At 35.6% G+C, this 72,089-nt stretch overlaps 1 long non-coding RNA gene across 1 annotated transcript; it reads left to right on the top strand.

Annotated features, from left to right (window-relative positions):
• The first annotated feature begins 50,307 nt into the window (after window positions 1-50,307).
• Window positions 50,308-61,822, top strand: LOC141543026 (uncharacterized). Its single transcript, XR_012482299.1, has 6 exons — window positions 50,308-50,638; window positions 50,899-51,102; window positions 56,013-56,092; window positions 56,621-56,654; window positions 59,557-59,610; window positions 59,720-61,822. It is a non-coding gene; the product is annotated as an uncharacterized LOC141543026 (long non-coding RNA).
• Window positions 61,823-72,089: the final 10,267 nt, after the last annotated feature.

The raw sequence follows: 72,089 nt of genomic DNA, 5'->3' as shown, positions 1-72,089 counted from the left end.
AATAAATTAGAAGAACATAGGATAGTTTACCTCTCAGACTGTGGAAGAGGAAGGAATTTGTGACCAAAGAAGAACTAGCAATCATTATTAATCACAAAATAGATAATTTTTTCACTATGTTAAATTAAAAAGTCTTTGTACAAACAAAACTAATGCAGACAAGATTAGAAAGGAAGCAATAAACTGGGAAAACATTTTTACATTCAAAGATTCTGATAAAGGCCTCACTTCCAAAATATATAGAGAATTGACTCTAATTTATAAGAAATCAAGCCATTCTCCATCTGATAAATGGTGAAAGGATATGAACAGACAATTTTCAGATGAAGAAATTGAAAATATTTCTAGTTATATGAAAAGATGTTCCAAGTCATTATTAATCAGAGAAATTCAAATTAAGACAACTCTGAGATTCCACTACACACCTGTCAGATTGACTAGAATGACAGGGAAAGATAATGCAGAATGTTAGAGGGGATGTGGGAAAACAGGGACATTGATACATTGTTGGTGGAATTGTGAATACATCCAGCTATTCTGAAGAATGATTTGGAAGTATGCTCAAAAAGTTATCAAATTGTGCATACCCATTGATCCATCAGTGTTACTACTGGGATTATATCCCAAAGAGCTCTTAAAAGAGGGAAAGGGACCCACATGTGCAAAAATGTTTATGGCAGCCCTTTTTGTAATGGCTAGAAACTGAAAATTGAATGGATGCCCATCAATTGGAGAATGCCTGAATAAAGAAAGCATGGTATACGAATGTTATGGAATATTATTGTTCAGTAAGAAATAACCAACAGGATGATTTCAGAAAGGCATGGAGAAATTTACATGAATTGATGCTAAGTGAAATGAGCAGACCCAGGAGATCATTATACACAGCAACAATGATCAATTCTGATAGATGTGGCTCTTTTCAACAATAAGTTGATTCAAACTAGTTCCAATTGTCCAGTCATATTTTTCTTCTCAGGTTTTTTTTTCTTTCTAGATCTGATTTTTCTTGTGCAGCAAGATAACTGCATAAATATAAATAAATACATTGGGTTTAACATATAATTTAACATATTTAACATGTATTGGACTACCTGCCATGGTGGGGGGAGGAGAGAAGAAGGGGAACATTTGGAACAGAAGGTTTTGCAAGGGTCAATGTTGAAAAAATTACCCATGCACATATTTTGTAAATAAAAAGATATAATAATAATAATAATAATAATAATAAAAGAATTCTAATTTCATTTAAAAAAAAAAGAATAAATAAATGAAATAGCAAATCATAGACATAATCAATAATTCCATCTAAGAGAATGATAATAATGAGACAACATGCCAAAAGCCAAAGCATTTATAAGGGGAAATTTTATATCTCTAGATGCTTACTTATATTCAATAGAGAAAGAAAAGATCAATGAATTTGGCTTACAATTTTAAAAAGAAGCTAGAAAAAGAACAAATTAAAAACCCTCAATTAAATACCAAATTTGAAATTCTTAAAATAAAAGGGGAGATTTAAAAAACTGAAAATAAGAAAACTATTGAATTAATTAAAAAAAAAAAAAAACTAAGAGTTGGTTTTATGAAAAAAAACCAACAAAATAGATAAAAACTTTAGTTAATTTGATTAGAAAAAGGAAAGAAGAAAATCAAATTGTTAGTCTCAAAAATGAAAAGGGAGAACTTTCCACCAATGAAGAGGAAATTAGAATAATAATTAGAAGTTATTATGCCCACTATGCCAATAAATTTGATAATCTAAATGAAATGGAAGAACATCTACAAAAATATAGATTGTCAAGGTTAACAGAAGAGGAAATAAATTATTTAAATATCCCATTTTAGAAAAAGAAATAGAACAAGCTATTAATCGACTCCCTAAGAAAAAATCTCCAGGGATAGATGGATTTATATGTAAATTCTACCATACATTCATTAATTCCAATACTATATAAACTATTTGAAAAAAAATAAAGAAAGAAGGAGTCCAACCAAATTCCTTCTAAGATACAGATATATAGTGCTAATAGCTAAACCAGACAGGATGAAAACAGAGAAAGAAAATTATAGAACAATGAATGAATATTGGTGCAAAACTCTTAGATAAAATAAGGCATTCCCAACATAATACACTATGACAAAGAATTTATACAAGGAATCCAGGGCTGGTTCAATAATAGGAAAACTATCAGCATAATCAACTATATCAGTAACCAAACTAACAAAAATAATATGATTATCTAAATAGATACGGAAAAAGCATTTGATAAAGTTCAATACTCATTCCTTTTAAAAACACTAGAGAGCATAGGAATAAATGGAGTCTTCCTTAAAATGGTTAGGAGTTATCTATTTAAAATTATCAGCAAGCACCATATGTAATGGGGACAAACCAGAACCATTCCTAATAAGATCAGGAGTGAAACAAAGCTGCCACTATCACAGCTGCTATTCAATATTATATTAGAAATGTTAGCTTTGGCAATAAGAGAAGAAAAAGAGAGTAAGGTATTAGAGTAGGTAATGAAGAAACCAAATTATTATTCTTTGCAGATGATATGATAGTATACCTAGAGAACTTTAGAGAATCAACTAAAAAACTATTAGAAACAATTCACAACTTTAGCAAAGTTGCAGGATATAAAATAAATAAATCACATAAATCATCAGCATTTTTATATATAACCAACAAAGTCCAGCAGCGAGAGATGCTAAAAGAAATTCCATTCAAAATAATTGTCAGTAGTATGAAATATTTGGGAATCTATCTGCCAAGGGAAAGTTAGGAACTATACCAACACAACTACTAAACACTTTCCACAAAAATAAAGTCAGACCTAATCAGCTCTTTTTTAATGGGAGATTTAGAGATTTGGAATCCCAAGTTGGCTCAGATCCGATGGGGGCTGGGACAGGCCCTGATCTCCTACTGGAGTTCAAAGGGGGTAGTTTTGACCAGGATGTGTGAATCAAAGGTCCTAGCTTCTTGAACTGATAATGCATCAGCTAGGAGGGGTTGGGAATCAGAAAGGAATAAATCAATCTGAGAGGACTAGTTTTTTTTATTTGTTTGTTTTTGTTTTTTCCCATAGGCTGGGGTTAAGTGACTTGCCCAGGGTCACACAGCTAGGAAGTGTTAAGTGTCTGAGACCAGATTTGAACTTGGGTACTCCTGAATTCAGGGCTGGTGCTCTACCCACTGCGCCACCTAGCTGCCCCCACATATCCTTTTAAGTAACAGTATTTCCTTAGTTAATGTTTATTCAGAGTAAAAAGTGTTTGAGGTCTAACAGATAACAGTAGTTTTTGAGCTAAAAACTAATATCAGTTATTCATTTTAATTTCCCTAGCAATATATATATATATGTGTGTGTGTGTGTGTGTGTGTATATAAGTATATACATATATATATGTATAAGTATATATATTTTTCTTCTATCTTTGTAGTTTTTGTGTTTGCTTACTTCATCCAATTCTTAAGTGGTTTCCAAAAGGTTCGGTTTCATATCCACATTCCAGATAGAATTGAAGTCATGATGTAAGAATTTACTGTTTTTAAAGGAGTATTGTATTTCAGTTTCATAAGGCTACTATTTTAATTTTCATAATGAAATTGCTTCTAGCTTTTAATTTTTGCTTGTTTTATAAATACCTTTCTTTTTTATCATTCCAGTTGGTTCTTCTTAATGAAGAAGCAGAAAATGCAAATAGCAAATTAAGGAGAAAGGTTGGTAAAATAAGTAAATAAATAGGACATTATTATATATGTAGTTGGTGATCCTGTAAAGCTAATAGCAGTACCACAATGAACTGAGATTGTTTTCAAAACATGTATTCCAAGTACCCATTCTTTTCAAACTTAATATTTTTTTTTAAATTTGAATATTTCTCAAAGACTTAGAAATAAGATGAGAAATGGAGATATTAATAGTTTTGTCAACTCTCAGTAATAAATGATTGATTATTATATGGTAATTTCAATGATGACAGGCTAAACATATGACCAAACTTAAATTGTTATTAACTTATTTTATCCACACAGTTAAAAGTTAAAATTGCTTAAAATCCACGAAATTTTTTAAATATTTTAATCGTTTTTATTATTTCTTTCATCTGTCTTTAAGGTGGATAGTCACCTTTTACTTGTTTTCTTTAATAAATAATAATATTGTATTCTTTGGTTAGAGTAACACATTTAATATTATATTTTTTTCTTTCTCTTCTTTAAATATTGATTCCTTTGTTTCCATTAATTTTTTACGATCCTTTTTTGGAGAATAAACATCTCAAAAAAAGGTGAGAATCTAAGAATTTAGAAAATATGGGCATTTAAAGAAAAGCAATGGGGCCATTATTTAGATATTTTTTATTGTGAGTAATTTTAATAAGTGGGGGGGGGGGCTTTGGTTTTTATACAGAATGAACAGCTTTGTCAAGACATCACTGACTATCAGAAACAAATAGATTTACAAAAGGAAACACTTATGCCCAGAAGAGAAGATAGTGATTATCAATTACAATTATCTAAAAAAAAATTTGAACTTGTGCAGTACCTGGATGAAATTCAGGTTTAAAAAAAGTGCTCTTTGGTTTTATTTAAGTATTAATTTCAAGGTATTTTCCTGATTTTAGAAAATGAATTTGATCTGGACTTTATAGTCTTGAACTTTCAGTTATTTGAGACCTTCAGATAAGATTTGTTTATATTTCTTTTTCTTGTACATAGTGGTATGGAAGAACCTATCAGATTAGCATTAATACATGAATTAATATTTTTAAATGTTTACTTTAAAAACAGGAAATGTAAGTATATATATATATATATATATATATATATATATATACATATATATATATATATATATATATATATATATATGTATATATATATATATATATATATACACACATATATTTAACCTCCTTTGCCTATCTTGTTTAGGTTTATTTTAAGACCTGTACTGGGAAGCATCTAGTAGGGCTATCCTACTCAATTTAAATTTTTTTCTTTCATTTAAATGTTCATCAACATTCAAACTATACACCTGGGTATAGGATTGTCTTTTCTCAAGTGATTATTCAGAAGGTCCAAAGTTTATTAATACAAATCAATTATAACATTTAAATTTAATTAATTGTTCACAAAACAGTATCATCACTCTTTCTGTGATTTTTATTTTTAAAAGAATTTAACAGAAACAAATAAAAAAACTGAAATTCAAAACCAAGAAATAAAAACGAACTTGGAAGAATCAGTGAAGGAAATGGAGATGACTAATAAATACAATAAAATGAAAATTAATGTTCAACAGTCTGATACTCTAAAGGATCAATTAAAAAAAGAAAGACTTTAGGTAAGAATTATGTTTAGGGCGGAGCCAACATGGCGGAGAAGAAACACACTACTCAGTGAACGTCCTCACTCCCTCGCAACCAATTAGATAAATTAAGTCTCAAAATAAGCCCAGGACTGACAGATACCACAAGGACTGGAAGCACGACTTACCAGCTGAAGAGAATCTGGAGTTTCAACAGAGAAGGTCAGTTCCCAGGGGAGGAAGAAGAGAGACCAGCACAGACGGTGGGGTAGTGGCACACTGCGCCCATTGCGCTGGGAAGGGCTCTGGGATCAGAGAAGCCACTGAGGTAAAGGAATCTGGCACAGGCCATTAGCTCTTCTCTGCTAATTATTTAGCAGTTCAGAAGAGAAAGCCAAAATATTTTAAAACTCAGATTAGATTTTCCCCTGACCCTGGAGGTGACTCAGCAGATCTCGGCACCAGGGGGCGTGGCCTCAGCTACCACCTGAGAATAGTTAAGAGATTGACAAGTGGGTGGATACGGCCCAAGGCAACACACACTGCCTAGCTTAGCTGGAGGGAGTGGAACTCAGCTCCAGGAAGTCCCAGAGAAGCGCAACCTTTGAACTAGGGACTGCGGTTTCTGGCAGACACTTCCAGTTTGAGCACAGGGGCTTTTCACGTCACCTGCTGCAGACATCCACTCCCCACCCGGACACATAGACTAGGCTTTGTGCTGCCTTTACTGTTCAGTCTCAAATCTCAGGGAAGCCTCTAAAACACAGCGCCCTTGGGGCACAGCAGTGCTAGTCACCTCTGAGGCGCTTCCAGGGAAGGGGTGGGGAACTCTCTCCCAGAGCTCTATCTTAGCTCAGGCGCAGGGGCCGCTGCATCCATCCAGTCTGGGAGGAAGCTGGTAAAGAAGTAAATAAATAATTTCCTACCCCAGGGACAGACCCCAAAAGATTTTTTTAAGTATGAGCAAAAAAGCCAGAAAAACTATAGATTCCTTCTACACAGAGAAAGAACGGGTATCCAACCCCGAGGAAGTTAACAGCAGAGAGACAGCAGATAACAACCTAAAGGGGAACGATTCCTGCCCCCCATCACATAACTCTCTCCTAGAAGAAACTCTTAAAAAATTAAGGGAGATTGAAGAAAAATGGGGAAAGGAAAGGGAAGCTATGATAGAGAATAACAACGTCCTGAAATTGGAGTTGGAAAAAATAAAGAATTCACAGGAGATGCAGGGAAACAAAATTTATGAATTAGAAAAGGTTAAAAAAACACAGGAAAGTAGGATTTCTAAATTGGAAAAGATAAAAAAGTCTCAAGAAAATAGAATTTCTGAATTGGAAAAAGAAAATAATTCTCAAAAAAAAAATTAGGGAAATGGAAAAAAATTCAATAGAGCAAAATAATTCATTTAAAAATGAAATTGGGCATTTACAAAGAGAACTAAAAACTGTGAAAGAAGAAAATAACTCCTTAAAAGTCAGGATGGAACAAATAGAAATGAATGATTCACAGAGAACCCAAGAATCAGTCATACAAAACAAAAAAAAAATGAGAAGCTGGAGAACAGCGTCAAATACTTACTGGGAAAATCTATAGACCTGGAAAATAGATCTAGGAGAGATAATCTGCGGATTATTGGACTTCCAGAAAACTATGACCAAAAAAAGAGCCTAGATTCTATTTTACAGGAAATTATCAAAGAGAACTGTCCAGAGATAATAGAAACAGAAGGGAAAGTAGATGTGGAAAGAATTCATCGAACTCCTTCTGAAATAGACCCTAAAAAAAGAACACCACGGAATATTGTGGCTAAGCTGCAGAATTACCACACAAAGGAGAAAATCCTGCAAGCAGCTAGAAAAAAACAATTTAAATACCAAGGTGCCACAATAAGGGTCACCCAAAATCTGGCTGCCTCCACATTAAAAGATAGAAGGGCCTGGAACCTGATATTCCGTAAGGCAAAAGATCAAGGACTGCAACCACGAATGAACTACCCAGCTAAGTTTAGCATCTTTTTCCATGGAAGAAGATGGTCATTCAATGAAACAGAGGAATTCTATATGTTTCTAAGAAAAAAACCAGATTTAAACAAAAAATTTGATCTACATCCACAAGACTGAAGAGAAACAGAAAAAGGTACACAGAACCCTTGAGAACTGTAACTCTGTTGTGGGTATATAAAAAGTACTCAAGGATAATTTGATTTTACTGATATAAAAGAAAAAAAGGGGCATGTAGTAAAGGGAAGGGGGAAGTATCAGAAAAAGGGGAAGGAATGATAAAAAGAGGGAAACTACATACCAGGAAGAGGCATAGAAAATACACCATATCTGAGGGAACTTAGTGAGGGGGAGAATCATTGTGTGAATCTTACTCTCATCAGGAGAGGCTCAAAGAGTAAATAATTAACATATTTGTTTTTTAGAGAATTTTCTCTCACCTCATTAAAAGGAGGGAGAGGAAAAGGGAAAAGGAAAAGGAGAATAAGTGAAGGGACTTGGAGGGAGGGGGGAGGGATCCTAAAAAAAAAAAAAAGAGGGCGGGTTGCGCGTCACAAGTGGGGTCTGTAAATTAAATATCGGGGAGGGGGATCAGGGGGGTCAAGGGAAAAAAGCATAATCTGGGGAATAATACGATGGCAGGAAATACAGAATTAGTAATTTTAACTGTAAATGTAAATGGGATGAACGATCCCATCAAACGGAGACGGATAGCAGATTGGATCAAAAAGCAGAACCCTACAATATGTTGTCTACAGGAAACACACTTAAAGCAGGGAGATACATACAGAGTAAAGGTAAAAGGTTGGAACAGAACCTATTATGCTTCAGGTAAAGCCAAAAAAGCAGGGGTAGCTATCCTTATCTCAGATCAAGCAAAAGCAGAAGTAGATCTCGTTAAAAAAGATAAGGAAGGCAACTATATCCTGCTGAAAGGTAGCATAAATAATGAAGCCATATCAATACTAAACATATATGCACCAAGTGGTATAGCATCTAACTTTCTAAAGGAAAAGTTAAGAGAACTGCAAGAAGAAATAGACAGTAAAACTATAATAATGGGAGATCTCAACCTTGCACTCTCAGATTTAGACAAATCAAACCACAAAACAAACAAGAAAGAAATTAAAAAAGTAAATAGAACATTAGAAAAACTAGGTATGATAGACCTTTGGAGAAAACTGAATGGCAATAGAAAGGAATATACTTTCTTCTCAGCAGTTCATGGATCCTATACAAAAATAGACCATATATTAGGACATAAAGATCTCAAAATTAAATGTAGGAAGGCAGAAATAATAAATGCCTTCTTCTCAGATCACAATGCAATAAAAGCTACATTCAGTAAAAAGTTAGGGGTAAATAGACCAAAAAGTAATTGGAAACTGAATAATCTCATCTTAAAGAATGACTGGGTGAAAGAGCAAATTATAGAAACAATTAACAATTTCACCCAAGATAATGACAATGATGAGACATCATATCAAAATCTTTGGGATGCAGCTAAAGCAGTAATAAGGGGAAATTTTATATCTTTAGAGGCTTATCTGAAGAAAATAGAGAAAGAGAAGATTAACGAATTGGGCTTACAACTGAAAAGGCTAGAAAAAGACCAAATTATAAACCCCCAACCAAAAATTAAACTTGAAATACAAAAATTAAAAGGAGAAATCAATAATATTGAAAGTAAAAAAACTATTGAATTAATAAATAAAACCAAGAGTTGGTTTTATGAAAAAGCCAATAAAATAGATAAACCTTTGGTAAATTTGATCAAAAAAAAGAAAGAGGAAAATCAAATTGATAGTCTTACAAATGAAAAGGGGGATCTTTCCACCAATGAAGAGGAAATTAGAGAAATAATAAGGAGTTACTTTGCCCAACTTTATGCCAATAAATTTGATAATTTAAGTGAAATGGATGACTTCCTCTAAAAATATAGGCTCCCTAGATTAACAGAGGAGGAGATAAATTGCTTAAATAGTCCCATTTCAGAAAAAGAAATAGAACAAGCTATTAATCAACTCCCCAGGAAAAAATCCCCAGGGCCAGATGGATTCACATGTGAATTCTACCAAACATTTAAAGAACAATTAGCCCCAATGTTATATAAATTATTCGAAAAAATAGGGGATGAAGGAGTCCTACCAAACTCCTTTTATGACACAGACATGGTACTGATACCTAAACCAGGTAAATCGAAAACTGAGAAAGAAAATTATAGACCAATCTCCTTAATGAATATTGATGCTAAAATCTTAAATAAGATATTAGCAAAAAGACTTCAGAAAATCATCTCCAGGATAATACACTATGATCAAGTAGGATTTATTCCAGGAATGCAGGGCTGGTTTAATATTAGGAAAACTATTAATATAATTGACCATATTAATAATCAAATTAATAAGAACCATATGGTCATCTCAATAGATGCAGAAAAAGCATTTGACAAAATCCAACATCCATTCCTACTAAAAACTCTTGAGAGTATAGGAATAAATGGACTATTCCTTAGAATAATCAGGAGCATATATTTAAGACCTTCAGTAAGCATAATATGCAATAGAAATAAACTGCAACCTTTCCCAGTAAGATCAGGAGTGAAACAAGGTTGCCCACTATCACCATTACTATTCAATATAGTACTAGAAACGCTAGCCTCGGCAATAAGAGCCGAGAAAGAGATTCAAGGAATTAGAGTAGGAAATGAGGAAATTAAACTGTCACTTTTTGCAGATGACATGATGGTATACTTAGAGAACCCCAAAGACTCTGCTAAAAAGCTACTAGAAATAATTCAAAATTTCAGCAAAGTGGCAGGATACAAAATAAATCCACATAAATCCTCGGCATTTTTATATATCACTAACAAAATGCAACAGCAAGAGATACAAAGAGAAATTCCATTCCAAACAAATGTTGAGAGTATAAAGTATTTGGGAATCCATCTACCAAAGAAAAGTCAGGAATTATATGAGAAAAGTTACAAAACACTTGCCACAAAAATAAAATCAGATTTAAATAATTGGAAAGACATTCAGTGCTCTTGGATAGGCCGAGCGAATATAATAAAGATGACAATACTCCCCAAACTAATCTATTTATTTAGTGCTATACCAATCAGACTCCCAAGAAACTATTTCAATGACCTAGAAAAAATAACAACAAAATTCATATGGAAGAATAAAAGGTCGAGAATTGCAAGGGAACTAATGAAAAAAAACTCAGAGGAAGGTGGTCTAAGTGTACCTGATCTAAAGCTATATTATATAGCAGCAGTCACCAAAACCATTTGGTATTGGCTAAGAAATAGACCGGTAGATCAGTGGAACAGATTAGATACAAAGGACAAAAAAGGATACATCTATAGCAACCTAATCTTTGACAAACCCAAAGATACCAACATTAGGGATAAAAATTCATTATTCGGAAAAAACTGTTGGGAAAACTGGAAATTAGTATGGCAGAAATTAGATATGGATCCACACTTAACACCATATACCAAGATAAGATCAAAATGGGTCCATGATCTAGGCATAAAGAGGGAGATAATAAATAGATTAGAGGAACAGAGGATTATCTACCTCTCAGACTTGTGGAGGAGGAAGGAATTTATGACCAGAGGAGAACTAGAGATCATTATTGATCACAAAATAGAAGATTTTGATTACATCAAACTAAAAAGTTTCTGTACAAATAATACTAATGCAAACAAGATTAGAAGGGAAGTAACAAATTGGGAAAATATTTTTAAAAACAAAGGTTCTGACAAAGGTCTCATTTCCAAAATATATAGAGAACTGACCCTAATTTATAAGAAACGAACCATTCTCCAATTGATAAATGGTCAAAGGATATGAACAGACAATTCTCAGAGGAAGAAATTGAAACTATATCCACTCACATGAAAGAGTGTTCCAAATCACTACTGATCAGAGAAATGCAAATTAAGACCACTCTGAGATACCACTACACACCTGTCAGATTGGCTAAGATGACAGGAACAAATAATGATGAATGTTGGAGGGGATGTGGGGAAACTGGGACACTAATACATTGCTGGTGGAGTTGCGAAAGAATCCAGCCATTCTGGAGAGCAATCTGGAATTATGCCCAAAAAGTTATCAAACTGTGCATACCCTTTGACCCAGCAGCACTACTACTGAGATTATATCCCAAAGAAATACTAAAGAGCGGAAAGAGACATATATGTGCCAAAATGTTTGTGGCAGCTCTTTTTGTTGTAGCTAGAAACTGGAAGATGAATGGATGTCCATCAGTTGGAGAATGGTTGGGTAAATTGTGGTATGTGAAGGTTATGGAATATTATTGCTCTGTAAGAAATGACCAGCAGGAGGAATACAGAGAGGCCTGGAGAGACTTAAATCAACTGATGCTGAGTGAAATGAGCAGAACCAGAAGATCACTGTACACTTCAACAACAATACTGTATGAGGATGTATTCTGATGGAAGTGGAAATCTTCAACATAAAGAAGATCCAACTCACTTCCAGTTGATCAATGATGGACAGAGGTAGCTACACCCAGAGAAGAAACACTGGGAAGTGAATGTAAATTGATAGCACTAATATCTGTCTGCCCAGGTTGCATGTACCTTCGGATTCTAATGTTTATTGTGCAACAAGAAAATGATATTCACACACATGTATTGTACCTAGACTATATTGTAACACATGTAAAATGTATGGGATTACCTGTCATCGGGGGGAGGGAATAGAGGGAGGGGGGGATAATTTGGAAAAATGAATACAAGGGATAATATTATAAAAATATATATATAATAAAAAATTAAAAAAAAATAGTTTTGTCAAAAAAGAGACAGAATAATAAAAGACGCTTAAGCTTCAAAAAAAAAAAGAATTATGTTTAATATATGTTGGGTTTTTTTACATAATAGTATGGAGGAACTATGTGATTTTGACACTTAATAACAGTTGACTTTTGAAGCTTGCTACATGAAACCAAAATATCATTAATTTCCCTTTATGGACAGAAATAGATCACCAAAGCACCATCAGAAAAAAAATCTTTGGTCAAACTTTTTAAAGTAAATTGAATTAATTTTTAAAATATGTATTTCATGTTCTTATAATCAATGATGAATATATATAAATATGTAGTTGTTTTAGAGGTATTATAAATAGGGTTGGAGTTCAGACCTTTGATAGGAAAAGTCCTAGATGAGAATTCTCTCTCATAAATGCAGATTTAATTATACATAAAACATTTCAAAATTTGTCAGATTGGTAATTTTCAGGTTCAGGAACTTACAGAACTTCTAAAAGCAAAAAATGAAGAAGATGATCTCATTGTGGTTGCTGTAAATGCAAAGGTTGAAGAATGGAAGGTAGTTCTTCAAAATATTTGTGCAGTTTTCTTATGTCTAAGTTTAGGCAGTGTTCCTCAAATTTTCCAATTTTTTTTTTTCTTTTTGCTGAGGTAATTGTAGTTAAGTGACTTGCCCAAAGTCACATAGCTAGGAAGTATTAAGTGTTTGAGACTGAAATTTTCTAATTTTTATAAAAATTCTTATACCACTTACTTGATTGTATTAAAAAAATGTGAATGTATCTACATGCATTTGTGCATGTATATAATGTGTGTGTGTGTATGTGTGTGTGTGTGTGTGTGTGTGTTTGTGTATTTGTGGGTTTTATCCTTGATGGAAACTCTCTTATAATGCCTCTTCATGATCTTGATTCTGGTGCCTACATAGCAATGGATCTCTGGTAGGTTCTGACCTCCTAGAAATTGTTCAGATTTAGGAGACAATCTTCTGTTGGAGGTTCTAAAATCAAGGCATGCAGCATCTTCATGTGGGCATTGGGACAGACCTCTCAGGTCATCTCACCCTCGTTTTACAGATAAACAAGCTGAGAATTAGGTTATACAAGTGATACATTAAGTAGCAAAATTGAGATGTAACCAAGTACTTCTGAAAATTGAGATGTAACCCAAGTACTTCTGGCTCAAAGGTAGCCATTTGTAACGTGCACTCCTTGCAGTTACAATTACTAGTCTGCCCTAGGCCCAACAGAGTACCTTTGACCACTGACCTTTGCAGGGTCAACTCTACCTGGCTCGCCTCCTCTGAGGCCTTCAAAGGTCTCTGGCCACGATCTCTTGAATCTATAGTTTAATAACCAGTAGTGCATTCAAGAACAGCCACATGTAATCTTAAAAGCCTTTATTATACCTACTCACATAATGCCCTGACTTGATGCCCTGACTTGTTGGTTCCCGAGTGAACACCTGGTCAGAAAACCCACGTGTTCACTACCAAAATCCTTACCTCTTTTGGCTACCCATCTTGGCTTGGCCACCCAGGCTAGTCTTTTCACTAACCTAGGAAGGAATCATGAGGAATTTTTTCTTTGAGAAGAGTTAGGAGATGATAGGCTCTGAACATAACAAAAATAATGACCACCAAAAAAACCCTGAAATTAAATTTTGCATCTTAACAGAAAGAAAACAGCTGAACAAAAATATCTGTCATGTCAGAATCAGCTCTCTATGTGTAGTTCATCATTGACTGGTTAAACCAGGAGTTAAAATCAATACTAGATTATAAAAAAGGGTAAAATGAAGAGGTTACTTTGTGTAATTATATCTTGTTTAACTGGCAGCTGTGTGGCACAGTGGATAGAGTGCTAGCCTAGGTTTATAATTTCTCCTGCTTCAGAGTTCAAATCAAACTTCAGACATTTTGGGCAAGTCACTTTAACCCTGTTTACATCAATTTCCTTGTCTGTAAAATGAGAAAAAAAAATGGCCACTCACTCCAGTATTTTTGCCAAGACTATCCCAATGGAGTCACAATGGGACATATACACTAAAAACAACTGAAGACTAAATATGGAAATAACTTTAGGAGCAGGTAGGTGGCACAGATAGAGCACTGGGCCTGAAGTTAGGAAGACTCATATTCCAGAATTCTAATCTGTCCTCAGATGCTTATTAACTGATAAGTCATTTATCCCCTTTCCCTTGGTTCCTCATTCTTAAAAAGGTCTGGAAAATGAAATGGCAAACTATTCCAGAGTCTTTGCCAAAAAACCCTCCAAATAGGGATATAAAGATTTAGGTACCATTTAAATAAGTGAAGAATAATAAACTAATTGAACTACAAACCAGTGTGAATTAGATTTTTAAAGTGGGATTAGCAATTATTATATTTTAGAAGTATAAAATTACTATACAATAGAGAGTAAAAAAACCAAGGATGTGTTATTCCAGACTTGAACAAATTCTACATTTTTTGGCAGAGTATTTTGGCTTCTAAAGATGATAAAATAATCGAATATCAACAAATATTGTGCAAATTGAGAGAAAAATTTAGGAATACCCAACTTGGTGGTGACAACAATAATGTTATTGCTCTACAACAGGTAATCTCCAAAGTTCCCTTTCCCTCTGATATTTTCAGAAATTTGATGATTTTGCCATATTTTGATTTATTTTAATGGTTTCTCTTTTAACAATAATAAAAGTTGGGGGCAGCTAGGTGGTACAGCCCTGAATTCAGGAGGACCCAAGTTCAAATCTGGTCTCAGACACTTAACACTTTCCTAGTTGTGTGACCCTGGGCAAGTCACTTAACCCCAGCCTCAAGGGGAAAAAAAAACAGTAATAAAAATGTAATATTTATGCATGGTCTGGTGAAATTGCCAACTTGCAAATTAGTAAAAAAAAAAAAAAACAACCTTTTATAATAAGATATTTTAATCTCATGTAACCATGACTTTATGTTGTTAACATTTTAACTGTGGCTGATGATATCTTTTCATGAGAGACTAAGTTTGCACTCTAATCAATTGACAAAAAGAATTTCCAAATAGAATTTAATTGTTAGTTAAATTTTCACCATTTCTGTCCTCTAGATATTGTATAAATGAAAGCAAAAGACCATTAGAGTATAAAAGGATAATAAAGTATTACTACTTAAAAGAAATACTCCTTTTTAAGAAAAGCATAACAAAGAATTACAGAAAGTTAAAGAAGTATTTTATGAGTAAATCAGTTATCACGGAGTGACAAATTCACTTCATTTTTATTGACATAAAATAAATGAAAAATCAGTGAGAAAGAAATTAACTTTGATTTTGTTTTGAGTAGATGAAAAAAGAGTGGAGGAATTTAAAAGAAGCCAGGAAAAAAGTTTAAGACACTGTGTTAAAGGTATTTTCAAATCAGTTAGGTCATTAATTACTCAATGATGTCTCTTACATTAATCCAGGCAGTGTTGGGTATACAAAGTAAAATAAGACTTCATTGCTGACTTCCAAGGTGCTTGCAATTTATGCAGGAAGCTGATTTATTCATGTGCTGGTAATGAGAGAGCAAAGCCATATACAGATATTATAGAATTAATGATTTTAAAATATTTCTTTCAGGGCACACAAGAAAGAGATGGTCAAATTAAGATACTTATTGAACAAGTAAAACAGTACACAAGAGAAATGGAAACAAATACACTGATTATTGAAGACCTGAGAAAACACAAAAGAGCTAGTCAGTCATCACTGTAATTCTTGATGAACTGTGTTACATTCATATGGGAGTACATACCAAACCTCAACAAATTTATGATCTGGGCCTTCTTTATTTGAAAAACATTTGAATTCTCTCTTCCTCTCATAAATAACTTATTGCATAAATGTCATTAGTTAAACAAATGTATAGTTAGCATTTTAACATACTGTTTTGTCAAACTATTCCTTGTCTTTTGGATATTGTCTGTCATCCTTTGGACCAGATCAACAGCAATAAACAAAACTGTTGACATAACCTACTCTTTGAATTTAAATATAATTTTTTTTTACTGTTGAATAGAAAAAAATTCTTAATTTTGGAAAACTTCCTTGTTTTCAAGGGTAATTTGACTTGCCATTTTGAATACGTCTTTACTGAACTATACATATGTAGGTTCTTAGAACATCTTATTTAGTCATTACCATCTATCAGTGAGGGGCAGCAAATTGGTGCAGCATGTAGAGCACTGAGGTGGAATCAGGAAAATTCTTCATGTGTTCAAATCTGGTGTCAGAGATTTACTAGGTGGGAGACCTTGGGCAAGTCACTTAACCCTTTTTGCCTCAGTCTCTCATCTGCAAAATGAGTTGAAAAAGGAAATGGCAAACTACTCCAGTATCTTTGTCAAGAAAATTGTTAAATGAAGTCACAAAAAGTTGGATAGGACTGAAACATTTCAACAACAAATGTGCCAGTGATTGTGTTAAGGATGTAAAGAAGAGGCAAAACTATTCCCTGTCCTCAAGAAGCTTACATTCTAATAAGAGAAAAATCCGCAGAAGGCATAACTTATAACACTCATATAGCATGCTTCCAACATATACTTCCAAGTAAGACTAAATCTTTGATGACTGTGTTTTATGTATTTTTTTAAAAAATTACTAGCCTTTTGCACATAGTAAACACACAGTTAAATATTTGTGTATTATGCTGTAAAACTTGCAAGAGAAAAGTTATTTGTCAGTTTGGGGAAATGCAAGCATGTGGTATTTTTGTTGAGTTATTGTATTCAGCATTTAACAGGAGCTTGATTAATACATTATTTAAAGGGAAGAATAGTCATCCTTTAATTTGTTTATTTTTTTGTTTGTTGTTTGTTGTAATTTGTTAATTTGTATTTTTACTCACTAGGTTCTTCAACTGCATCTCAGTTGAATCATTTTGTAGAATAGGCATACAAATCAAACATTTACTAATAATGAATCATAATTTCACAATCTCTACAAATATGAGACCCTATTTGGGGTTACAACTCAGAGTTTAAGAAACTGGGATGTATAAACACAGCCTTTGTTTTTGCTTTTTCTATTTTGGAGTTTAAGTATCATCTTGGTATCTCAACAATGTCTATAACAATGCCTTCCCCTGAAATATTTTCTGGCCCATTTCTTTCTTTTTGTTTCTGATAAGTTTTTCATCAATATTACCTCTGCATTGTTTTGCTTCTAGAATCCTCTTCTTATCAAAGCCAAGACTTTTAAACCTCTTTCTTCTTTACCATCATTAGGAAATACATGAAAAGCACAATATAAAATCAGGGAATTAATGCTATAAACTGCTACTGTGGTTTTGTATACATTTTAAATTAAAAAAAACAATGAATTACGTATTTTAAAATTAGATCAGAAACTCCCATTTTAAAACTAATTGCTTTCTTTTCATTCTAATACAGTGATGTGTTCTAGAAGAGGCTGTGGCTGAAATAAAGACTTGTAAGTCTCAAATTAAAATAAAGGACTGAGAAATTGAATCTTTAACTACAGAAATGAACAAACTTGAGCTAAAGATGAATGATTTCCTTGATGAAAATGAAGGTCTTTGGGAATGTCTAGGTAAAAATGTCTAAAACTTTCTGTGAAGTGTAACTTTTTATTAAACATTTTGTAAAGTAAATTATTTTCATTATAAAGCATTCAGTACAGTATTACATAAATATTGTTATTAACAGTATTAAAACATTTCTACATGATTAACTAGAAATTAGAAATTCATTTATTCTCTAACTTACTATTAGAGGCCTTGTAACATCTCCATGGTTAAAATTATTGGCAAAATGCTATTGACTCACACAGGTTTTTAACTTTAACAAATTTTCTTTAAAGCTTTTTCAAAAACTATTCTATTTACATGTTTGGTTAATTGCAAGCAATACAAAATTTTTTGTTTATGTAGTCTTAAATGATACAATTTTATCATATTAATCTAGCATCAATGAGGAATTAGGTATTATATTTAAGTATTTTTCTAGGGAATTAGGAAGAAAATACTGTATTGTAAAAGTTCTTTACAAGATGTTGGAAGGAACTTAATAGATAAGCTTATATAACCCCTATCTGAATTGGAGATTCTTAGTATGCATGTCAACTTGATGGCACAGTACAAAGCTTATTGGATTTGGTGTGAAGAACTTATTTCAGATCTTATGTTACATATTTACTAGTTGTAGACTCTGGACAAGTCACTAAGGTGTCTAAGCCTGAGTTTTTTCTTCTGTAAAATGGGGATAATAATAGTCCCTTTCTTTAAGAGTTGATGTAAGGATAAAATGTGGGGGGAGAAATAAAGCGCTTTGTAAACCTTAAAGCACTATTGTAAATGCTAATTTTAGTCATACATCCTGGACAAATGGCCATCCATTCTCTGTCCACAGATAATCCTAGCCCAATCCACTTTTGTGGACCATTCCACTTGCTAAGATTTTTTTATCTCTAAAATCTGTGTCTCTGCATCTTGTGACCATTGTTTTCAGTTCTATCTTCTAAGACCTCAAAGCAATTCTAATCTTTTATCTATTAACACATAATTTATTTAAATAAGCATCACTAATGGTGTGTGAATATACTAAATTTTATATAATTTATGATATTTCTGACAAGAAATACAGGGTCAGCAGGAGTGGTATGCAATGATCTAGATTGAACATAGTGCAGATGCTAATCTTGGGGACAGCAACAACAATGCACTTCATTACATTGCCTTTTTCAGAGCATAGACATGGCAACAAAACTGCTTACATACAAAAGTGATATTGAAACAAAAAACAATGTAGAAGCATTAATTTCTTGCATAATAAATTCTCTTGTATAATAAAGTAGATTATCAGCTAAAAATCAAATAATGTACAATGAATTTATTTTATTATTCATTTATTTATGGAAGTATTTCATTAATGAAAATTAATAATCAAAGTTCATTAGCCTTCAGAATTTTCTAATGCAGGATTAAAGGGTGAGGAAGGTAGAGTGTAGACATAACACTGGAAAAGATTTCATTCACAGAGGAAATTTTCTATACTGATTTAGACCAGGGCTTGCTCTATTTCTTAAAAGAGTGTGGATTCTTCAACTGGGATTCATTAATTTTCAAAAGACAATACTAAGATTGCTATTTCAATGTAATTTGTTTTGTTTGTTTAGGCATTTACAAACATTAAATGTAGTGTCCCTGATACAAAAAAAAATAATAAACCCTGTTTTAGGAAGAGTCCTGGAGTAGTGCAGAGGTACTCAGTCAATACATGTGTCTTAGCAGCAGGCCCTGAATCTAGGTCTTTTTGATGCTAACTAAATAGGTATTCCATTACAGCCATTTATCCAGTATCTTCTTTGCATGATATATTAGGTCTGTTCTTCAGAATACAAAGATTCTACCAGATATTGGCTATAATGCTTTTCTACAATGCAAAAAAATTTTGAAATTTGTTCCTACTAGGTATAACTACACAGAGACATAATTTTCACATGAAAAAATTATTAAGTGCATATTTTCTTTATCGTAATGACTACATATTGTCCCTTTTAGGACTCCAGAATCTCTCCAGATTTTTTAGGTTAAATTCTTAGTCACTGCCACTTGAAAGAGAAAAACCAGAATGTATTAGAAGTTGGTAAAAGGGAAAATATTAGGTGAATGACTTTCTTCCACGTTTAACCCTCTCAAAGACAAGACTTTTTTAAAAAAATCTGTTTTGTTGTTTTGAGTTAATTTGTTTACTTGAGAATGGGTAAAGAGAATTAGTCGACTTTAAACCCAGCCAGGATATAAGGTTACCTTAGTAGAGTTCTGAGGAACTAAGTCTGGCTACATTGAACAATAATATGACAAAATACTCATGAAATAATGTGAAATTGTTCTGAATTTCTATATTCTCATTGCATATATCCCAAAGATATCTAGTTTCATTCTATCATTTTACATATAAGGAAACTTATGGCCCAGAGAGCTGAAATAATTTGGTTTATGATCACATAGGAATTTACAGAAGCAAGATTTATGCTCTAGTCTTCTCACTCCATTGTTCCATTGTGCCATACTTTCTTAACATTTCTAGAAAATTCACAAGATACTCACAAAATGTCACTAGTTGAAATGAAGTAAATGTCAATTAAAGCAAAAAACTGATGTCAGATTTTCTCAGATTTTTGTAAAGAATGGAGTAAATGTGAATGCCTTGGATGGCTATAAAAGGTACAGTAATTAAAGCTTAAAATTTAAAAAGGAGCATTTCTATAGGAATAAAAATAATTACACATCAGTAATTGAAATTGAATATCATTGAAAATAGGTGAAAATGTCAACAAACAGTTTTGAAAAGAAAAATTCTTATTTATTAATTCAAGAGAAAAAATAGTTCGCATAGGCATACTAACCATTACCTATTGGTGATTTCTATTTGCAGTTTTCTTTATTGATTTTAAATTAGTTAAGATTGTCCCAAAGAAGTTTTAAACTCTCATTATTTCATAAAGAGAATCAACTGAATCATCTTAATGTCATCCATGAGGATTGTAGCATTTTGTTTACTTTTGCATTTCCTATTTTTTTTTTCTTTTAAAGTTGAGATCGGCTCTTGGGTAAAGGGAGAATAGTCCCAAGCTTTCTGTGTATTTGAGTATAGGAGCCCCTTGTATTTTCAGGAGGTAGTTTTGCCCCATCTTTGCAGGAAAAGTCAGATTTTCCAGAATTTCTCTTCTGAGCTAAGACTGAAAGTTGCCCCACTGATCAGCTTCTCTATTGATCCTGAATCAAGGGTCTAAGACTAAGACTCACACTATATCTGTGTTCTGGAGTGAAAACAGTGAGACTGACTTTTCTTGTTTTTCCCATCTAACTTGATTTGGAGAGTGGTTTCATCAGCAGCTGGCTTTCATGTAATTTTTAAAGAAACCTGGAAGAGCTCAAAGAGATTCCTGGCTTCACTCCACCATCTTGCTCCTTGCCTGGAAGTCTCAAAAAACAAACAAACAAACAAACAAAAAAAAAAAACAGCAGAGAAAAACTACAGACAGAAATTAACTCATACCTTTCTCATATAACTTCTGCTATTCTTGATTCTGAATGAAGTCACACACAAAAAAAAACTAGACTTTGAGCATACCAGTCAGCAAGAACATCATTTTAATGTTCTCTTCTCTAAATTATAATCGTTCTCTGGGAGCAGGTTTCTTGGGGAGCTTCTGGAGGCAGCCTTAGTTTAGTTCACTTCAATAATCCCAAATGCAGCCAGGAGCTAAAAGTTTAAATCCTTTATTTTCTCATTCAAAGTTTTGAATCTTTTCCTGGAGCCTGGTTATCTTTCTTAGAGGCCTGTGTCTCCTTGGTTCCGAGAGTTCTCTCTGAATGTCTCCAGCCAGCACAAATATGGAAGTTGAAATGAATCTAACTCCACCTCCAAGAGTGGGATTGTGGGTTTCTGTGTGCTTGGCCTTGAGAGTTTCTTGCTTATATTTCTGCCTGACTTGTGAATCTCCTCAACTTGTGAATGTCCTTGACTTGTGAATCTCCTCCTTATATATGCTCTCTAAAGGTGTGAACTCCTTTAAAGGTATGAACTCCTTTAAAGGTGTGAACTAAGTACATTAGCAATTTGTTTCAAGTTCTGGCCCATAACACATGATGAATAACTTATTTTAATAACAGACATACTTTCTGAAAAGCTTTCTAAAATTGAAAATGACTTAAACCAGTTATGTGATTTCCTAAGAGAAAAGACACTAATTTTAGAAAACACAGAGAATTATACCACACCTGTGATGACCATATTAGCACCCTGGATACCTGAGAATCAGCCAGAGTCAGGATAAGCAAAAGTCCTTGGTCTTTATTCTTGGTCTTTAGCAATAGAAATGAAGGGAATGGGCATGCAGGATCTCTGCAACCTCTCCTCTTTGTCTCCTGCCCAGAAGTGATCCTGGCTAGTCTTACTTCACCTCCTAGGCCCTCCTACAATTCTCAGTATACAACAAATGATTGGGCCAGCACAGAATAGTGGGAAGAGCTATTTTCCAAGCATATTCTAATAGAGTATTGTCCAATCAGCAATTAGTCTTAAGTGCATCAATTGTCGGCCCTCAGTGCATTACCTCAAGAGTTTCAGCCCTTTACATCTCCCACTTTCTTTTGTTTTAGAACACAAGTGGTCATGCCCTCCCTGACTTCTCAGGAAAGAAGGTAAAAACACTGAAAAGGAGGTGATCATGCCTCCCCCTTCCCCCGACTTCTCAGGAAGGGAGATGAAAAGCACCAAAGGGAATTGGAGATTGCTAGCGGGTTTGTGGGCTGAAGGGTCTTACTAGAAAGATGTATGCACAAACCTATCAGCATGGGAGATATTGCACAAGCACATAGAAATAATATACAGGCTATTAGTGGTGACTTTCCCCACAGCCAGTGCAGGCTCAATGTAGTGTAACAAATATGAATTGTACATGCAAATAGTGATATAACAAACAATATAAATCAACAATAAATCTCTTGTAAAAGATGTCCAAAAGTCCTAGAAGGAAGTTATGTAAATAACAGTCATACATACACCTTCTTCAGCAGCCAAAAGACAGTTCCAAACCAATCTATTGTCCATTGCTTCCAATGATCCCTGAAAGTTTTTGAAGTTCTGCAACAGTCTTTTTATGTGTTAGTGAATCCAATGATTCCTGAGGGTTTTTAAGTCCTACAACAGTCTTATCATATCTCAAAGAATCCAATGATTCCTGAGAGTTTTGAAGTTCTACAACAATCTTTTCATGTCTCAGGGATTCCAATGATTCCTGAAGATTTTGAAGTCCAACAATTTGTGATGTCCATGAGTCAAATGCCATAACTGCCAGGCTCTTTCAGTGGTGGGCACAGTCAAAAGTGGAACCACCTGATGTTTCTTGGGTCTTTTCCTTCATTTCAAGGGTCTGCTCTGTCTCTCTCCAATTGACAAGGCGAATACAGCTTGTTGGCACACATCTAATTCTTTCTCCATCTGTAGAGATACAAGCAGTTAACTTATCTGGTCCCTTCCATTCACCACTTTCTGGGTCTCTCCACATCACCTGGCAATTATCAAAAGATAGTGGAGGGGGCGTCTAGGTGGCGCAGTGGATAGAGCACCAGCCTTGAATTCAGGAGGATCCGAGTTCAAATTTGGAATCAGATACTTAACACTTCCTAGTTGTGAGACCCTGGGCAAGTCACTTAACCCCAGCCTCAAGGGGGAAAAAAAAGATAGTGGAGCTGCTTACACTGGACACTGCCCTTCCAGTGGGTTATAAAACCTGCCTGCTGGAGCCAGTGCATCTTTGTCAAAAATCAAGAAATTAATAGCATAAAGAGCTAGATTTAGAAGTTCTCTAGGGTTACCTGTGGTTCTCCCTTTCTTTTGTTTTTGGAGGAGTGTAAAGGGGTAGAACTGAGCAAATGCACTTGGATAATGGAGCATGTGAGATTAATTGCCAATTGGACAATTCTCTATTAATGTGTTTGAAGGTTGACCCTCCCCAACTATTCTGTCCTAACTTGATTGGCTGGACAAAGAAGGGAAACTGACTTGTGTGGGTGGAGTAGGAGGAGGAAATTGAGGCATTCTCCTGGTGGTGGAGAGAGAGGAAGGTAATGTGGGGATTACTAGATCTAATCCCCTGATTGCGACCTCAAGAGACCAAAAATAAAGACTTTTGATTAGCCTGACTCTGGCTGATTTCTGAGAAGACAGAGTTCCAGCATTTGGCACCCAACATGGGAGCAAAAATTTTTGCTTAAAAGATTTTATAGAAAAGAAACCTCCTCCCAGAGAAGGATTACAATTGAGAGATGACAGGACTTTACATTTGGCATCCAACGTGGACCAGGCACCCTACCTCCACTGAAGTCCTCCAGTGACCAGGAGATTAGGTGAGTATTCTAATAGACAAATAAGGAACTTACTTTGTTAAGGGCTAAACCAGCAATCTCTTATAGCTGAAATGGGGCAGATGTTGGCTAAAGACATTCCCTTGACCTCAGCCGACCCAGCCCCAGCCCCTGCTCCAACCTCAGCTCCAGCCCCATACAGGAGTGGTGCTATAGAGAATATAATTAAGATAATTGAGGAGCAGAGTTTACTTGTAACCTGGGTACAGATTGATAAACTCTTGGGCACATTAAAATGCATGTCCCCTTGGTTCTTAGAGGAAGAAAAACTAAATATAGATAACTGGAAGCTAGTGGGACTTCAACTGAAAGAATTTCACAGAAAAAATGGGGCCTTATTCAATTTCTTCAGAGGTATTTTTTATATACATTGTAGTTGAATTAGACTTAAACTATTGAGCAAGTTATAGGAGAAAGAAAAGTTTTAAAAATGAACAGAGGAGGAAGTGTGAGGAAAAAAAAGATAGAAGATAAACAATCTCAAGACCTTTCGGGAGGGCAAGGGGATTAAATGAGGAATTAGGGTATGATGAATCTGATTCTCTTGAAGAAGCTTCAACTCCTCCTAGAGAGCAGATTATTGACAGGCCCACATCAACTCCACCTTCAGGGATGGAGGGAGGAGGAGTAGTGGGAGGGGCGGTGATATCATCAGCACTTCCCCTCCAGCAATCACCAACTCCTATAACTAGATTACAAAAAGGGATTGTTGAAGCTTTTAAAAATGGAAAAGAAATAGATAATGATTTCAACCTTCAAATTTTTCCCATGATTCAACAGTATAATTCTGCAGGCCAAGAAAGTAGAAGATACACTCCTTTTAATATGGACATCCTTAAAGACCTGAAAAAAGCTTGAACTCTCTATGGGGCTACATCAGCTTATGTTAAGATATTACTACAGAATTTGGCTTATGAAGTCTTAACCCCTTGTGACTGGAAAGACATTGTAAGAGTGTGCTTAGAACCTGGACAAAACTTGTTGTGGCTTTCTGAATATAGTGAGCTCTGTAGGATTCAAGCCCAACAAAACAGTCAAAGTGGAGTTAATACTTCAGTCACCTGTGACCTACTAACAGGTGTAGGTTCTTATGCAGAAGCTTCAGTACAGATTAATTACTCCATAACAACATTTGAGCAAATTGCTGCTGCTGCTATCAAAGCATGGTCTTCTCTCCCCAGTCAAAATGACCTTCACAAAAATTGTACAAGGACCAAATGAACCTTTTGTTGATTTTGTGGCACATTTGCAGACAGCTGTCATACGGACTAATGGTGAAAATATAGTTAACAGATACTTTGGTAAGGCAACTTGCTAGGTTTGTAGAAGGATTATACTAGGACTATATAGGGGTGCTCCTTTAGAGGAGATCATAAGACTCTGTGCCACAGTGGGCACAAATACCTTTTATAGCCAGGCTATGGTGCAGACTTCCCAAGCTCCCAACATGGGAAGACAGGGTCCCTTTTGGCAAGGGACTTCCAGAGAGACTCATCAATGCTTTCAGTGCAGTAAAGTAGGCCATCTGAAAGCTCAATGTTGGCCTACAGACAGAGTGAGAAAACAGGATGGGAGAACAAGACCCAAAACCCCATGCCCAAAATGCAACAGAGGACTCCATTGGGCATCAGAGTGTAGACTGATTCAGGGAAACTGGATGGGGGCTCAACTCCAGGGTCCCAGGCAAAAAACACTTGGGGCATGATGGCAGCCGATGTCATACCCAGATAGTGCCTACAAGTCCAATACCCAAACATGACCAATCAGCCAGGAAGCCATCTGATGAGAGAAATGGATTATACAATCAATCAGCCAGGAAGCAACACGATGGGAGAAAGGGAGGATAGAGTTGTATGCAGCTGGGACAACTGAGATACCCCCTGGAGAGGTGAAATCTGTTCCTCTCCAGCCTATGGACCCCTTGCCTCCAGGCACAGTAGGCTTGACCATTTCACATCCTGAGAGTACTTACAAAACAGTGTTCATTCATACATTGATGTGGGAAACTGAGGAATCTGTAGATAATATCCCAGTCACTAACACAGGTAGACAATGTGTGACTTATCAACCAGGGGAAATAGTAGCATCGGGTTTATTGATACAGACCCCTAATAAGCAATCTGAAGACAGTCACCCACATTCTGACTCCAAGCAGCAAAACCCAGGAATATACTGGACAGCAGCTGTGACAGCTGACCGACCTATGCTCACAATCTACATAAATGGCATACCATTAGAATGACTGGTGGAAACAGGTGCAGATTGCAGTCATTAGAGGTGCCAATTGGCCCAGTCACTGGCCAAAAACTAAGGCAGACACCTACATGTCTGGGATAGGAGGATCAATAGCAGCTGAAGTTAGTGCTACCCCTTTAAGATGGATATTTGAAGGTGAAACAGGAGTTTTTACTCCTTTTATAGTTGAAAAAATCCTCATCAATCTATGGGGAAGAGACATTTTACAAAAATTAGGGTTAAAAATGAGTACTTCAGTTTTTTAGGCAGGGCTGCTGATGAAGGCCTGCCAACACTTTCACCTGTTCCTATCCAATGGAAAACTGATACACCAGTGTGGATAGAACAGTGGCCCTTAGGTAGCGATAAAATTCAGGCCTTATTAAACATAGTACAGGAACAACTTGACCAAGGACACTTACAACCTTCTCTAAGTCCTTAGAATTCCCCAGTAATTGTTGTAAAAAAGATATCTGGAAAATGGAGGATGTTGACTGATTTAAGAAAGATAAATGAACAGATGGAAACCATGGGAACTCTTCAACCTGGACTTCCATCTCCTACTCAATTGCCTAGAGAATGGCCTCTGTGAGTTATAGACATTAAGGATTGTTTCTATCCTATCCCTCTAGATAAGGTGGATATGAAAAGATTTGCCTTTTCAGTGCCCAGAGTTAACTTAGCTGAGCCTTATAAAAGATATGAATGGACAGTTTTGCCACAGGGAATGAAAAACAGCCCTACTATGTGTCAAATGTATGTTGCTGCTGCTCTTATTCCAGTAAGAAAAGCATTTCCAAAAGTAATGTTATTACATTACATGGATGATATATTGGGATGTGCACCTGAGGAACAAATGTTAGAAGCAAGTCTACAAAAAAAACATAGAAACACTAAGGAATCATAAATTGCACATAGTTTCAGAAAAGATTCAAAGACATGCTCCTTTTCAATATTTAGGATATGAAGTATATCCTAAGGTGCTTACAGCACAGAAACTCTCCTTAAGAACAGAAAAGCTAAACACCTTAAATGACTTCCAGAAATTGATAGGAGATATCCAATAGATATGTCCCATGCTAGGATTGACTACCTGTCAATTGCAACTAATATATGACATTTTAAGGAAAGACAGTGCTTTAAATTCACCATGCCAGCTTACAAAAGAAGCTCAAGAGGCTCTGAGACAAGTTGAACTGGTTTTATCCAATGTGGTTGAAAGAGTCACTCAAAAACCTTGGAAATATCAGTTTTTGCTATACAAGAGGCACTCACAGCAGTCCTTCATCAAGGACACAGTGTGATAAGAGTGGGTGAACCTCCCAGCACAACCAGAACAAAGCCTTATTCCTTACCCAGTGCTTGTGGCTAGAATGTTATTAAAGGCCATTAAGCGAGCAGTACAATTATCTGGGATAAGACCTGACAAGATATACACCTTTTATACTAATGCACAAGTTAATGTGTGCTGTGAAGCCATCCCAGAGTGGCAAATTTTATTAGCCATGGCTCCAAATTTTGCACATGGGTCTCCATTAAAGATAACCAGACTGTTACATAATTGGCTATGGATTCTTGAAGAAAAGGTTTCTAAAGTTCCTCTTAAAGGACCAACTATCTTTACATAATATTTGTGCTGTATACTCTCATGACTTAAGTATATAGAGAGTAATCAGAACTCCTTTTCTGTCTACTCAGCAGAATGAAATTGTATGCAATCATTCTAGCTCTTGCTTATTATCTGGGAGAGATAAATATAATATCTGATCCAGCCTATTCAGTAGGTGTGGTACAAAGAATTGCCAGAGCCCAAATAAAATTTGTAGCCTCCAATATATATCAGTTCTTTAAGGAACTTCAAGAGCGAGTGAGAAAGCATCCAGGTAAGATTTATATTTTGCATGTCCACTCACATAGTGGACTTCCAGGTCCTATTTTTGATGGTAATTCAAAGGCAGATAGTCTTCTAACCATGTTGGCCAATACTCCTTTATTTCAAGAAGCCCAAGAATGTCATTCTAAATATCATCAGGCTGCCCGAGCTTTATGATTACAATTTGGAATAACAAGAGAAGAAGCTAGGAGCATAGTAAGAGCCTGTACAGCTTTCCCTCCTTTCCATGCTTCTACACTTCCTCCAGGGAAGAATCCTCGAGGTTTGAGACTTAATGAAATTTGGCAAATGGATGTGACCCATTATAAATCTTTTGGTCGTCTATCTTTTATCCACCTTTTCAGGATTCACTTTTGCAATGCCAGCAGCAAGAGACAGCTGAGTGGTCACTGAATTCCTTATACAAGCATTTGCAATAATGGGTGTGCCACAAGAAATAAAAACAGACAATGGACCTGCATATACTTCTAAACATTTTGCACACTTTTGTGCACAGTATGAGATTTTACATACCACTGGCATACCCTTTAATTTGCAAGGGCAGGCAATAGTAGAGAGAAGAAACAGAGATATTAAGGCATTCCTCCAAAAACAAAAGAAAGGGGGAGCCACAGGTAACCCTAGAGAACTTCTAAATTTAGTTTTCTATACCATTAATTTTTTAATTTTGACAAAGATGCACTGTCTCTAGCAGACAGGTTTTAAAACCCACTGGAAGGACAGTGTCCAGTGCGAGCAGCTCGACTGTCTTTAGATAATATCCAGGTCATTTTCAGAGACCCAGAAAGTGATGAATGGAAGGGACCAGCTAGGTTAACTGCTTGGGGGAGAGGGTTTGCTTATATCTCGACAGATGGAGAAGGAATCAGATGGGTGCCAATGAGTCGTATTCGCCTTGTCCATTGGAGAGAGACAGAGCAGACTCTTGAAATAAAGAAGACCCAAGAAACATTGGGTGGTTCCATTGCTGACTGTGCCCACCACTGAAAGAACCTGGCAGCTATGGCTTTTGACTCATGGACATCAAAAATTGTTGGACTTGAAAATCCTTAGGAATCATTGGATTCTCTGAGATGTGATAAGACCATTATAAGACTTGAAAGCCCTCAGGAATCATTAGATTCTCTGAGACATCATAATACTATTGTAGGACTTGAAAGCCCTCAGGAATCATTGGATTCTCTGAGGCATCATAAGACTGTTGCATGACTTCAAAACCTGTAGGAATCATTGGATTCCCTAACATACAAAAAGACTGTTGAGGGACCTCAAAAATTTATGGGGATCATTGGATTCCCTAACACATAAAAAGACTGTTGCAGGACTTCAAAAACTTGCAGGGATCATTGGATTCCCTGACACATGAAGTAAAGGACAATAGATTGGTTTTGGACTATCTCTTGGTTGCTGAAGAAGGTGTATGTGTGACTGATGTTTACATACCCTCCTTCTAGGAATTCTGGAACTGTTTGTTATATCACTACTTGCATGTACAATTCATGTTTGTTACACCTCATAGAGCCTGCACTGACTATGGGGAGAGTCATCACTAATAGCCTCTGCATTATTGCTATGTGCTTGTGTAATAACTCCCATGCTGATGGGTTTGTGCATACTTGTCTCTAATAAGACCCTTCAACCCAGAAACCCGCTAGCAATCCCCACTTCCCTTTGGTGCTTTTCATCACCTTCCTGAGATGTCAGGGAGGGCATGATTATCTCCTTTTTAGTGCTTTCATCTCCTTTCCTGAGAAGTCGGAGGGGCGTGATCACCTCCTTTTTGGGGTTCTCACTTCCCTGAAAAGTCAGGGATGGCGTGACCACCTGTGTTCTAAAACAAAAGAAAGCAGGAGATGTAAAGGGCTAGAACTGAGCAAATGCACTTGGATAATGGAGCACATGAGACTAATTGCCAATTGGAAAATCCTCTATTAACATATTTGAAGGTTGACCCTCCCCAATTATTCTGTGCTGACTTGATTGGTGGAACAAAGAAGGGGAAATGATTTGTGTGGGTGGAGTAGGAGAAGGAAATTGAGACATTCTTCCAGTGGTGGAGATAGAGGAAAGTGGTGTGGGGGATTACTCGATCTAATCCCCTGATGGCGACCTCAAGAGACCAAGAATAAAGACTTTTGATTAGCCTGACTCTGGCTGATTTCTGGAAAGACAGAGTTCCAGCATTTGGCGCCCAACATGGGAGCAAAAACTTTTGCTTAAAAGATTTTATAGAAAAGAAACCTCCTCCTAGAGAAGGATTACAATTGAGAGATGACAGGACTTTACAGTCTTGGTGTCTCTGTTTTTCCTCTATACTATTGCCTGTGTAAAATCATATGCTGTGCACAAAAGTGTGCAAAATGGTTAGAAGTATATGCAGGTCAATTATCTGTTTTTATTGCTTGTGGCACAACTATAATTGCAAATGCTTGTATAAGGAATTCAGTGACCACTCGGGCTGTCTCTTTTGCTGCTGATATTGCAAAAGTGAATCCTGAAAAGGTATCTACCACAACATGGATAAAAGACCAAAAGATTTATAATGGGTCACATCCATTTTCCAATTTCACTAGATTTCAAACCACAAGAGTTCTTCCCTGGAGAGAGTGTAGGAGTGTGGAAAGGAAGGCAAGCTGGACAGGGTTTTACTATGCTCCTAGATTCCTCTCTTTTTATTCCAAATTGTAAACATAAAGCTCAAGCAGCCTGATATTTAAAATGAGATTCTTGGGCTTCTTGAAATAAAGGAGTATTGGCTAACATGGTTAGAAGGCTATCTGCCTTTGCATTACCATAAAAAATAGGACCTGGAAATCCACTATGAGAGTGGACATGCAAGATACAAATCTTACCTGGATGCTTTCTCACTCGCTCTTGAAGTTCCTTAAAGAGCTGATATATATTGGAGGCTACAAATTTTATTTGGGCTGTGGCAATTCTTTCTACCACACTTACTGAATAGGCTGAATCAGATATTATACTTATATCTCCTGGATAATAAGAACTAGAACAATTGCATACAATTCATTCTGTTGAGTGGACTGAAAAGGAGTTCTGACTCCTCTCTTTATAGTTAAGTCACAAGAGTATGCAGTGCAAATATTATGTTTGGATGCATCTGTAAAGGTCCTTTAAGAGGAACTTTAGAAACCTTTTCTTCAAGAATCCATCACCAATTATGTATATTATGTATATTGACCACATATTAGGACATAAAGACCTCAAAATCAATTACAGAAAGGCAGAAATAGCAAATGCATTTTTTTCAGATCATGATGCAATAAAAATTATATTCAATAAAAATCCAGGGGAAATAGACCAAAAGGTAATGGGAAATTAAATAATCTTATCCTAAAGAAGGAATGGGTGAAACAGCAAATCATAGAAACAATAATTTCATCGAAGAAGATGACAATAATGAGACAGCATACCAAAATGTGTGGATTCAGCCAAAGTGGTAATAAGTGGAAATTTTATATCTCTAGATGCTTACTTGCATAAAACAGAGAAAGAGAAGATCAATGAATTGGGCTTGCAATTTAAAAAGCTAGAAAAAGAGCAAATTAAAGCCCACCCAATCAAATGCCAAACTTGAAATTCTACAAAAAAGGAGGAATTAATTAAATTGAAAGTTAATAAATAAGACAAAAAGCTGGTTTTTTTATAATACATAAACATTTAGTAAATTTAATTAGAAAAAGTAAAGAGGAAAATCAAATTGTTAGTCTCAAAAATGAAAAGAGAGAATTATCCACCAATGAAGAGGAAATCAAAGCAATGATTAGGAGTCACTTTGCCCAACTTTATACCAATAAATTTGATAACCTAAGTGAAATGGATTAATACCTACAAAAATATAGATTGCCCAGATTAACTGAAGAGGTAATAAACTACTTAAATAGTTCCATTTTAGAAAAAGAAATAAAAGAAAGTATTAGTCACCTCCCTAAGAAAAAATCCCCAGGACCAAATGAATTTATATGTGAATTCTACCAAACATTTAAAGAAGAATTAACTCCAATACTATATAAACTATTTTTAAAAATAGGGAATGAAGGACTTCTAATAAATTTCTTTTATGACACAGACGTGATACTAATACCTAAACCAGGTGGGACGAAAACAGAGAAAGAAAATTATAAACCAATCTCCCTAATGAATTTTGATGCAAAAATCTTAAATAAACTATCAGCAAAGAGATTACAAAAAAATCATCCCCAGGATAATACACCATGACCAAGTATGATTTATACCAGGAATATGCAAGGCTGGTTCAATATTACTAAAACTATTAGCATGATTGACTATATCAATAACCAAATTAACAAAAAGAAAATGTGATTATCTCAACAGATTCAGGAAAAAGCGTTTTATAAAATCCTACGCCCATTCCTATTGGAAACACTAGAAAGTATAGGAATAAATGGACTTTTCCTTAAAATGATCAGTAAATCTATTTAAAAGCATCAGTAAGCATCATATGTAATGGTGATAACCTGGAACCATTCCCAAAAAAATCAGGAGTAAAACAAGGTTGCCTACTATCAACTTTACTATTTAATATTGTTTTAGAAATGCTAACTTTGGCAATAAGAGAAGAAAAAGAGATCAAAGGAATTAGAGTTGGTAATGAGGAAACCAAATGATCACTCTTTGTGGATGATATGATGGTACACGTAGAGAACCCCAAAGATTCAACTAAAAAGCTGTTAGAAATAATCCACAATCCACATAAATCATCAGCATTCTTATATGTCACTAACAAAATCCAACAGAGTTTCAGAGAGAAATTCCATTTAAAGTAACTATCAATAGTATAAAATATTTAGGAATCTATCTGCCAAGGGAAAATCAGAAACTATATGAGCAAAACTACAAAACACTTTCCATACAAATTAAGTCCGATCTAAACAATTGGAAAAATTTTAAATGCTCTTGGTTAGGGCAAGCAAATATAATAAAGATGACAATACTACCTAAACTAATCTATTTATTTAGCTCTATACCAATCAGACTCCCAAAAAACTATTTTAATGACCTAGAAAAAATAACAATAAAGTTCATATGGAAAAACAAAAGGTCAAGAATTTCAAGGGAATTAATGAAAAAAAAAAAAAAATCAAATGAAGGTGGCCTAGCTGTACCAGATCTAAAATTATATTATAAAGCAGCAGTTACCAAAACCATTTGGTATTGGCTAAGAAATAGACTAGTTGATCAGTGGAATAGGTTAGGTCTAAAGAACAAAATAATCAATAACTCTAATAGCCTAGTGTTTGACAAACCCAAGGACCCCAGCCTTTGGGATAAGAACTTAAGGCTTGACAAAAATTGCTGGGAAAATTGGAAATTAATATGGCAGAAACTAGGCATTGACCCACACGTAACACCATACATCAAGGTCAGGTCAAAATGGGTTCATGACCTAGGAATAAAGAATGAGATTATAAATAAATTAGAGGAACATAGGATAGTTTACCTCTCAGACCCGTGGAAGAGGAATGAATTTATGTGCAAAGAAGAACTAGAGATCATTATTGATCACAAAATAGAAAACTTTGATTATATCAAATTGAAAAGTTTTTGTACAAACAAAATTAATGCAGATAAGATTATAAAGGAAACAATAAACTGGGAAAACATTTTTATAGTCAAAGGTTCAGATAAAGGCCTCATTTCCAGAATATATAAAGAATTGACTCCAATACATAAGAAATCAAGCCAATCTCCAATTGATAAATAGTCTAAGGATATGACCAGACAATTCTAGGATAAAGAAATTGAAACTATTTCTAGTCATATGAAAAGATGTTCCAAATCATTATTAATCAGAGAAATGCAAATTAAGACACCTCTAAGATACCACTACACACCTGCCAGATTGACTAGAGTGACAGGGAAAGGTAATGCAGAAAGAATGTTAGAGGGGATGTGGGAAAATAGGGACACTGATACATTGTTGGTGGAACTGTGAATACATCCAGCCATTCTGGAGAGCAATTTGGAACAAGGCTCAAAAAGTTATCAAACTGTGCATACCCTTTGACCCAGCAGTGTTGCTACTGGGTTTATATCCCAAAGAGATCTTAAAGAAGGGAAAGGGACCTGTATGTCCAAGAATTTTTATGGCAGTCCTCTTTGTGGTGGCCAGAAAATGGAAACTACGTGGATGCCCATCAATTGGAGATTGGCTGAATAAATTGTGGTATATGAATATTATGGAATATTATTGTTCTGTAAGAAATGACCAACAGGACAATTTCAGAAAGGCCTGGAGAGACTTACATTAACTGATGCTGAGTGAGATAAGCAGGACCAGGAGATTGTTGTATACTTCAACAACAGTACTATATGATGATCAATTCTGATGGATGAGGCCATTTTCAACAATGAAATGAACCAAATCAGTTCCAATAGAGCAGTAATGAAATGAACCAGTTACACCCATCAAAAGAACTCTAGGAGGTGATTATGAACCACTAAATAGAATTTCCAGTCCCTCTAATTTTGTCCACCTGCATTTTGGATTTCCTTCACAGGCTAATTGTACACTATTTCAAAGTCCAATTCTTTTTGTACAGCAAAACAACTGTTTGATCATGTGTGTGTATATATATATATATATATATACATATATATATATATATGTGTGTGTGTGTGTGTGTGTGTGTGTATATGTATGTATGTGTATATATATATATATATATATATATATATATATATATATATATATATATGTATTGTATTTAATGTATAGTCTAGCATATTTGATATGTATTGGTCAACCTGCCATCTGGGGGTGGAGGGAGGAGGAAAAATTGGAACAAAGAGTTTGGCAATTGTAAGTGTTGTAAAATTACCCATGTATATATCTGGTAAATAAAAATTATTAATTTAATAAAAAAAATTTAAATAAAAAAAATTTACAAGCCTGCCAACAGGTGGCAATGGAAAGTATTGGCCTGTGATGGAGGTTCTTGCACCAGATAGAAAACTATGTCTTAGTTTCTATATACTCCTTTACATGTATGATATACTTGGTGGCAACTAAGGAAGGGGCAAGGTTACAGCACATTGTAGAACACATCATTCAAATATTACCTCAGCAGAATCTCATAATGGCAGCACACAAGATACAGATTAAGCCTCCATTTTTCTATCTCAGGCACATTATTCATGATCTTACTGTGTCCAAGGTGCCTCCTAAGGTCAATGAGGATAAATACAAAACTCTCCATGATGTTCAACAATTGGTAGGAACCTTACAGTGGCTACCGTATATCATCTGGTCCCTCCTCTTATGATCTTTTGAAGATCATATTCCTGTGCTATGTGTTCATCCTACCTCTGGAATCAATCCTTCACAGCCATTGATGTTGTCAGTGTTTATTGATAAGCCTTTTTCCTCCACACTGCACCAAAGCGAGCACCCTATAGAATGGATGTGCCCAATAGACCTTCACCCATTCTGTCTGATACTATTGAGGGACTTGGTTCCTTTTTATAGCAATGTTGCCAACGGGTCAGCCTCCTCGTTTGGCTCTTGGTATACCATCACAACAACTGCTTGCTATTATTGCCCAGGATAACTTAATATGGGCTATCCTGTTACAGCTTTGTCCCTTAGGGCCTCTATATACTTCTCATCCACTTAGGCAGTGGTACAGAAGGTTAAAGATAAGCATTGCTGCTGGATCTCTTTCATCAGAGCCAGTGCAAAGCCCTAATGTTTTCACTGATGCTGCTAAAGATCATAGGGCTGCAATATACAGGAAGGACACTCAGGAGACACATGTTCTTAACACGCCCTATGATTCCACCAAGAAGAATGAATGGTATGCTATCATACATGCCATGCAACAATTTTAAGAGACTATTAATATCATTACAGACAGTTTTTATGTGTGCCAAGCTGTCCAAAATCTACCACATGCATATATAGATGACAGGCATTCTACTATCACTGATCTCCTTCATCAGGCACAAGGTTCATTGAATGATAGAATTGCACCCCTTTTCATTATGCATGTTAGATCTCATACTGATGGTATCAGTCCTATATTTGAAGGCAATAGGGTAGCTGATGCCCTTCTTTATCTTTGTTTTTCCATCTTTATCATTGTTTTTCCATTGTGAGAGCCCCACGTGTAGTTAAGACAGATAATGGGCCGGTTTATACATCTTCTGCTTTTTAGTCTTCTACACTGGATTTGGCATTTCCCATTCCACTGGGATCCCATATAATCCCACTGGCCACGCCATTGTCGAACAGGTTAATTGTACCTTAAAAACACTCCTCTCTAAACAAGAAAAGGGATTGTTGGGGTTCATGGGACCCTCCACTCAACTCATGCAGGCCCACTTAGATGCAGCAACATATACATATAATTACCTAGAATTTTCTTATTCTTTGAATCTCACCCCAGCAATGTGCTGCTGGCACACACAAAAAGTGCGGCTAACTAATAGACTGGCCAACAAGAATGAGAGCCCTTCTCCACAGTGATATGGAAGGGCTTAGATAGCATCTGGAAGGCCCTGGGTTGGATCAAGATTTGGGGTCCCAGGTATGCTCTTGTCATTCCAGATGCAGACCCAACATCAGAGGAGTGGATCCCAACCAGGAACATCCATGACCTGGGGAATCAAGAAGAGAAGGACCAGATGACAAAGGCATCACTGATGACGACAGCTCCAACGGATCACTGGATGTCAGCAGCCCTCCAGATTTTGGTGACAGGCCTGTCCCTTCTGACTATGACACCAAAGACAGCAAACACAGCACCAGTGTTGCAGCAGAATTGGACTGCCCTTGTAGATATACAAAACTCCTAGAAGCTGATAAAAGTGGACAATGGTCTTGGGTGCTTTTTCCACAGCCTCCTGCTATTCATGTGGTGGGCTAGAGGGAGGCTTCACCCCGTTTCCTCTAAATTAGTGCATGAAAAACCAACACACCCACCAAACCAAAATTAGTGAGGCAGTGCTACAAACATGACTCCTCCTCTGTGCCTTTCTTTTCTGGATACCAAAGTATACAATTGAAACCACAGACCTTTACCTCAGGTACTCATTTAGTGCATGACTTACAACATCCTAACTCTCTGAACACGACTATGTATGCCATCCCTCACTATGTCAATTGTATAGGGGGACATCTGTAGGTCAAGACATCTCAGGGTTTCACAAAGGGTTTAATACCACCATAGCCCTAAAACCACATAAGGAAGGCATTCCTAACACTTGGATGCCATTCCACACCTGTCCTACAGGCATCCCTCAATGCTTCTGGGAAAGATAAGCTGTTCATTATTTTGGGACTATATAGAGAAAAACAAGACTTACACACAGGTTCCGGTGCTTTCTCCTGAGGCCAAACCCTGGGGAACCTCACGTCCCTATATCTGGTACTGGGGTTTGGCATCCCCACATATCAGTGTCCCAATGGATGGACAAAGAAATGCTCAGACTATCCTTATACTACTTGGGAGGAGGTTTTTGGGGGAGGACTGAATTGGACTCATCATCATACTGATACGTGTGACATAACGATGTATTCTTTTACTGCCTTTTTGCCCTCCCCACTTGGTTATGCATTTCTTGCTTGTTAACCTCATGGTTATATCACCAAACCTTCTGAATCTCAGGCCTTTTACCGCTCTTTACCGCTCAGTACACAGATAAGTTGATTTTCTTAGTTAAACAACTACCCTACCTTCTTGTTCCTGTGAAGTCTGCTCTACCATGGGCCCAATATCATTCTGATGACGCTTGGTGGTGAATACAGTAATACATATGCAGGGAGAAGAGGGAATTAGTAGAGCTCTTCTTCAGAGTCGTTAATCTTGCTATCTCGATATCAGTTTTTCAGGAGTTTCAAATACAGCAGTTACAAGAGCAAGTAGATTATCTGGCCTCTCAGTTACAGGCATTTATGAAGAAGACAGCTAAGGCTTGGGTAAGACAAGCATGTATTGATGGTGTCTTACAAGATGAAATGGAGGCTGTAGCTGCTACAGTAGGTGCAATAGGTAACAAAGTCTCTTTGTGGAAGCTATGACCTTGGTTCCCTGTCATTATAAATACCACTTGCTCTGTGTTGCCTTTTAATGCCTCCTATAGCAGTTTCTCCACCAAGTGGAAAGACATAGAAGACCATTCTCAAGGTGCACTGATAGCCAGAAATGTCACCTCTCAGATAGAAGAGCTTTCCCACTTGGTAACTGAAATTGCTCAGCAGGCTTCCAATTTTTCTTTACCCTCCTCAGCTGCTTCTTTTCTTATATAGGTTGAACACTATGTTACCTTTTCTTAGTCCTGGTCTTTGCTAGGACCAGCTCTTACCATCTTACTTTTTATTTGCCTTTGTCCTATTTTTATACACCTTGTAATCTCACTGATTAAGTGAGCTGTTGTTGATGTCAAAGCTAGCTTGATGATATGAGCAATTCCTGTTAAACAAAAAAAGGGGGTGCAAGGGCCTGGGAAGGAACCTTGCACAGCGCAACAAGGAAGTAAAAAGACTTTGATATCTGAGGCACACAGATGTGATCTCTGTAGCTAGCAGGAGCTGTCACAAATGCAGAAATTCTGACTATATGGAAGACACATCATCATCAATGGAAACGTCTCCTCTAATTGGCTGTGCGTGTGACCTCATGGACCTAATATAATCAGCAGGACCAGGAAATAGTGAGAGTGCAGGATGTGATAGCATATAAGAAAGACTTGTACTTGCAAGCTGCTGTGTCCAGGTGTGCTGTTGAACAAAGAACTGCTGCTGGATGAGGCAGTAGCCTGAGATGTCCAAAGGCCTGGGATAAGGTAAGACTGGTGACTAGTGACTTCAGTGGTCACAAAAGGATTTATTAGAAGTTAATCTGCCAGGATACCAAGAGGAAGTCTTGACAAATAATTCAGTTTGATAATTCATCTAATTAGCAATTTCACATTTTTCATTAACAAGCTGCAGTCAATCATTGTTTTGTTTATGTGTGTCAGAGAAGGAGAGAGAGAGAGAGAGAGAGAGGGAGAGGGAGAGAGAACCACTTTTCCAATGGCTCCTCCTCTTTTCTCAAATGTGAACTCTTCCTTTTGACCCAGCCACCTGCTTTTTGCACCACTGACTATTTCACTAAATCCTACACCTACAACTTTGGTTGTCTTCTACGATCTCATGAACTTTTAAGACTTACAAGGTCACCTTTGGCTCATCCAAATATCTGTAACTAAGTCATGAGATTTTAAATAATGATTTGCCTCTATATTTGAAATATTAACCAGTTTAATTTACTTATGTTTCATATATACTGATCTCTCTTTAATAAGTATATTTCAAATTCAAATATTTCATTTTTTAAATTAATTTTATAATTATAATTTTTTTGACAGTACACATACATGGGTAATTTTTTTTACAACATTATGCTTTGTATTCATTCCAAATTGTCTTCTCTCTCCCTCTACTCCCTCCCCTAGATGACAAACAATCCCATACATATTAAATGGGATACAGTATATCCTAAATAGAATATATCTATGTAACACCAAATTTCGCATTGCACGGTAAAAATTGTATTCCGAAGCTATAAGTAACCTGGGTAGAAAGACAATAGTGCAAACAGTTTACACTCAATTCCCAGTGTTCCTTCTCTGGGTGTAGCTGTTTCTGTCCATCATTAATCAACTAGAACTGAATTAGATCTTCTTTATGTTGAAGATATCCACGTCAATCAGACTATATCTTCATACAGTATTGTTGTTGAAGTGTACAGTGATCTGCTGGTTCTGCTCATTTCACTCAGCATCAGTTCATGTAAGTCTCTCCAAGCCTCTCTGTATTCATCCTGCTGGTCATTTCTTACAGAGCAATAATATTCCATAACATTCATATAGCATAATTTACCCAACCATTCTCCAATTGATGGACATCCATTCATCTTCCAGTTTCTAGGCACTATGAAAAGAGCTGCCACAAACATTTTGGCACATACAGGTCCCTTTCCCTTCTTTAGTATTTCTTTGGGATATAAGCCCAGTAATAGCACTGCTGGATCAAAGGGTATGCAAAGTTTGATAACTTGTTGGGCATAGTTCCAAATTGCTCTCCAGAATGGCTGGATTCTTTCACAACTCCACCAAGTGTCCTAGTTTTCCCACATTCCCTCCAACATTCATCATTATTTGTTAATGTCATCTTAGCCTATCTGACAGGTGTGTAGTGGTATCTCAGAGTTGTCTTAATTTGCATTTCTCTGATCTGTAGTGATTTGGAACACTCTATCATATGAGTGGAAATAGTTTCAATTTCATCATATGAAAATTGTGTGTTCATATACTTTGACCATTTATCAATTGGAGAATGGTTTGATTTCTTTTTTTTATTTATTTATAATATTTTTGACAGTATATATGCATGAGTAATTTTTTTTTTATAATGTTATCCCTTGTATTCATTTTTCCAAATTATCCCCTCCCTCCCTCTACTCCCTCACCTTGATGACAGGCAATCCCATACAGTTTACATGTGTTACAATATAACCTAGATACAATATATGTGTGTAAATATGAATGGTTTGATTTCTTACAAATTAGAGTCAGTTCTCTATATATTTTGGAGATGAGGCCTTTATCAGAACCTTTAACTGTAAAATTATTTAACCAATTTGTTACTTCCTTTCTAATCTTGTTTGCATTAGTTGTTTTTTGTACACAAGCTTTGTAACTTGATGTAATCAAAATCTTCTATTTTGTGATCTATAATGATCACTAGTTCTCCTTTGGACATAAATTCCTCCTCCACAGGTCTGTTATCCTATGTTCCTCTAATTGATTTATGATCTCATCCTTTATGCCTAAATCATGGACCCATCTTGATCTTATCTTAGTATATGGTGTTAAGTGTGGATCCACATCTAATTTCTGCCATACTGATTTCCAGTTTTCCCAACAGTTTTTTTCAAATAATGAATTTTTATCCCAAAAGTTGGGATCTTTGGGTTGGTCAAACACTAGATTGCTATAGTTGGACACTATTTTGTCCTGTGTACCTAACCTGTTCCACTGATCAACTAGTCTCTTTCTTAGCCAATACCAAATGGTTTTGGTGACTTCAGCTTTATAATATAGCTTTAGATCAGGTAAAGCTAGACCATCTGCATCTGATTTTTTTTCCCATTAATTCCCTTGAAATTCTTGACCTTTTGTTCTTCCACATGAATTTTGTTGTTACTTTTTCTAGGTCATTAAAATAGTTTCTTGGGAGTCTGACTGGTTTACCACTAAATAAATAAATAGATTAGTTTGGGGAGTATTATCATCTTTATTATATTTGCTTATCCTATCCAAGAGCAATTAATGCCTTTCCAATTATTTAAATGTGACTATTTTTGTGGCAAGTGTTTTGTAATTTTTTTCACATAATTCCTGACTTTTCTTTGGTAGATGGATTCCCAAATATTTTATACTCTCTACAGTTGTTTTGAATGGAATTTCTCTTTGTATCTCTTGCTGTTGCATTTTGTTTGTGATGTATAAAAGTGCTGAGGATTTATGTCGATTTATTTTGTATCCAGAAACTTTGCTAAAGTTGTGAATTATTTCTAATAACTTTTTATTAGAATCTCTGGGGTTCTCTAAATATACCATCATATCATCTGCAAAGAGTGATAGTTGGATTTCCTCATTACCTACTCTTATTCCTTTAATCTCTTTCTCAACTCTTATTGCTGAGGCTAGTGTTTCTAATACAATATTGAATAGTAATGGTGATAGTGAGCAACCTTGTTTCACTCCTGATCTTTCTGGAAAGGTTCCAGTTTATCCCCATTACATATGATGCTTACTGACAGTTGTAAATATATGCTCCTGACTATTTTAAGGAATAGTCCATTTATCCTATACTCTCAAGTGATTTTAGGAGGAATGGATGCTGTATTTTATCAAATGCTTTTTTTGCATCTATTGGGATGATCATACAGTTTTTGTTAATTTATGGACAATTATACTAATAGTTTTCCTAATCTTAAACCAGCCCTGCATTCCTGGTATAAATCCTACTTGATCATAGTATATTATCCTGAGTATGATTTTCTGAAGTCTTTTTGCTAATATCTTATTTAAGATTTTAGCATCAATATTCATTAGAGAGATTGGTCTACAGTTTTCTTTCTCAGTTTTCAACATACCTGGTTTAGGTATCAGTACCATGTCTGTGTCATAAAAGGAATTTGGTAGGACTCCTTCATCCCCTATTTTTTCAAATAGTTTATATAACATTGGGGCTAATTGTTCTTTAAATGTTTGGTAGAATTCACATGTAAATCCATCTGGTCCTGGGGATTTTTTCTTGGGGAGTTGATTAATAGCTTGTTCTATTTCTTTTTTCTGAAATGGGACTGTTTAAGCAATTTACTTCCTCCTCTGTTAATCTAGGAAGCCTATATTTTTGGAGGTAGTCATCCATTTCACTTAAGTTATCAAATTTATTGGCATGAAATTGAGCAAAGTAAATCCTTATTATTGCTCTAATTTCCTCTTCATTGATGGAAAGATACCTCTTTTCATTTTTAAGATTAATAATTTAATTGGGGGGCAGAGCCAAGTTGGCTGAGAAGATACACGCAAATTTCTAAGCTCTCTTCTTCCCTCAATACCAACTAGTTAAATCAGCCTCAAAAATAATGCTGGACTGATAAAAACCACAAGGATTAGAAGCACAACTTACCAGCCAAAGAGAATCTGGTATTTCGACAGAAAAGGTCACTTTTGAGGGGAGGAAAAAAAAGACCAGCACAGACAAGGTTGGACTAGGGGCTAGCACACTGTGCCAAACGGGTTGGAGAGAACTATGGGATCAGAGAAACCACTGAGATAGAAGAATCTGGCATAGGCTGATAGCTCTACTCTGCTTATAAAACAGCAGATCAGAAGAGAAATCAAAGCCACTTTAAAGTAAAAAGCCAGAAAATATAATCACCCCATACCAGAAGTGACCTAACACAGATCACGGTACGGCTGTGCAGCCACCTGCTGCTGTCCAGGGCTTTTCCTTGGGGTAGTTAAAAACCTGAACAACTGAGGACACAGCCTGGGGAAGCTTCTAATCCACATAGTTCGGGGCTCATCTTGAGGCAGTGGAATTCTCCCAGTAGCAAAACTCCAGCAGCAGCTGAACTCCCACAGAAGTGGAACCTTCACAGCAGGGACCGTGCTTTCCAGGCAGACACTTCCTGTATGAGATCAGGGGCTTTTCACACATCAGCTGCTAATATCCATGACCCCACAGGAGGCTTTGGCTGGAATTTTTGATGCTTTTACTGTTCAGCCCCTAGCTTCAGGGCACTCGCTAGGCCACACAGCAGGGGTCCTTCACTGGGCACTCCTCTCAATGCAGACGTGTTAACTCACCTCTGAGTCATTTCTAGAGGGGAGGGGAACTCTCTCCCAGAGCTCTCACTTAGCCCAGTCACTGGATTGCTACATCTGATCCCCAGTCTGGGAGGAAGCTGGTAATTTTCCTACCCAAGGGCAGTGCCCCAACAGTGTTAGCAATGAATAAGAAACTGAAAAGAAGGATTGACACCTTACAGAGAAAGAGAGGGTATCCAACCCCGAGGAGGCTAACAACAGACAGTCTCCAGATAACACCCTAAAGGGGAATGCTATCTGTCCCCCATCACATAACTCTCTCCTAGAAGAGACTATTAAAAAGGTAAGAGAGTTTGAAGAAAAATGGGGAAAGGAAAGAGAAGCTATGATAGAGAATAACAATGTCCTGAAATTTGAGTTGGAAAAAATAAAGAATTCACAGGAGGTGCAGGAAAACAAAATTTGTGAATTAGATAAGTTAAAAAATCACAGGAAATTAGGATATCTGAATTGGAAAAGATAAAAAATTTCCAAGAAAGTAGGATTTGTGATTTGGAAAAAGAAAATAACTCATTAAAAAAATTAGTAAAATGGAAAAAATTCAACAGAGCAAAATAATTCATTTAAAAACTCAATTGGACATATACAAAAAGAACTAAAAAATGTGAATGAAGAAAATAACTCATTAAAAATTAGGACTGAACAGATAGAAATGAATGAGCCTTTGAGAAACCAAGAATCAGTCAAACAAAACAAAACAAAACAAAAAAAAAAAAAAATGAAAAGCTGGAGAATAAAGTCAAATATTTACTGGGAAAATCTATAGATCTGGAAAATAGATCTAGGAGAGATAATCTGAGGATCATTGGACTTCCCGAAAATTATGATGGAAAAAACAGCCTAGATTCTATTTTAAAGGAAATCATCAAAGAGAACTGTCCAGAGATAATAGAGACAGAAGGGAAAATAGGCGTTGAAAGAATTCATCAAACACCTTCTGAAAAAGACCCTAAAAAAAGAACTCCACAGAACATTGTGGCTAAGCTGAAGAACTATCAAACAAAGGGAAAAATATTGCAAGCAGCTAGGGAAAAAAAACAATTCAAATATCAAGGTGCCACAATTAGGGTCACTCAAGATCTGGCTGCCTCCACATTAAAGGATCAAAGGGCCTGGAACCTGATATTCCAAGAGACAAAAGAATTAGGATTTCAACCAAGAATAAACTACCCAGCTAAGTTTAGCATTTTCTTCCATGGAAGAAGATGGACATTTAATGAAACAGAGGAATTCCATTCGTTTCTAAGAAAAAAACCAGACTTCAACAAAAAATGTAATCTCCATCCACAAGACTCAAGAGAAGCAGAAAAAGGTAAAGAAAAAGAGTAGGCTCAAAGAGTTAATAATTTACATATTTGTTTTTCAGAGAATTCTCTCTCACCTCATTAAAAGGGGGGAGAGGAAAAGGGGAAAGGAAAAGAGTAATAAGGGAAGGGTACAAGAAAGGGGAAGGAACTTAAAAGGAGGGGGGAGGGATAATAAAAAAGGAGGGCTTTACATCTCAAGTGAGGTCCATAAATTCAATACTGGGAAGGGTTTCAGGGGGGACAAGGGTAAAAAAGCATAATCAAGGGATAATATGATGACAGGAAATACAGAATTAGTAATTTTAACTGTAAATGTGAATGGGATGAACTCTCCCATTAAATATATATTTAGTAGTGATATGGCTTCATTGTCTATATTACCCTTTACCAGGATATAGTTTCCTTCCTTATCTCTTTTAATTGGATCAATTTCTGCTTTTGCTTGATCAGAGATAAGGATGTCCACCCCTGCTTTTTTTTACTTCACTTGAAGCATAATAGATTCTACTCCAACCTTTTACCTTTACTCTGTATGTATCTCCTTGTTTTAAATGTGTTTCCTGTAAACAACATATTGTAGGGTTCTGACTTTTGATCCAGTCTGGTATCCGCCTCCGTTTAATGGGAGAGTTCTTCCCATTCCCATTTACAGTTAAAATTACTAATTCTGTATTTCTGCCATCATATTATCCCCAGATTATGCTTTTTTCCCCCCTTCTCCCTCCTGAACCCCTTCCCCAGTATATAACTTATGGGCCCCACAGCCCTCTCTTTTTAGTATCCCTCCCCCCTCCTTTTAAATCCCTTCCCCTTTCTTGTACCTTCCCTTATTACTTTTTTCCTTTCCCTTTTTCCTCTCCCCCCTTTTAATGAGGCAAGAGAGAATTCTTTGAAAAACAAATATGTAAATTATTAACTCTTTAAGCCTACTCTGATGAGAGTAAGATGCACACAATGTTCCTACCCCTCTCTAAATTCCCTCAGATATGGTAAATTTTCTTTGCCTCTCGCTATGATGTATTTTCCCTCTTTTTATCTCCCCTTTTCCCGTTTTCTGATACTATCCCTTTTCCCTTTCTACTCCCCCTTTTTTTTTTACATTATATCAGTAAAATCAAATTATACATGCAGACTTTCTGTATATCCACAACAGAAATACAGTTCTCAAGAGTTCCTTTTACCTTTTTCTGCTTCTCTTGAGTGTTGTGGTTGGAGATCAAATTTTTTTGTGTAGATCTGTTTTGTTTTTTTTTTTTCTTAGAAACAAATAGAATTCCTCTGTTTCATTAAATTTCCATCTTCTTTCATGGAAGAAAATGCTGAACTTAGCTGGGTAGCTTATTCTTGGCTGCATTTCAAGTTCTTTTGCCTTTCAGAATATCAGATTCCAGGCTCTTGGATCCTTTAATGTAGATGCAGCCAGGTCTTGAGAGATCCTTATTATGGTACCTCAATATCTGAATTGTTTTTTCCTGTCTGCTTGCAATATTTTTTCCTTAGTCTGATAGTTCTGTAGCTTAGCCACAATATTCCGTGGATTTGTTTTTTTTTTTTTTTGTTGTTTTTTTTTAGGGTCTTTTTCAGAAGGTGTTCCATGAATTCTTTCAATGTCTGTTTTCCCTTCTGTTTCTATTATCTGTGGACAGTTCTCTTTGATGATTTCCTGTAAAATAGAATCTAGGCTGTTTTTTTCATCATAATTTTCGGGAAGTCCAGTGACCCTCACATTATCTCTCCTAGATCTATTTGCCAGGTCTATAAACTTGTCCAGTAAATATTTGAAGTTATTTTCCAAATTTTCATTTTTTTTTTATTTTGTTTGACTGATTCTTGGTTCCTCAATGACTCATTCATTTCTATTTGTTCAGTCCTGATTTTTAATGAGTTACTTTCTTCATTCACATTTTTTAGTTCTTTTTGTATATGTCCAATTGAGTTTTTGAATGAATTATTTTGCTCTGTGGAATTTTTTTCCATTTCACTAAATTTTATTTTTTTTTTAGTGAGTTATTTTCTTTTTCCAATTCAGAAATCCTACTTTCTAGAGAATTCTTTATCTTTTTCAGTTCATAAATCCTACTTTCCTGTGATTTTTTTAACCTTTTCCAATTCACAAATTTTGTTTCCCTGCATTTACTGTGAATTCTTTATCTTTTCCAATTCAAATTTCAGGACATTGTTGCTCTCTGGCATAGCTTCTCTTTCCTTTACCCATTTATCTTCTAACTCTCTTTTCAGGTCTTTAATAGTCTCTTCTAGGAGAGAGTGAGTTATATGATGGGGGCCAGGTAACATTCCCCTTCAGGCTATTATCTGGAGACTGTCTGCTCTCTTTTTCTATATAGAAGCTGTCAATCATTTTCTTCATTTTCTTACTCACTTTTAAAAGCCTGTTGGGTCTGCTTTCTCAGTAGAGGGTTACCAGCTTCCGTTACAGAACAGAGATATGGAAGGCAGCTGTCTTGTGAATGGGATGGAAAAGGTACTCTGGGAGAGAGTTTCCCCCCCACTGGAAAAGGTTCAGAGCCCGGCTACGGTTGTGCCCACTGAAGGATCCCTGCTTTGTAGCATAGTGACTGCCCTAAGGCAAGAGGCTGAACAGTGAAAGCGTCACAACCCCAAGCCAAAGCCCCTTGTGGGGCCCTGGATATTACCAGTTTACCAGAGAATAGCCCCAGGGCACAGACCAGAAGTGTCTCTGCCCCAGGAAGCAGAGTCACTATTGTGGGAGTTTTGCTGCTGTGGAAGTTCCACTGCCTCGGGCCAAGCCCCCCACTGTGAGATTAGAGGCTGCTCCAGGCTGTGTCCCCGCCACTGTCTTGCAGGTTTTTAATTGCCCCAAGGAAAAGCCCTGGAGAGCAGAAGGTGTGCTGTGATTTGTGCTGTCTCACTTCTGATTTGAGGTAACGATAAGCAGTTTCTGGTGGGTTTTTTTTTTTTTTAAGTGGCTTGACTTCTCTGCTGGTCTGCTCTTTTGCAAGCAGAGTAGAGCTATCAGCCTATGCCAGAATCCTCTGTCTTAGTAGCTTTTCTAACCCTAGAGGCCTCTCCAGCCAGATCATCATAGCAAGCTAGTCTTTAGTCTATCACAGTCTGTACTGGTTCTTTTCCCCCTCCTTTCATTACAGACCTTTTCTGATGAAGTTCCAGATTCTCTTCAGCTGCTGAGTTGTTGTGTTTCTAATCTTCATGATTTTTACCAGTCCAGCATTATTTTTGAGGCTGAATTAAATAGTTGGTATTGAGGGTAAGAGAGAGCTTAGAAGTTCATGTGTATCTTCTCCACCATTTTGGCTCCGCCCCTTCTTTTTTCAAATTCAAATATTTCAAATAATTATATAATTCATTACTAATTTTCTCTCCATGAATTATAGAAGTATAATATGGATATAATAATGGATATACATATTATACTATGTATAATATTATTTGCTCCATGAGACACCTAACTAGCCAAGCCAAAGTCCAAATATATTCAAACTACTAGATCACAAAGCCCCAAGTACTATGGCTTCAGAACTTGTATTTGAATTTTGGGTAGTAGATGATGAAAAATATTATAGAACATCACATGCCATTTAGAGAGAGCAATGAAGTTCTACAGGATATCGTCAGATGTAATGTTCTGGCTAGCTCTCTGGAGGCCCTTAGTTTCAGCAGAATAATCACCACAACAACAGTCAGGAATAAACTCCAAAGTCTTTATTACCTCCTTTATAGTATGTCTGCTTCGCCTGGGGTCCTGGGGGACCTTCAAATGGGCCTTAATCTTAGTGGAGAAGTGAAGGAGACAGGACAGTGACCAAGAGGGTCTTTGTCTTCCAGTCCGTTCTGGAGTCTATGTCTGAGTCCAAGTCTTTAGCTCCAGCCTCCAGTACTCTATCTTCCCTCCCAGATTTCTTAGCTCTTATATACTCTATTATAAGTGCATCATCAAAGGTATCAATCTTGTAGAATAGGTGTCAACTTGTACTCTAGGCACTCTACAATCAGGTATCGCAGATATAGAATATCTATCCCTTGTAGAGGTATTGACAAGTCATGTCACAAAAATAACCAACAACATGTAGACTGAGACCAAAAACCCTACAGAATCAGTTTACATTTTGGTAAGAGAGGGAAAAAGAAGGTAAGAAGGAAGGAAAAGAGGAATAAAAGAAAGAAATGTGGGAGGAAGAAAAAGAGGGAGGGAGGAAGAGGAAAAGGAAAAAGAAGAGGGAGATAAACAGGAGGAATGAAGAAGCAGCAGAAGAGAGGAGGAAAGAAAGGGAAAAGGAGACAGAAAAGATAAGGAAGAAGGTAAAGATAAGGAGGAGGGTAAACTAGCAGCAATTATAGCAGTGGGTCATCAATAGCATATATATTTCTGTATTCTAAAGTTCAATGATTCTGGAACTGAAATAAGAAATTAGTCTGAGCTTGTGGTGCATAAATGAGAAGTAGGAGAGGAAAAAAAAAAAAAAAATTGGTGGGAGACTGGTGAAGAACAAAGCCATTTGGGTAATAGCCTGTACTGTTCCATATGCCAGAAATTTCTTTATAGTTTGGGTGTTAGGATTCTTACAAGATGCTAAGAAAGTGGAATTGAAGAGACAGTGATTAAATCTAGTTTAGCATTGATTTAATCTTACAATAATGGTTTCCTAGTTATATAATGATTGGTGTGTACTCAGTGTACAGCATAAAAGCAAGAAGCTCTCAGGGCCAAAGAGGACAAGCCCACTAAAGGACAAGCCCACTAGAAGCTCTCTGGAGCCTCAGCCAGGATTCAGTCGAGGAGATTCACAAGCCAGAGAAGGCAACTTAAGCTCTTGGAACCAAGACTACAGAAGGCCTCTAAGAAAAACTAGTCAAGCCCCAAGTGAAGGAGATAAGACTTTGAAGGAGACAATATTTGGACTTTAACTGCTGGCTGCATTTGGGGTGATTACACTGAACTGAAAAGAAGGCTGCCTCCAGAAGCCCCCCAAGAAACCTGCTCCCAGAGAACATTATATTTTAGAGAAGAATATTACATTTGGGGATTATATCCACATTCCTAAAACGAAGTATTTCTAGCTTCTACTTTAAATTAGAATGTCTTCATTTTTCAGAAGAAAACGAGTCTCAAAGAGGAAATACTTTTACCATTATCACAAAGGTAAGCAACAAAGCAGGTTCTGAGATTTGAACCAAAGTCCTGGAGCTCACCCATCCTCGTGATCTGGAGCTTTGGACTCCTCGCACTGAAAGTCAAACGGAGCCAGCACTTGAGCACTCAGCAATGATTGATTTGCCCACCGCATCCACTGGAGCCACGCATCTGACTAAGCACGCGCAGTTCAGTTCCCCTCATGCTGTTGCCAGGGTTACAATCGGGCTGAATCGGTTATAACTGCTGCGGCCTCACAGATCTCTAAACCTCCGTCCGTCGGTTATAGACATTTTCCGCTTCAATTCCCCTTCCGAGTAGGCTGAAGGCCCAGGAGAGGACTGCCCCCGGGACGTCTCATGTCTGGTCTTGAAGCCGGCCTCCAGGATGAAGATTTTCAACTTGGACAAGAAAGGGCAGTTTACTTCTCCGGCCCTGCGGAGTTACTTAGAAGCCTCGGAGACCGACTCCAGGGCAGGATACCTGATCCAGGAAAAGAATCTCGGGAAGCTCCGCAAAGCTGACTCGATGGGGACATGGCGAAAGAGCAGCAGCTGCTGCTGCTCGGAAAGCACAACGTGAATGATGAAGTAAGAGGAAAGATTGGGAGAAGGGGGGGGGGCGGCGGGGAGAGAAGAGAAGGTCCTCACAGGGGGAAGCTAAGACTCCCCCATCTTTTAATCCCTTGGAGCCCCAAGCCTGAGCTAACCCTTGGAAACTCATTCCCCTCAAGATCAAGATCAGGGTCAGGCTTTGCCTCCTGGACAGATAGGAAGTCCCCCAAACTGGCGTCACTTCTCCCTCCTGCCTGTCCATTTTTAATGAATGGGAAACTCCTTTCTACTTTTAGCCGGAGTCCAACTTACCTATCAGTGGCGACATGGGAGCAAAAAGTATTCTCTTTTGCTGAAGTGTTGTCACATCTAAAACGACTGAGGAGAATTTAACTGACAAAATTGCTGGAATGGTTTATCGGTTCCTTCTTAAGTTCATTTTGACAAAAGAGGAAATTGAGGCAAACTGGGTTAAGTGATCTCCCCAGGGCCACACAACTGTAAGTATCTGGGGTTTTTTTGGCTTTTTTTGTTTGTTTTGGCTTTTTTTGCAGGCATTTGGAGTTAAGTGACTTGCCTTAGGGTCACACAACAAAGAAGTGCTAAGTGTCTGAGGTCACATTTAAACTCAAATCCTCCTAATTCCAGGGCAGGTGCTTTATCTTCTTTGCCATTTAGCTGCTCCTCAACTGTAAGGATCTGACCTCAGATTTCAACTCAAGAAGATGAATCTTCCTGACAGCAGGCCCAGAATTCTTATTTATTGTGCCACGTAACTGTCCCATCTGGTGAAATATGGACATGATAAGTGAAGTGTAAACGTCAAGGCAGAAAACTGCTGCTTTTATTAAGCTGTTGCTCTATGTGTCACCAATAAATTCAAAGAAATGGGACCTGCATTCTAGTAGGTCAATCAAATAGAGTTCATTAGCAAGGGAGATAGCAGAGAGGTAAAGAATATGAGAATTGAGAAAGACCATTGGATTTGGCAATTAAGAGATCCTTAGTATCTTTGGAGAATTTGGAAGATGGACATAGAGAGTTAAAAAAATGATGAGAGGAAGTGAAGACACCAGTTGTCAACAGTCCTCTCCGGGCAGGTAGCTACAAAAGTCAGGAGAAATGTGGGTTGATAGTAGGGATGGATTGAACAAGTGAAGGGTTCTTTGGAAATGTTTGCAGGTGAGCAGAGAAATAGCCAGGGTGCAAGGAACAATTGAAGAGAAATGAGAAGAGGAATGTTAAGAAGAATGATAAGCAATTTAGAATGGTATTGGTTGTTTATGTGGAAGCATTTTCATTGACAAGAAGGGCCACCACTTTATGTAAGATAGGTGAAGGAGAAGTTAGTTGATTGATATTAGATGAGAAGGATGGGGGAAGAGGGAGATTCCAAGGATCTTTTTTTTTTTTTTTTTTTTTCAGTAAAAAATGAGGCAAGATTGATTGATTTGATTGGTTGATTGGTTTTTGGCTGATGACATTGGGGTTAAGTGACTTGCCCAGGATTACAAATTACGTCTGAGACCAGATTTGTACTCAGGTGATCCTAACTTCAGGGCTGGTTCTCTATCCCCTGTGCCACCTAACTGCCCCTCAGGCAAGATTTTTAGTTGAAAATGTTCAGAATGAACCATGGAAAGTTTGAGGATGGATGAAATTGTTTGGAAGAGCTTCTGTGGTAAGGGGCAAAGTAAATTAGGGAGATATAAAATAGTCTTGAATGAGAGCCCATTTAAGGTTATGTAATATAAATTTGTAGTGACTCTAGTCAGCACAGTTGCATGATTTTTCTCCACCTTTATTTAGCAGCATGTGTATATGTGCAAAGGCAACATAGGGCATGAGTGTTTCAATGCTGAGGCTTAGCAGGATACAGTTGGAAATATGGACTCAGTGGTCAATGGACTCAAGGGAAGGCAATATAGAGTTGAACAAATTTAATGAATGGTTCACCAAGGAGTCAAGATAGAGAAAGAAGGAGAGCTAATGCAGGGATAATGGTCTGGGAATAGATGCCATGGTCTAGATGAAAAAAAGAGTTTAAGTTTGCAAGGCAAAGAAAGAGATGGAATGACAATAGATAGTGATCAGTTAAGAAACTGAGAATGTGTAAGGGTGGCAGTGCTGGATTTGTCGGTGATCAAAAGTATAACTATCTTTGTATCTGGCCAAAGTATGAAGAAGAAGTATACTGTATGAAATGAGGAAGTTGAGGAGACATATAGTGAGGCTGTTTCAGGGAGTGAAACATGTATGTTGGGAAAATATGATGTATTAGAAAAGAGAGAGAGATTGTAAGATTACATAGATGCAGGAGTGATGGTCTGGTATTAGATGTCATGGTATAGGTGAAAAAAAACAGTTTCAAAGAAAGATGAAATGACAGTATATTGTGATCAAATAAAAAACAGAATTGTAAAGGTGGCAGTGCTGTATTTGTGGGTAATCAAAGGTATAATTATTTTTGTATCTGGCCAAGGTACCATAAAGGCGTATACTATATGAAATGAGTAAGTTTAAGAAACATAAAGTGACAGAGTTTCAGGGAGTAAAAACTTATGTTGAAAAAGTGTGCATGTATTGGAAAGGAGAGAAAGATTGTTAGATTACATGTTTAAAATCAAGTATAAACCAGAATAGTTTTAAGGATGATGGGTAAAGGCTTCTTGTAGAAGGCAAGATTTTAGTTGAGACTTAAAAGAATACAGAAGGTAGAAGTGAGGACCATTCCAGACAGTGAAGACACTTTGTGTCAGGAGATGGAGTGCTATGTATGAGAAACAGTCAGTCAAAAAATATATATTGACACTGCACTAACAGCTGGTATACAAAGAATGGTACAAGAAAGTCTTCACTATCAGGGCACTGAAATTACAATGGAAGTCATCACATGAAAACAGCTAAGTACAAACATGATACTCCATAGAGAATAAACTAGAAAATCAACAGGGAAAGACTTAAGTATTAAGAAAGATTGGGATTGAAGAAAGTAGGATTTTATCTGGGACTAAGACTTAAGTATTAAGAAAGATTGGGATTGAAGAAAGTAGGATTTTATCTGGGACTTGATGAAGGAAGGTAGGGCAAGGGAGAGATGGAGAGAGAGAATGCAATAAGTTGGGGAAATAAAGTGAAAATGGCTAGAGGCAAGAGGTAGGACTATCTTGCACTAGGATGAGCAAACAGTGTTTATTCCATGCTTCATTCCTCAAATCGAACAAGCTAATCTGTTCTACACAGTATAGAGCAGAATAAAGATCCTAAGTAATACTCAAAAATGAAACTCGATGTACAGTTTGCTCAAAGTCTTCTTAGATCTACAGACCTATCTATCCATGTTCTATTTATTTTTCTTTAAATCATTTTAACAAGAACTCTCCTGCCCCAAATAAATTCTAATGCTTGGAAACACTTTATTTGCCTGTATTTTCAATTTAAAATAAAAATGTAGAATATGATTTTCATGAGGTAATAATGATAAGCATGAGGTGAAAAAGCAGGCTTGGAAGTTATGACTATAATTCAAGGAAACTAATTTTTCAGATAGTTTATAGAATCAGCTTCATTGTTCTCTCAGAATACCTCATTTATCTGTCTAAGATAGATAGATAGATAGATAGATAGATAGATAGATAGATAGATAGATGAATGATAGATAGAAATCATATATAGAGAAGTTAGATTTCATATGCATTTTAAGGGTGTATATGGTTAAATACTAAAAATCTGTGACATCCTGACTGAAAATTTTATGGTTCAAAGTACAAAATTCATTTGTCCAAATTATATTTTGTATTGTTTCTTAACTGGTGAATATTTAAAAGTATTCATAGAAACAATGAAACCTTGTCCTGATGTAAAGTTATTTTTTTCATGCCATTTCCAGCATCACTTATTCATTAGTTTTGAAAATTTAAAGTGACAGACTATATTTTGAGTTTTTCTTAATATTTTTACTTATTCTAAAAGCCAAGAAATAGTCATTGCTATGTTACTTATGCACACAGGCCCATACATCAGTGAATCTTACTTAACATTTACAAAGCCAAAGTAGGTGTGGATCAGTGATAATAGTCTGAAAGACTGAAGCTAAAGGCCTGATGGATATGTTATGCATTCAGGACATAAGTTAATACAGTTAATGTCTTTTTTGATATAATCATTTATTTTTATTTTAAAATTGTATTTAGTATTTTTATTTTTTCCAGTTACATATAAAAACCTTTTTTTTAAAAAACATTTGTTTACATTTGATTCTCTCCCTTCCTCCCCATCCACCCCTTATTGAGAAGGCACCAAGTAAAACTTATGCAAAAAATAACATGATGATCTCTCCTCTCCAAGGGAAAAAAAGAGAAAAAAAAAATTTAAGTATACTTCAGTTTTTATCCAGACACAATAATTTCTTTCTCTGGGTATGAATACTATTTTTCATTATAATTCCTTCAAAGTATTCCTTGATTATTATATTGTTGAAAATAGAAAGGCATTCTCAGGTAATCATCATACAACATTGCTATTAATCTGTACCTAGTACATTTCAGATTTCAGATTGTGGAGGTATTTTCCCATTTTCCTGAGAGGATTCTGTTGTTCATGTGATTTTTTAAAAAGTCATTTAAACAAGGTAATGATAATAGAAATGAGTGTAGGTAACCCATTGGCTTAAAATATAAATGCTTTCAAAAACTAAAGAGAAAAAAAGTACTACAGCCAATCAATATTGGTCTCTTTTCAAGGTTGAGACACTTTTAAATGCATTTGATAGTGATCTGCCTATTTGAACCTAAGCAGAATGTCAACTAATTATTCACCAATTTTCAAAGTAACCATTTAATATAAAGACACACCCAGAATGAAGACCATTGGATTTGCAAGCATCATCAACATGTGTGTAAGTTCTCAGATTCTTCTCTCCCCTTCTCCCCTAAAATGCACAGGAACCACCTTAGTCTTCCATCATGGTGCCACTCATCCAGCATGATGGTTGACCCAACATCTTTCTCCTTTACTCTCTTTCCTCTACTATGATGCTACTTTGCTTCCTTCCTTTCTTTTTTCACTTACCCATATTCAGTTTTCTGCTTAAACAATTAAACAAATATACATTAAAACATTTTAATATTTTAGCTTAATTACATTTAATGGGGATAACATTAGATTTATCACTTATGAAATTGTTACTAAGTATCCCATATGCCTTGTGCTCTATACTAAAGTCTTATTCTAAAATTCGTCAGAGGATAGAGGACTCTATGTAGACAAGGTGAACACATATGTAGGTCCTGACCAATTGGGAAGACTGGATAAAGAGCTGGCCTTTAAAATCTATATTTTGAGAGAAAAGATCAGAAGAAATAATAGATACACATTGTACATCATAATTTGTTTTTGTTTTTGTTTCTAGCTTCTCTCCCCATGAAGCCTGAAAAGAGAAAATATACTAGTTTGCAGCTCATCAACGTTTTTCTTCTAGTGACTGTAGAGGTATATATACAAGGGACATTATTGTGGGACCTCTTGCCCAAGGAAAAGAGCTAGAAATATATCATACTAAACAAAGCAGTCTCTAGATCTGATCTGATTTACCAAATGGTCCTGCTGAATGCATGTACTATATCTCCAAACATTACATCTGTGAGAAGTATATTGAGAAAGGGGAAACAAATGTGGTCTTTCTCAGTCAACCTACATGAAAATCCCAGATTAATTACATTATGTCAGTTTGTTCCTTCTGGTTATGATAACTGCTAAAGAGATCATGCTTTTTTATTGTTAAGCAGTCTGCTAATAAAAAGAATGTAAACAAATTGCTAATAGATATCTAATACTTTAGACTCCTTCTCCCCCAAAACCTTGAGAGTTTTATGTATAGCATAATTCCATTTGAATCACAGGTGCTTGTCAGGTTCCCATAAACACATTGTAGCAGAACTTCACAAAATTAGACTTTTCATATGAATGTCATGTATTGGTATTTGTGTTTTAATTGTATTTTACTTTTTTCTACAATAGTGAAAGAAAGTTCCTCCGAAGAATCTATAAGTAGGTAGGTTTTGTGACAGGTTAATATTTTAATTAATTAATCCTCATGATCGATTCTCTAAACATTCTATCCAAGGCAAACCAGATTCTCATGCTCCCACCCAAAATTTTCAATTTAACTTATTTTCACTATCACATTAATGCATATTTTTACTTCATTATCTTGCACAGAATGAGGTTTAATAAAGACTTAATGTGTATGTATGTATACACACACACATCTATTTTTGTATGTATACACACAAAGTAATTACAAATGCAAAGTAAAGATTATACAAATAAATATATATAGAAACATCTACACACATATATGTGTAAATAAATGTTTGTATATATGCATAATAATTAAATAATCATACACACATTTATATGCACAGATGTAGAAGGGTGCATAGGCAAGTGTCTGTGTTTGTGTGCTTATATATATATATTTATCAGATTGATAAATGTTCTGTATTAATCAACTATGAAGAATTAAGTAGCTTGCTTGGGTTTACAAAACCAGTATGTGAAAATGGTAAGAATTTGAATCTACTATATTTTTACTCTAAAACCTATTCCCTTTCCACAAAAGTTATATTAAATAACTATTAAAAAGTAGTTATAAGGTGAATAAAGAATGAACAAGCTATGTTCTTCCATATGACCATACTATGTATTAGCCATCTGAGATGAATTCCTAAAAAAAAACTTTTAAGGCACATGTGTAGTACAAATATGTATCTCATAATTGTGGAAATTTATCTAAGTGCTTAGGCAAAGGAGTTTTCATGGGGTGAGGATTAGCCACTGGGACCAGGATCCTAAGACAAGACAGGAAATAGTATTAGAAATTGCTCAAGAAGGAGAGCAACAATAGAAGGAAGACAGTGTTTGAGTAGTTTCTGCTTAGAATTCTTATTAACAAGCCATAGGAAGCTGCTTCTCACATTGAGAGTTGTGCAGAAGTATTCTGGTTCCCAATTAAAGGTATCTGGGAAAATTGTCACTGAATCATGGGAAGAAATGGCAAGTCTGTTAAAAGGACACAATGTCTCTGGAGATTCTAGGGAAGCAAACAAATGTGGCAAAGAATTAGGTGTAAATGCCACCAATGGGAATGACTAAAGAATGAGTATCTCAGGGGCAGCTAAATTGTGCAATGGATAGAGCACCAGCCTTGAAGCCAGGAGAACCTCAGCTCAAATCTAGCTTCAGACACTTAAAACTTCCTAGCTGTGTGACCCTGAGCAAGTCACTTAATCCCAATTGCCTCAACAATGAGTATGGAAATGAGTATCTCATTTTCAGTAAGCTCAGTGACCTGCAGATTCTGTGCTCTGTGCTGCTGTTGATGACTTTTTTAAAAAGAGTTAGTCTTAATATAGAAGAAGGTAGAAAGTCTGGGAAATAAAGCTTTTTTCACTCTCCTGAGTACAATGAAATACTCCTAGAAATGATACCAAGTTTTGAAAAAGAAATTACAAGGAGTTAGTGTGTCAGAAGGCTAGTGAGAAGAATCACATGACACAGAGAAGGTTAATATTGGCAACCTTTTTTCCTACTTATGTCCAAAAGATGATAGAGAATCAGACAAATGAAGAATCCAAATACCAGATGGGAGAGTGACTTCTAATGTGACAAATTCACATGAGATTTATCCCAGCTGTCATTAAAGTGAAACAGCACATTAAATATGATTAAGATGTTTTGGGGGCATAGATTTTTAAAGCCTGAGAGAATGGAGAGGGAAAGGCTACCACAGGAAATTGACATATTTTTGTATAACATTATGCTTGATAATAGAAAGTAGATGGATTTGTTTCAGTATTTACATTATATCTGATAAGAGATAGGATAAGCTCTTTTATGATACCGTAAGAAAAGGAGAGCAAGAGAAGGATTTGAATTAAAGGAGAAGATAATGACTTGTGAAGATGATTTGGAAATCTAAATTCTAAAGAATTTTGAGAAAAGATCAAAAGTTTGAAAGTTAATGGTAAAGAAATTCAGCAACCCTTTAGAAATTGATGACTTGATTGAGCTGAAGGAGAAAGACTCCATCAAAAGAAGGAAAAGAAAGCCCGAGGAGAAGGATTTGAAGAGGAGGACATAATGAAGAAAAAATGAAGACTATGAGGAGGAAGAGGAGATTGAATCCATTTGAAAGATAAACAGAAGACAGATTTTTTAAAATAAGAATAAGTAAAGTAAGTTAGCATGTTTAAGGAGAAGGAAAAGAAAATTGGGCAAGCCTATCAAAGAATCAGAGCTAAAGAAAAAAAAAAAAATACAGGCTGTAAGTGTTAACAGGAGTTAAGGGAGCTAAGAAGAGAAGGACCTTTGGGTTTGTGGACAGAAGTCTGGGAGTAAAAATAAACTGGGTTCAAGTTTATTGTCACATAATTGATGTGACCCCCAAGCAGTCAACTTCTGGAGTGTCTAGCAACTCTCTGACACATAAGAGTTGCCTATCTGCATTGTTTCCTCTCTGGAAGTTCTCTGCACCAGTCAAACACAAATTATATACTTCACACTACTTGAATTATGGACCCCACCCCCTCTTTTCACCCCATGTGAATTGATAAATCTGGAGTTGAAACTCCTGAAAGCAGATAATCACAGCAACTGTACAAAATTCTGCTAACAAAAAGATACACTAATTTCTTTTAAAACTTTTCAAGATGCAAAGATGTGTTTTATTTTAAATTATAGCTAAGATTAATTACTTTTATATTCTGTATTTTATGTGATTGACTAAAACCATGAAAAAGGATATGATGCCATGAGATAATATACAGATAGTGTTGTGAAAAATTTTAAGTGCTAAATATTAGCCATTGTTATTTTTAACTTTTATCATTTTACAGTAATTTTATATTTTACATTAACTTTATTATTCTATGAATATTTTTTGTATATTATAGGAAAAAGTACAGATGACTTCAGATGCTCTTGAGGAATGCAATCATCTGACATAGGTACATAGGATTATGATTTATCTCCCTCAAATTATAAGAATATTATATTAGTGATTAAGCAACTTAATGTTGATTTAAAGGTAAGATTTTTTTTTTAATTTTCTAACAGAATGCCAGCATTTAATAGAAACCAAAGATGTGTTAATATTCAAGAGGATACCACTGAAGTCCTATTCCATTGACCCACAGTAGAACAGAGGTGACTGGGTTCTTGGAGACTCTGATATTAGAGTGTAATGTCTGGCAAACCTCACCAAGCTAAAAGGATTATGTTTGATTCAGGCTGATGATTTTTCATTCATAGAAGTTCTCAAGTTTGATCTACTATTTGTTTCAGTGCAGAAATAAGTACCTACAATGAGCCGAATAAATTGTAGATAAGACACAATACTGAGCCAAGATGGCAGAGTGAAGCCAGGAATCTGGTCCAGAACTCGCATGAAACCAAGCCATTGAACAGAGTCTAATCAAATGAAACTCTCCAACTCAAGATGGATTGGAAAAACTAAAGAAAGGTCAGTTTCACTGGAGGGAAAAGGATGTTCAGTCCAGCTCAGACAAAGTCAGGAAAAGACAGTAAGAAAATCTTAATCACAACACATCACCAAATGAGAGACTCAGTCCTGTCTAAGTAGACTAATGGGGTAACCCCCAGTGCCAGCTCAGAAGAAAAATTCTGGAAAATCATACTTTTCCTAAAGTGAGAGAGAAAAGCTAACCCCTGCAAACACAGGGAGTTCCTGTGCTCAAACCCAAGATTTAGAAATGCACAGGAAGCTTAGAATAGTGGTGCCTTTAGGAGCAGAGCTTAAAAAAAATAAATAAATAAAAATAAAAACAAAGGAAATGAGAAAAGAAGAGAAAGAAGAGTAAAAAAAGGAGCAAGAAACATAAAAGAAGCTTGACCATAGAAAGCTACTATTGTGACAGGGAAGACCAAATCAACAACTCAAAAAAGGACAGTGTCTATAAAGGAAATGAATGGGCTCAAACCCAAAGAGATTTCTTGTTCTTGCTCTTAAAAAAGGCAAGAGAGGTAGAATAAAAAATGAGAAAATAAATGAGAGATACAAAAAAGAGTCAACAAATACCTTTAAATTGACCAAATACAAAAAAGAAAAAAAAGAAAAATACTGAAAAGTAGAACTGAACAAATGGGAAAAAGAGACGCAAAAGCTAATTGAAGAAAATCACACACTAAAAGCTAGAATGGGACAAATGAAAGGTAATGATTTTAGGAATCAGTCAAACTAAAAAGAATGAAAAAATGAAAGAAGATGTAAAATGCTTTTTATTTTATTTATTTGCAAAGAGACAATTTTAAAACTATTGGTCTACCAGAAGGCCATGACAAAAAAAAAAAAAAAAAAAAAAAAAAAAACATTATTCCAGAAATCTGTCCTGACATTCTAGAAATGGGAAGAATAGTTATTAAAGAATTCATCGATGACCTATGGAAAGAGATCCCACAAGGAAAATCCCAAGGATTCCAGAAGTATAGTCACAAGGAAAAAATAATGCAAGCTACCAGAAAAATACAATTTAAGTAGCAAAGAGTAACAGGATTATCCAGGATCTGGCAGTGTCTACACTAAAGGATCAGAGGGCCTGAAATACCATATTCCAGAAAACAAAGAACCTGGGGCTACAAGCAAGAATTAACTACTCAGTGAGACTTGAGTATCATCTTTCAAGGGAGATGATGGTTCTTCAAAGAAGAGACTTTCTATTGAAATAATTTCTATTGAAAAAAGCAGAACTAACCAGTATTTAATATTCAAACAAGAGAAGCCTAGAAAGATAAATGGGAAAAATACTATTTAAATTTTATCCCTAGATGGGAAAGTGATATTTGTAATTCTTGAGAACTGTAGCTATCTTTAGGGCAGTGAGGTGAGTGATCATATGGAAGAAGGTGTAGTAGTTTTGAATGGACTCCGATGTGATATTAAAAGAAAAAAGACATTAAGGGGTGGGAAAAGGATTACTGATAGAAGAGGACTAGGGAGGTAAAAATGAGACAAATTAGATCACATGAAGAGGCAAGAAAGACTATAAACAATCAAGGGAAACAAGGAGGTTAAGCATATTCTGAGAGTATATCTTAGCAGTTTTGGTTCAAAAAGGGAATAACTTAAATCATTTTTTCAGTTGTTATATAGAAATTGATTTTACCCCATAAAGAAGTAGAAAAAAGAGGGGCTTGATAGAAGGGGGGCAGAAAAACGGGGTGAAAAGTGGTAAAAGAAGGGGGAGGGTGATAGAAGGTAGAGCAGGTAATGGGTGGGGTGGATTCATAAAACACTACAACTGATGGAAAGAGAGAACAAAAGTATATTCAAGAGAAAAATAGGATAGAAGGCAATACAGAGCTGACAACTCAATGTGAATAGGATGAACTCTTAACATAAAATAGAAGTGAATAGCAGAGCAGATTAAAAAACAAAATCCTACAATATGTAGTTTATAAGAAACACATTTGACACATACAGAGTAAAATGGAGCAAAATTCATTATGCTTCAACTGGAGTAATAAAAACAGGTATAGCCATTCTGATCTCAGATAAAGTAAAAGTAAATGTCTAATTAAAAGAGATAAGGAAAGTACATCTTGTTAAAGGGTACCATAAACAATGAAGTAGTAACAATACTAAATGTATATGGACCAAAACTCTAGAGTACTCCAATTCCTAGAAAAGATATTAAGCCAGTTATAAAAATAGACTGAAAAACTGTTCTAGTGGGGGACCTCAACTTTTCCCTCACAGAATGAGACAAATCTAACCACAAAATAAATCAGGGAAGTTACAGAATCTTAGAAAACCCAGATATGATAGATCCCTGGAGAAAATTTAATAGGGACGTAAAGGAATAGATTTTTTTTTTCTTGGCAACATATAGCACCTACACAAAAATTTGACCATGAAAAAAAAAAGTCACAAATGCAGAAAGGAAGAAATGATAAATGCTTCCTTTTCAGACCATGATATAATAAAAAAATATATATCCAATAAAAGGCCAGGAAAAGATTAGTAAATAGTGGGTCAAATAATTCACAGAAGCAATTCATATTTGTTGAGGAAATCTTATAACAGTTAACATGAATAAAAAAACATTAACATGAGAAAGGGATCAATAAATTGGGCATGCAACTAAAAAAAGCTAAAAAAAAAAAACCACCAAATTAAAAACCTCCCTTTAAATATCAAATTAGAAATTCTGAAATTCAAAGGAGAAAATAATAAAATTTAAATAAAATAAAAAAAAAACTATTGAATTAATAAAACTGTTGGTAGAAAAATGAAAGAAAACCAAATGAACAAGGTAGGATGTCATTGCCCCTAAGGATTCTTTATCCTTCAAGACAGTCTTCCAAAAGTCTGTGATCTCATTAGAGATTTAGCAACAATTTCTAAAATCTCTGTGATCCTGGGTCTTAGCATCTTTGGGCTCCATTATTTTCTGGAGCTAAAATATTTGTTTCTTAAAAATCACTTGGATATATCAAATGCATAATTTACACGCAAAGCAGACATTTTGTGTGCAGACATTAGCAACTCCTTCTGACCACATGTATAACTATTACTCCTATTTCTCTTAGTATACTTTGTGAACCTAGTTCCTGATGAATCTCTTCTTTTGTAAACTACTAAGCTTTTTGCTTAGGCTGATTTTATAGACTTATAACACTAGTTATCCTGATGTTCACTGCTTACAAACAAAATCTTTCATTTTAGTCCTCCCCTAGAGTTTTCTAGTACTTTTAAGGAGATTTGTAGGAAGTCTCTTTGCAAATGGCTTTGGTCCCCACAGATGGTATTTCCTCCATTGTATAGACAAGTTTCCTGTACCTCGTTTGGATTTGGTTATAAATATTTGGATCAGCTTTTACAAAGAAATATTTACTTCAAAATCTACAGCAAAAAAATAATCAAATTTATTCCTGAACTTGAGGATAGCCTAATCTTTCTTTTATACCACCTCAGATCTTGTAAAAGGTAGCTCATTTCCTTTAAGTTACAGTTCCAAGTTCAAATATAAATCCCACATTAGATTTGAGTGCCAAGCATCTGGTTTCTTAGGCTTCTCTATTGGCATGGCTGGCTGGCTTAAACTCCTAGCTCTATTGGGGGTTCTATCACCTCTGCCTAAAAACTGATAAGGCCAAATAAAACAGAAGAGAAACACCCCAGCCCATTTCTCAGAGCCACAGAGTAAAAAGAAAGAGGGGTGTCCCCTCTCAGCTTATAGTGCCCACATTTAGGTGAACTGTGTGCAATGTTCTCCTTTTGTGAGTATTGTTTCTTAAAGGGGCATCTTCCAGCTTTGCAGCCAAACATGGAGGTACAATGGCCCCCAAAGTCACCTACCATCTTAAATTTAATGAATTTCTGATAACCATATTTGGCAGCCTGGCATATTCCAATCTCTTATCAGTATTTCTAGACCTTATGAATTGTTTTTATACTTAATGATTGTAATAGTTGAAATTCTAGGAGGGGAACTTGTTCTAACTGTTCAACCCCCAATCTATGAGGATGCTTTGCAGAACTAGGCAAGGTTATTGGATTGTAACACGCAGTCATCTTGACTTGGAGCAATATTTTCTAAGCTCTTATCTGTCTCAGGTAGTCTTATAGGCAGGTTGTAGATGGTTTTTTAGCTCTTGAGTTAATCACCTGTCATTTCTTTCTTCCTGCTTCCCAGGAAGCACTTATGTTTCCTGTGACCAGTTTTTTTTTTTTGTTTGTTTTAATGAATTGTCTTTATAGAATTTCTGGGAAGAACTTTATATATGTGAGAGAGAGAGAGAGAGAGAGAGAGAGAGAGAGAACTTTATAGAACTTCTGGGACTATGCTATTCTGGAATACAGCTGGCAAGCTATGTTGAACAATTTGTTGTGTAGATAGTTTTTCAAAATAAATCTCTGAATTTTAAAGGCCAAGTTAAAAGGTAAGTTTGGCTCATATCTCAAACATTACCAAATATGACATAAAATCGGGTATTTCTTCTTGACTTGTATGCATCATGTATGTGCTACATGCCACTGACATTTTTATGCAGGTCTCCATATTCAACATATCCAAAAAAGTATTCCTACTGGATTTAACAATTGTAAGCTATTAGGTCAGAATATGAAAGAGAGAATGATTAATTCATTGATAATGCAGACATGGGAAGACCTGATTCAAATCCTACCTTAGTTTCTAAAATACCTCAAGTTCCTTTGGTCATTTAACTATTTGGAAGTGATTCTTATTTTTATAAGTTTATATATTAATTTTTCATAGCTTTTTGTGTTAGGTATAGTTCCTGTGAGCAATATTTTGAAAAGTATTTTTAATCCATTTGATAACTTTAACTTCTTTATCTTTAAATTAGATTTTAGTCATTTACATTCCAGGTTATAATTGTTACATTCAACAACTGTACATTTTTGAATCATTCATTTTTGAAAGGGAATATAGTCTTTATTACACTATTATTCCTATCTCATCTTTACTGCTCTCTTTTTCTCTCTTTCCTAACACACACACACACACACACACACACACACACACACACACACACACATAGTACTACTAAATACAATGCCTATATCTTACACTATTCAGAAAAATTTAACTCTTCTGTCCTTCCAGACCTTTGAGATTGGAATAGCACTCTGGGATTTTCTGTTATCCTCACTCTTCACTCTTTGCCTTGTTTTTTCCTTGCTTATTTTTTATTATTGAGTCTCATAATCATTTTATTTCTGCCTCCTTCTCTAGTTCCTTTGTATCATCCAGTTGTGAAATCAGCACTGCTTATTATTACTATTTATCCTTATGCCAATTACATTAAAATATGGATTGATTAATTGTAAGAAAAGAAATTCAGTGATTTTTTTTATTCATCTAGGGGTGACACATTTTAGGTTCTGGGATTTTATTGATTTTTCATTTTCTCTTTAGGCATCACAAATATTTTCTCAAGTGGTGATATTTTTCTTGTCTCCAAAGGAATTTTTAGCTCTACTAGGTTGCGTATTTGGGTTATACTCATTTCTTTAGGATTTTCCTCTTAACTTTTAAGTTATAAAAGGTGTCAGAGTTGGGGAAATGTCTTAATATCATCAAACATTAGAATATTAATTTATAAGTAATAGCTTTAGGTGTATGTCAATTATTTTAGCAGAGGGAAAACCTTTGCTTCTCTAAAGTAAAAAGGCAATTTAGAGAGCATATTAAAGTGGGATGGTTTTCATCCACTTATTGATGGAAGGTATATCCCTATCTTAAACCAATTCAATTTGTTTTACAAAAAAGTCCTTAATTTTTAATTCTTATGTTGTGAAGTTTATTAATATTAGTAGTGATCACCTTGCAATCAACCTAGTGCTAATTTGTTGTTCAAAATATTTTTAAAAATTACTCTTTTGATAGAAGCAGAGGGTTTCGAAGAAGCTCTACGAAAACTTACCTTACAGAGGTTTTTAGCATTTGATTTCTTGAGTCTTATTTCCCTTTGGGATCCCTCTGTTAGAAAGTTTTTCTTTACATCAAAACTAAATGTGTATCTTTACATCTTCCATTCATGAGCAAAATTAGTCAATATTTCTCTCATTTGACAATGCTTTCAAATACTTAAGTTCTTTTAACATACTGTGTGTGTATGTATACACATTCTATTTGATAGGCAGTCTAGAAAATGAAGCATATAAAGTTGAAAAGTTTCTAAAATATATACACAGTCACTGAAGCACAAAATTTGCTGGGAGATATAAAGTTCCCAAGTGATGAGGTCCTAGAGCCTTCCACCTTTAGTGGAGATCTTTGAAAATTTTGTACCAAGCTATGATATCAACCCTCCCAGATTAAATTTCCCCTATAAATAATGCCTTCAAGGTGTAAATCTTTCCTAAAATCCCTTTTTATCTCATCATGCTCCGCCTCATGCTGTCTGTCTTCTCACTTCCTCCCCCAAGATTCGTCTTTCTCCTTGTTAAATAGCTAACTCTCTAAGAGTGCTAACTGTATGTGTCCCAGGAGATACTATCTTTTTCTTCCTCAAATTCATTTTATATCAGCCTAAGAATTTACAAGGAGACAAATAATCTTTTTATAACCAAACAGCATTAAGATCCCAGAAGACAGGTCTCGAACTAATTTCCTTAAGAGTAGCTGGAATCCCAGGTCTTGTGTCTTATCAGCATCTGACTACTACATCTCTGCTAACTGCTTCTATGCAGGAGCAAACTCATTTTTATCCTATAACTCACTGTAACTGTAACACTAATTCTACTCAATGACAATTTTCTTAACTGCCCTTAACTTTCTGTTTTGTGGCATCTCTGCTAGCTTTCAATTCTATGTTCTCACTTGCTTTCTGCCTTCCCACATTAGGTTGTTGGCAGCTTTTTATTAAAATTACCCAAAAGTGGTGAATTGCCAATACACCAAGTATTTAGAGTGCACACCTGAAAAAAGCAGTTATATAATGTATATGTATATGTAATACATCTGCACTTAACATCGAGATAACACAATGGTGTCTGTGTTAGTAAGGTTAAAATCTTGTTCCCTAAGAGAAGAACCATTTCTACCTGGGAAAGGACTTGATTCCAATCTGGGAATCTTGATTCTCTTGGGCCATTTTCACTCTTTTTTTTTTTTTAATTGGGAGAAATTACAGGAATCTACACTGCCAAGCAATGGTGTAATTCCCTTCCCTTGCTTTTTTGGGTTAGCATACTATATTCCTCTATGGATGTAGCCTGCAGATCAATAGTACCTTCCCTTTCTTCTCGTTAATTGTGAGTTCCACTGGGAACTTGTCTTTTCAATTGTTAACTATAATATTCTTTCTATTGCTCTCCTGAATCTATATCTTACCACTCCTGGTGTCTTATTTTACTTCATTTTATCTGTAGCCTTTTTTCAAAAATATAGGTACCTTGCAGCAAAGAGAACTGCCATTATGAATTCTACACATGTGCTTCATGTTTTATATTTTGAACTGAGAATTGCTATTCAGACTCCATCACAAGATTCTCCACTGAGTCCCTGAGAGGAATAAGAACTATGTGACTAGACCCTTAGAAAGAAAATTTTACTTTCCAAGCATGGGGAATTTATATCTTCCCATCTTTACTGGTGTCCAATCTCCCGTACATCCATCACCATTTCAAAAGAAAGCCAAGATATTATTCAGGATTACTTTTTTTTTAACCTATTCATTTGTCTATGTCAGAATGTATATGCTTTCCTAGGAAAATATCTCCTGAACTTATTTTCTTAACAACTTTGTGGTTCTTTATAACAAGGTTTTGTTGGGTTTTTTTAATGGTAAGAACAGAAATCATGCCAAAGTCTTTTATAACATTTAATTTTAAAGTTTCTTCTACCTTCTGTTTAATTGTGGTATTTCCAAGTTGGCATATATCCAATATGCCATTTTCCCTGTCTTAATTACTAGAGTTTGAAGAGTAACTCTATTTTCTGGCTTTGAGCCTAACACACACTACCAAAACTTCTTACCCCAAGGTTATCAAATGTATTTTAACTGCAAAATCAGATAAGACTTTCTCTCAGTATTCATCTTTCTTGACCTTAAAAAGCCTAGGAAATGGTCAAAATAAATCATACTAAAATATCTTCACATTTTGACAGGGGTACTAGGCTGACCAAGAGATTATTTTCATTATTGAAAATATATATCTTTGTATATCTAACTTTCAGCAAGGGGGGTGCAGCTAGGTGGTGCAATGGAGAGAACACAGCCTTGAATTCAGGAGGACTAGGGTTCAAATCTGGTCTCAGACACTTAACACTTCCTAGCTGTGTGACCTTGGGCCAGTCACTTAACCCCAGCCTCAAAAAAATTTTAAAAATTAAAAAAAATAAATTTCAGCAAGGTATTTGAATAGATGTATGGATACATAAAAGTAAGTGAACAAATACATGAAAGTAAGTGAACAGAACTTTTCATGAATTCTCCTTGGTATCGTAATTGCATTCTATTCAAATCAATGTCATGAAAACAATTACTAAGAAGCATCACCTACCCAGGTAATATAATACATGGGGAAAGTTAAATTGATCCTATTTATTTTTGAGGAAGTTAACTAAAAATAATCCAGAATGACAGAAAAAAATCATTCATAGATGGATTTTATGTGGGAATATTCAAACCTAAAGGTTTTAGGATTTGAAACACTAAAAAAAGTAATAGGAAATTACAGTTAATTACAAGGGCACAACTAGAACTCAAGCTTAAGATAGGCCCTTTCAGTATTTGTGGAAGATGTTACACTCATCTTTTAAAGGAGAAAAAAGATACCTCCTACGTTCTAGTCTGCTGAGAGCATTAACCACAAGGCAGTGAATTTTGTTATATGACTTTGTCATTTATTTTGCTTATCCCTACTAATGATTGGAATGTAACAAATTGAGTAAAAAATTGAGCAAATGCAGAACTACTTCTCATGTTTTTTACTTTTCACTTTTTCCAGAGATGGTTCACAGTGCTTCTGGAGAACTTTTTCTATGAGAAGTAAAACATTACACCCAATGTCAGGCCCACTTCCATCTTCAGCTTCAGTTTTAACAGATTTTTATTCAGTAGCAATGATTTGCAAAGATAATTCTTTGAACCTTCAAATCCTTAAAACTTCTGTAGCTCTCATTTTGCTGAGAATTATTAGTAAAATCCCATTTTGAAGCATCTGAAAAGTAAATATTCAAGTGAAATAGTACAGCAATTTTATCTACCTGATAATAATTTTTTCCATAGGATGTCACTCAAATTTTCAACTGTTTATGTTGTTTGTTTTTGTGATGTCATATTTCAAATAGCATGACAAAACACCCATCATCAACTGTTTTCCTTCAGTATTGAGCCTATTCTCTTTTTCTTGGATTATCAGCTCTAACACTGATGCAACATGAATCTGAATCTAGATTTGTAGAGCAAACATAATATACCACAAATGTTAATATTTGATAATAATTATCCAGTTAAATATTTTGACAAACTTACCCCTTAATACATGGTGCACAGGTGTTAAAATGTTCCTTGGAAAAAATACTCATTATTGGAATTTATTCCTCATATTGATGGCTCTCCATAGAAAATAGAATAGCTGGGAAAGTTAATGAGCTGTTTTCACTTAATTTGTCACCATCTTTTCCCTCCAATATTTCCATTTCATTGTATTGATGATTTAAAAGGAAAGCTTATTATCATTGTTACTTTATTGTTGTCTGTGTGTGTAAATGTGTATATATATATATATATATATATATATATATATATATATAAAATCTTTGCATATGCTGCTTTAATTCTGTATCCATGTCCATTTTTGAGATTTTGTCCCTATATGAAAGGGAGTGTCTCCAATATCTTAGCTCATTTGTAGAATTACTGACTATTCTTGTATAAGATTTCTTTCTTTATGTTTTGTTTTCTCCTTACATTTTTAATAAGTTCGAGCTTTTTTTTTTTTTTTTTTTCTTTTGGATGATTGATTTCATGTTATCAGAGTGAGTAAACTGGATTCCAAAATGGCTTCCTGGACCACTTGATTGGAGCAAACCTCCTGAATTTGGTTCCAAATTTATATTTCTGTGCAGAGTTCCAGCCATATCTATACCAAATGATCTTCATTTCATTTATAGCTAATTTTGAGTCATCTCTTTTATATTTTTTTGCAATTTCTGGCTTATTCTTAGGTTGTAGTATGTTACTTTGTGTGCACACATTAGAAGAAAATTGAAGAACATTTTCTTAGAAAGTGATCTCTAAATTCTGTAAAACAGCATTTTCCTGATCATTTTCCATTGCTCAGGAAATGACTGAAGAACTCTTACTCTGAGAGGGCTTTTATGTTTCTCCTTTTCCACAAAATCACTTAGGATGCTTCTGGTATTTCTTTTGATTCCTCTTCAAAGTCATCTTTTTGGAGGTTGTCTTTTGTCTGATCCGCAATTTTGTCCTTTCCACAAATTTTACCATACACTTTCTTTAACTCAAGTCGTCTTGATTTTAGATTGGGTTTTGACTTTCTTTTCCTCCTCAATCCAACTTTCCTTTTAATTTGTTTCTGCACCTAACTGCATGTCATCAACATGAGATTCCTACTGGATTTTGGTCCTTGAGACATTCTTTCCTAGTTCAAAAATGGAGCATGAAGAAATTTAATTTCGTTGCTTGTTCTGGAAAGCTCCTTGCTTCTAAAGTAACTATCCTTGGGTAATGAAATAAGGACAAGGAACAATTATGTAACATGCACTGCTAGCGGTTACTATTACCAGTCTGTCCTAGGCCCAACAGAGTACCTTTGACCACTGACCTTTGCAGTGTCAACTCTACCCGGCTCGCCTCCTCTGAGGCCTTCAAACTTCTCTGGCCACAGATTTCTTGAATCTATAGTTTAATTTAGTAGCATGCTCAAGAACAGCCACATGTAACTTAAAAGCCTTTATTATACCTACTCATATAATGCCCTGACTTAATGCCCTGACTTGTTAACTCCCTAGTGAACACCTGGTCTGAAGACCCATATGCTCACTACCAAACTCCTTACCTCTCTGGGCTATCCATCAGCTTTGCTCGGCTACCCCAGGCTAGGGAGCCAGGTTAAAGAGAGCAACTTGCTGTCTGCAGTGGGCTTATAAAAGGCCTGTGAGGTCACACACACAGCCAACCAGCAAGACAGCCGTCGCCCATTACGGAGCTATCTCAATATGGCCAGGATCCCAATCACAGGGCAGTCCCAATATCCACAGAGATTACTTCTGGGCTACTCAACTTACCTGTTGTGCTGTGGCCGCCCATTTAAAGGACCATTACACAATTAAAAAATAAATAGTTAAAACTTAATTTTTTAAGCATAGGGCATTACCTAGTCCCAAATCATTATTTCAAATTTCAAAAATATTTAAACTTTCCCTTTAAAAAATGAACTTGGAAAGTAAATTTTATCCAAGACATTCTGTATTAGTTAAATTAGTATGCTTGTACCATACTATATAATTCCTCACAAAACAAACAGGAAAAATTTCCTGTTTCATATCTTAATCCAGATTGTTTTTTTCAAAAATAGGCTAAAAAGATTTTAACTGGTAATTTTACATAGTCAAAATTATAATACAGATATGTTCTGTAGTGCCATTACTGGATCAGAGGGTATATATAGTTTTATAATCCTGGACATAGTTCCAGATTGCTCTCCAGAATAGTTGGATCATTTCAGAACTCCACCAACAATGAATTAATGTTCCAGTTTTCCCACATCCCCTCCAATATTTCTCATATTTTTCTCATTTTAGTCAATCTGATATAAGGTGATACCTCAAAGTTCTTTTCATTGGATTTCTCAATAGTGATTTTGAGCATTTTTTTATATTGACTATAGATAGCTTTAATTTCATCATCTGAAAATTATCTTTTCATATCCTATGACAGTTTTTTATATATTTTTAAAATCTGACCT

This window comes from Sminthopsis crassicaudata, chromosome 5 (assembly GCF_048593235.1).
Source record: "Sminthopsis crassicaudata isolate SCR6 chromosome 5, ASM4859323v1, whole genome shotgun sequence".
NCBI lineage: Eukaryota > Metazoa > Chordata > Mammalia > Dasyuromorphia > Dasyuridae > Sminthopsis > Sminthopsis crassicaudata.
The sequence above is the reverse complement of the archived record's forward strand: the minus strand, read 5'-3'. Positions and strand labels throughout refer to the sequence as shown.